The sequence below is a fragment of the Cibotium barometz genome, chromosome 32, assembly GCF_041138505.1.
Source record: "Cibotium barometz isolate CiBa-2024 chromosome 32, ASM4113850v1, whole genome shotgun sequence".
NCBI lineage: Eukaryota > Viridiplantae > Streptophyta > Polypodiopsida > Cyatheales > Cibotiaceae > Cibotium > Cibotium barometz.
In genome coordinates, this window is record NC_141077.1 from 27,131,355 (window position 1) to 27,203,443 (window position 72,089).

Below are 72,089 nucleotides of genomic sequence, written 5' to 3' on the forward strand. Positions count from 1 at the left end.
GACCATACTTAATCTCAAAATCGAATTCCTGCAGGGTCTGCATCCACCTTCTTTGACGCATGTTGAGATCCTTTTGGGTGAAGATCCACTTCAGACTTTGATGATCTGTCATTAAGGTGAATCTCTATCTCCCAAGAGATAATGTCTCCACAGCTTTAGAGCATAAACTACTGAGAGTAATTCCAAGTCATGGACAACATAATTTCTCTCATGTGTTCTGAGTTTTTTGGATTCATAGGCTACTACATGACCTTCCAGCATAAGTGCACCTCCTAGGGCGAAGCCACTGGCATCTATCACTACTTCAAAGGGTATAGAAAAATTTGGCAATTTAAGAACAGGTTTGGTTACTAAGGTTGTCTTCAGCTTATCAAAAGCACTCTGACACATAGCGGTCTAATGAAATAGGGTACTCTTCTTGAGACGGTTAGTCAAAGGGGATGCTATCTCAGCATACTTGGGTATAAAGATTCTATACCACCCAGTTAATCCTAAGAATTCTCTGACTTCTTTCATTGTTTTGGGCTCTGGCCAATCTACGACTGCTTGGATTTTAGATAGCGAGGTTAGGAGAAATCCCATCCTTGGATACTATAAATCCCAAGTATTCGACATGGTCAACCAGAGAAAGTGCACTTGCTCTTCTTTGCAAAGAGTTGGTGCTTCCGTAGGATCTCCAGGACTTTACGCACGATCTGCTGCATTCTTGGAGTTTACCAAGATGTCATCAAAGAAGACAAGAACAAATTCATCCAAGTATTCTCTGAGAATGTCCTGTATGAGGTGATTAAACATTGCTGGGACATTTGTTAATCCGAATGGCATGACCGTAAATTCATAATGCCCATATCGAGTATTGATGGCTGTCTTGGGGATATCTTGATCCTTAATTCTGATCTGGTAATATCTAGATTTGAGATCTATCTTTGTGAACATTTGGATTCCACTTAACCGATCCAAAAGTTCATCAATCCTAGGAATAGGATATTTATTCTTGATTGTCAAAACTGATTTAATCCTCTGTAAATCAATACAGAGTCTTAACGTTCCATCTTTATTTTTCTGAAAGAGAACGGGCACACCCCAAGGTGAAACACTGGATCTTATGAATCCTTGCTTTAACAGTTATCTTAACTGCTCCTTAAGTTCTATGGCTTCTGGGACTGGCATCTTGTATGCACGCTGGGCTATCGGCTGAGCTTCGAGGGTTAGCTCTATCTCATGATCTACTTCACGAGTCGGAGGCATCTCAATCAGCTCTTCAAGGAATATATCAGCATACTCACTTAGCCACTCTGGTTCCTTAGCCTTGGATTTTCTGTCTACTGGATTCATTTTAATGACATAGATAGCTTGTTTCTTTCTAAGTCCCTTCAGCAACTTAGAAGCTTTAACTAACTGCAGAACTGGGGATCCGAAAATTCCAGTTCCTTGAACTTGATTCCCGTGAAGGTCGAGGAAAGAGATGGCTCCATTATGACAGTGAATGTCAGCCTGATTCTTATGGAGCCAATCCATTCCAAGGATTTCGTCATAGATTCCTAAGGGTAAGACTCTGAACTGGCAGTCTATTACATTCCCATCTAGATTAAATTGAATATGGTATGTCTCATGGTGTGTGAAAAGAATCTTCTCACTAGACAATTCTACTTGCATAGGTTTTCCTATTTTCTGATCTAGGACTAGCTTACTCAAGCATCCTGGGAAAATAAAAGAATGTGTACTACCTGAATCAATCAAAAGCTTAAAGTGCTTACTCTTTTACTCTGCTGGAGTCTGAAGGACTAAGAACTGACGATTCTACCCTTGATGTTCAATGGCGGCATAAATCAATCCTCTTTCTTCCTCCACTACATCAGCTATTGTGGTAGCTCTAGTTGCTGCTATCTGGGGTGGAGCTCTCCCTCTCTGGCTTCCCCAATTCTGGGAGGGGGTTCAAAGACTACTCTGCATTGAGGCTACAGGGGCTGAGCTGGCATTCTTCTAGGGGTTGCCTTGATTTTGGTGAGAGGGACCTTGATTAGATTTATGCGAAGGAGTCGGTCTCGGCATTCTAGGATCTTGGCTTCCCTGGCCCATTGACATAGAAGGAGTTGGGCAATCCTTGAGCTGGTGTCCAAAACCTTGATAGCCAAAACATCTGTTTTCACTTTGAAGCTCTTCCTTTTGCATCCTGGAAAGAACCGGAGTTCCAAAAAATGTGCTCCGAGGAAAAGGCCTTCCTTCCATTCTGAAACTTCCCATCTCTTGGTTTTGATTAGGACCTTGCTATCTCTTAGGAGAGGTGGAAAGTTGGAAGTACTTTCTAGGGTTTGGAACCTTTTGAACGACGAGGGTGTTGGCTTTGGCGGGACCTTGACAACAAAGGACTTGGCGAAATCCTTCGACATCTTCACTACTTCGGCCATAGAAACTAGCTTAGCATTCTTCACTAGGGTATCCAAAGGTTTGTTCATTCTCCACATGAACCTGGCCATCAGCTGTTCTTCATCCAGTGCGGTGGCAAGTATTTGAGGAGGAGAGCGAATGCCTGGTGATATTCCTCCATGGTTGAGCTTCCTTGGGTTAGCTCTAGGAACTCGCTCATCTTTGTTTCCAAGAAGCCTAGAGGGGACAGAATCTCTTTCTAAGGTATGCTTTAAGATCGTCCCACGTCTGGGTGTTCCGATCCAAGCGGTTTGTCTCGCAGTGGTTCCTCCATGCTACTCTAGCTGTTTCTACGATCTTCAGCCTGGCAAGAGCCACCTTACTTTTTTTTTTTGTAACCTGTGACATCGAAGTACTCCTCCATAGCTTCGATCCACTTTTCTACGGCCTCATATAAGTGTTCCCCTTCGCCCTTGAAGGGACCTGGTAGAGCTTTGCGAACGTCAGGGTCAAGCTCATCCTCATCTGTGTGAGGATCTGTTCGCACATCTCATGATTTTACCAAAATGATACATTGTCAGGGTCAAGCTCATTCTCATCTGTGTGGAAGGATCTGGCTGTCTACCACGATTCGCACGTCTCATGATTCTACCAAAATGATACATTGTTAAATTTTCTATTCGACTTCGTTCTGAGATTCTAAGACTTAAAAAGTTCAAAATTAATTCATTCAACAAGGTGACCGTTCTACTATAGATCCACGACATATGTCCTATAAGAAAACGAAACTTATTCCTTTAAACTCAATATCTGGTGTTCATAATCACTTAGACAACTGGAATGTTTACAAAATATTCGTTATTCATATAATGTTTATAATATATACATATAGCAACATGGCTCCAAAAAGTCAATGCCTGAATTGCATACACATGAAGTGGTGATACTATGCTGTGGACATGCCACGATGCAATTGTGCCCTTACTACCATTAGTGCTACAATCCTACTCCTCGGAATAAAACGGCTAAGAAGCCTGAAAATATGACAAGTGATTCTAAAATCTTGAGGTGAGGGGTGATAAACTATAACACCACAAACTACCCCTATCCTTAATAGAACCATAGCTAAAGAGACGTTCTGACTCAGCCTCTGCAGCACTGATTGCACTATGTGTGGACATATTGCGTTGAGTACCACAAATGCTGTCGTCTCTCCACTGGGTCCGAAAAATATAACTCCTGGAAATGATTAGCAAGACTCGCCCTGCTCGTTTGAGTCCTAGGCAGAGGAGAGGATATGCTCAAAAGCAAAGGCATTCATATCCTGATTTTGGGTAAGGTCGGGGATACCAGATAAGTATGGGGTGTCCATCTATAAAATCCAATTTATCAATTATAAGTCTTCATCAATGAAGCTTAATCCGAATGAAAATACAACATATGAATGCACCTTTCTAAGATTTTATTATAAATTCTTGACAATTTTTGTCTTCGATTCTTGAGCTTTCAACAAAGCTCTGATACCACCAGCTATGAGACCCCTGCCCCCTCTACGCACCGACGAACTCTGGAGTGCTAGCATAGCGGAAGTAGCAACCTCTTGTGCAAGGAGCAGAGCTTCCCACTTGGGGCCTCGCCCACCACGGATGTCCAAGCAAGGGACTAGTCCGGCAGTTCTTTCAAAACCGAGGCCGAAAAACCTTTCCTCGCCCCCCCCAGGAAGCACGGGCGATTCCTCTAGGAAAATCTTCTAACAAAACAATTATCTAACAGGGTCAAGGGCCTTAACTACCCTTTCTATTCTGGCTGAACCCGTGCGTCACATGGCCGAATCAAGGAGGGACTTGCAGTTGGTTCATATAGATCATCGCTTTTTTCCCCTCAAGCAAGGCATGAAGCTCCAAAGCTTCACAATGAAGAGGCAAGGTAGAGGAATAATGGAATTACACTAAAATGAAAATTACACTAGTATGAAGAGGCAAGGTAGAGGAATAATGGAATTACACTAAAATGAAAATTACACTAGTATGTAAATACACTAAGATGAAAATAGAAAGGAATAGGGTTCTATTTATAGGAGAGGGAGGCCACCAACCAAGTCTAACTGGGATCTAGAGGCTTCTAGCTTCAGTTTGATCCAATTTGGATAAGTTTTGGACCAGTTAGGCCCACTTTTCTGATGATCTAGTTTGAAAGAGGAGAGGGGAGAGACAAAATATCTCATTTTTTTGAATTAATAATTGGGGGAAATGATGAGATTCTAGGCACCTCCTTCATGAGTTCCACTCACCCTCCCGAGGTGTCAAAATTCTATTTTTTTACTAATAAATCCCAGTACTAGTCAAATCTTCATATTATGTGAGAATTTACTCATTTTTGGTGGATTTTCTTTTATTCTTGCATTTTTCTTATTCAAACACTTGGATTAACCCTATTGGGCCTTTAGAACACTCTTTGGACCTTAATCCATAATTTTCTGAAAATGGGTACCCTTAGGCTAAGGTGTCTAATGCACATATTCAATTAATTTGCATATTAGAAAAATCTTTTTAAACTTTTGTTTCAGGGGAATTCATTTTAAATTTAAGGGATAACTTTGTATCCAAAAATATCTCAAAACTGTATTACCTCACTCTAGAATATTTTCTCTCTCTAGGCCAAAAACAAGTCTGGGTAGAAAAACCCATTTCCCTCATATAACTTTGTGCTTTCTACTACTTCTACTCTTTGTAACCTCGCTTTCTACATCCCCTGCTCGCTTTCTCTATTCAGCACCCCAAGTGCAAAGATGGTGGAGTTTGAGCACCTTAGCTCAACCATACCATAGGAAATAAAAAAGCACATGAGTGGTTGGAATGAGTTGGCTTGAAGGAGTATGTAGAATTGCTATCATGGTGGGAAGAACTCTAAATAAAACTCCACATAGATGAACTCTTGAAGAGACTACAGAAGAGAAAGAACATCAAGCTACCGGCCAATAAAATAGTTTTGTTCATAGCTAGCTACGTGGTGGGGAAGTATTCAAACTCCTTGCATAATGCATTGAAAAGATGCAGGGGGGAAGAGAGCTTGAGCTCTTGCAAGCATACACACACACTCACGAAACCCTAATAGAGAACACACAAGGTGAGAGGCTGAAAATCTTCTTCTTCTCTACTCAACACTCAACACACCATATATTAGAATAAGAGTACACAATAATATGAAAGGTACTCAACCAATACATACACGGGTTCTCTATAGTGTGAACCCGACTAAATGAGCTGGCGCTATAACTATGCCAGTCTCTAGAATGGCTGTCACACAGCCTGTCATCCCACTGGTCGCATATCACTCAAGATCTCACCAACCATGCCAGTGGTGTAAGTGTGGGGCCTATCCCCCAGTCATCAGTGGCCACCGCCTCACTAGATGAGCTCGATATCTCAACACTCCCCCTCGAGCTCAACTCCATCTCATGTACACCAAGCGAAGCTCTGAATCTGCGGAGCTTCTCTGTACCCAATGCTTTGGTGAAGATGTCAGCTACCTGATCCTTTGTGCTGACATAAACAAGGTTAAGATCTCCTGCTGCCAAGATCTTCTCTCTGACGAAGTGGTAGTGGACCTCTATGTGCTTCGTACGAGCATGAAAGACTGGGTTCCTGGCCAACTGTATACTGCTAATGTTGTCACAGAAAATGACAACTTGTCTATCCACTTATAGACCCAAATCTGCAAGTAGCTTTCTCAACCAAGCTACCTCACATGCTGCCATAGCAGCTCCTCTGTACTCGGCCTCTGTACTCGATAGAGCAACCGTATCCTGCTTCTTGCTGCTCCAAGTCATAGCAGCACTCCCCAAAGAAAACATGAATCCACTGGTAGATCTTCTATCTGAGATACTACCAGCCCAATCAGCATCTGTGTACCCATGTACACATATCTCTGTCCCAGTCTCATAGAATAGTCCACAATGCAAAGTAGACTTCACATACCTCAGTATGCGTCTCACTGCATCCAAATGCGGTTTCCGTGGAACCTGCATAAACTGACTCACCAACCCAACAGCATAGCTCAAATCTGGTCTGGTGATCGTCATGTAGATCAAACTTCCTACTATGCTCCTGTACATAGTAGGATCCTCCAAGATCTCTCCTGAATCTGCACTCAACTTGCCATTCTGATCCAATGGCACAGAAATAGGCTTACAGCCTGTCATACCATACTTGGACAACATGTCCAAGCCATATTGTCTCGGCAGTAATCCAATACCATGTGATGACCTAATCACCTCAATGCCCAAGAAATATCTGAGCTCCCCCAGATCCTTCATCTCAAACTTCTGTCTTAGCAAGATCTTTACATCAAAGATCTCTGCATCATGGTCCCCCGTAATGATCAAGTCATCTACATAGATGACAACAAGCACAACTCCTCTATCACCATGTCTCACATACAATGAGAAATCTGCATTGGCTACATGAAAACCAATAGTGACAAGATATTCTGAAATCTTGTCAGACCATGCTCTTGGTGCTTGCTTTAAGCCATACAAGGCTTTTTTCAACCTGCAAACATGCTCAGGGTGACCCACATCCTCATAACCAGGTGGCTGCAACATATACACCTCTTCTTGCAAATCCCCATGCAAGAATGCATTCTTTACATCCATCTGATGTAAAGACCATTGCTTTGACGCAGCCACTGCTATCACAACTCTCACCGTTGCCATCTTGGCAACTAGGCTGAAAGTTTCCTCATAATCAATCCCATATGTCTACGCATATCCTTTGGCTACCAATCTAGCCTTGTACCTGTTTATGCTTCCATCACTGTTATGTTTAACTTTGTACACCCACTTGCATCCAATGGCTTTCTTGCCTTCAGGCAATTGCACTAAATCCCAAGTCTCATTTCCATATAGTGCATCCGTCTCCTCATCCATAGCTTTCTCCCAATACACATTTCCAACAGCCTCATCAATGCATGTGGGCTCAATAACCTGCACAACCTTTGCCATATATGCATAGTGATGTGCCACATAACCATCATAGGTAAATCTCTGCACAGGATTTTTCACTCTCCCAGATCTTCGCAGCTTCTCATTCATGGCTTCCATAGCCTTCTTTACACCAGGTGTTCTCATAGCTGGGATCCCAAGCTCCTCATCAAGGCTCATATCTGAGCCACTAGACTCTCCATCAACATGAGAATGCCCTGCAGAAATGTCAGGCATACCAAGGGGCTCAACCACTTTCTCTTTTCCTTTACGTGATGTAGTAATCACATTTGCAGGACTGGTATTATGACGCAGCCTGCCACTCCATGGTCTATCAATAGACCCACTAGAAGAGGACTCTCCTGGTCCACTCAAAGACTGTGATTGCTGACCTGCATTCTGTGCAACCACACTTCCACTCATATCAGTCCCAACAGCTTCTTTTTCAGCAGCATACCAACTGCTCATCTCATCAAAGACAACATCCCTGCTTACCCTCAACTCACGTGTAGCAGGGTTATAACACCTGTATCCCTTTTGCTCAAGGGAATATCCAATAAACACACCTTTTTCAGCTTTCGGATCCAGCTTAGTTCTCAGCTCATCTGGCACATGCACATATGCAATGCATCCAAAGACTTTCAGATGAGACAAATCTGGTTTTCTACCAGTAAACCTCTCCTCTGGAGTTACATCATGTATGGCTGCAGTTGGAGTCCTGTTCATGATGTATACTGCTGTAGAAACAGCCTCAGCCCAATAGCAATGCGGCATATTCTTCTCTTCCATCAATGCTCGCGCAATCTCAGCAATGTGCCTGTTTTTCCGCTCAGCAACTCCATTTTGCTGCGGAGTGTATCTGCATGTAAATTGTCTCCGAATACCATTCTTCTTCAAGAATTCAGAGAACTCATTGGAGAAGTACTCTCCCCCTCCATCTGACCTTAGGCACTTTACATATTTCCCTGTTTGCTTTTCAACCAAAACTCTGAAATTCTGAAAGTGAGTGAACACCTCACTCTTCTCTTTCATGAAATATACCCACACTTTCCTTGTGTGGTCATCAATGAAAGTCACATAATACCTGCAGCCTTCCATAGATATAGTCTTCGTAGGACCCTATACATCTGAATGCACAACATCTAGTGCATTTCTGCTCACATATCTATTACGTGAAAACACATGCTTTGTTTGCTTCCCAAATTGGCATGCTTCACATATTTTCTGCATACCTTCCACTTTAAATTTTGGCAGCCCTGTCACAATTCCTTTTGTCTGCATAGACTTCAATCTCTGCACATTTACATGTCCAATCCTTTTATGCCAAATGTCTGTGTCTGCAACTATTCCTGAACCATTTGCAAACATCGCAGCACTCATTTCAGCAGGCATGTCTACATTCAACGTAAACATTCTGCCCACTCTGTTGCCTTTTGCAACCAACCTGCACTTGTCTTTGAAATCTTCAACATAACACCCATCAGGGTTAAATCGAACCTGCAAACCCTGCTCAATCATCTGGCCAATTGAAACCAGATTCTTTGTTATGTTCGGTACATGAAGTACATCTGCAAGGTACTTCACTTTGCCATCCTGCATAGACAATGGCACATCTCCAACGTGGGCAATTGGATGAGCAGTCTCATCCCCTGTTTCCACAAAACTTGGTCTTTTCGGGTTTTTCATCTCCTTGAACCACTCCCCATGACTCGTCATGTGGTTCGAAGCGCCTGAATCCACATACCATACATTATCTTTTTGTGCTGCATCAACATTTTCAGACATGGCATTCACGACATGCTGCATAACAAACAACCTTTCATTATCCTCATTATTTCTGCTTGAGGATGCATAGTTGTTTTACTGCACTTTCCCATTTTACATGTCAGCTTGCTTCTTATAACATTCTGCCTGCACATGTCCAGGCTTACCACAATAATAGCATTCACGTGCATCATTATATTTCCTTTGCCAATTTCCACGGCCTCTTTGACTCCCCCTGCCTCTGAATTTGCCTCTTCTGCATGTTGCTGTTGTTGTTGATTCTGGGACTGTTGTTGTTGTTGCTGCTGCTGCTGGCCATAATTCTGATTACCTGTTCGGCCACCTCCTTGACCGCGTCCACGGCCTCCTCTACCTCGTCCTCTTCCTGAACTCATGTAGAAGGCTTGTTGCTCTGAACTGTTTTTGCTTTGTGAAGACTGTTGGTCTTCACCCAAGCTCTTCTCTTCGATAATCAGCATAGACACCAAATCTGTAAAGTTGGGAATGTTTTCCCGAGTCTGAATAGACGTCTTGAACGCCTTGTATTGTGGCCCGAGACCACGTAGACAAACTTCCACCTTGTCATCATCATCTACTGACACACCAATAGATGCAAGGGATTCCACAATACCCTTTATCTTCAGCGCATAGTCATTCACAGACATGCTCTTTTTCTCCACAGTATGGAGTTCATTCTTCAACTGTATCTTACGTGCCTTGGTATTTGTTTCATAGAGCTTTACCAAGGTGTCCCACGCCTCCTTGGGGGACTTGGCATCCTGAATGTGCCCAATCATGGTGTCCTGTGTATACTAATGGAGAGCCAATACATAACCTTCCTAGCTCCTTGGTTCCAGTCTTTAAACTCTTTCACATCTGCAGCAGTCGGATTTATATCTGGTATCTCTGGTGCCTCTTCATGCTCACCTTCTATGTAGTCCCAATAGCCTTTTCCCATCAGGAAATTCGTCAACCTGAACCTCCAAGCATGGAAGTTATTCTTATCCAGCTTCTCAGCCACAATCTGTGTTATCCCATCATTAGACATATTGCCAAACACACAATTTTACCCGAAACTGCACTCTGGTTTTTCCTGCACAAATGCTGTATTTTCTGCAGCGGTACTGTAGTACTCTCAAATGTCACAACCAGTGACTTCAATGTGCATACATACACCCAATGGCAACTGTAGACCTCTTTGCAGCACCCACAGTGTCTGCACAGTCAATCTGTCTTCCTGCAATTCTTAAAACAGAGTTCTGCAGAGAATCGATGACTTACCCGCAGTGCTCGAAATCACCTACTTTCTGAAAAACGGAGGTCCAGACGCGCTCGAAATGCGTTTTCGGCCCGAAAATTCAGTCTGATAGGACTCTATAGTTGCCCTATAGCTTTACTCCCGCAAAGAAAGCTCGTCAATCAGAGACCGTTTGCCGGTGCCTCCCGTAGAGCTCCCGACAAGGGTGTAGTCACCAACAGAATAGGGAAGAGTAGTTGAAGCTCTTACCCTCGTACCGCTTCCTGTGGTTCTCTTGCTTGCAGCTCAGCCCTTAGCACGAAGAACCAGGCTCTGATACCATGAAAAGATGGAGGGGGGAAGAGAGCTTGAGCACTTGCAAGCACACACACACACTCACGAAACCCTAATAGAGAACACACAAGGTGAGAGGCTGAAAATCTTCTTCTTCTCTACTCAACACTCAACACACCATATATTAGAATAAGAGTACACAATAATATGAAATGTACTCAACCAATACATACACGGGTTCTCTATAGTGTGAACCCGACTAAATGAGCTGGCATATAACTATGCCAGCTAGAATGGCTGTCACACAGCCTGTCATCCCACTGGTCGCATATCACTCAAGATCTCACCAACCATGCCAGTGGTGTAAGTGTGGGGCCTATCCCCCAGGCGGTCATCAGTGGCCACCGCCTCACTAGACGAGCTCGATATCTCAACATGCATCATAGACATACCATTAGCAAAGAAAAGAGATTTGGTGAGACAGTTTGGGGCATTGAAGATAGTAGTAAAAGAATACAAAATCATAGGAAACTATTAAGGCTCACCCTAACCCTCCTTGAAACACATCCAAAAAGAGCTTACCTAGTGAACCGCAACTATCATGTGAGGATCTTTCCAATGGCCGAGCTCGTAACCCTCGAGATCTCCAAGCTCTACAACTCCTTGAGAAGCAATTCCACCACGTCTCTCGCGAGCGTTGTCACACCTCCTGGTTGCACTACGGGTCCTCGTTCCTCCTCTCACCTCACTTCACTCACACACACTCACTAGCTACATTAGGGAGAGAGATTAGCAAGAGGATTAGCAAGAGAAAGACTCAATTGCACAATGGGAGAGTATGTTGTATTATGAGAGAAATTCACTTATATACATGGCCATAAGTGTTCACACTCACTTAAACTGTGGCCGGTCGAGCACTTTAGGCTCATAAGAGGCCTAATGCTATTACAATGACTACTCTCATAATATATCCATGAAGTACATCACTTAGGACTTCATCCTAACTTGCTACCACATGCTCTTGAAGCGGAAATTGCCATAAATACTCCGTCACACCATTATCGGCGCCTGTCCAAGTTGTAGCTTTGGACACTATTGCTTCATATCTTGAATGTATGACCCTTCGGTGTATCTACCATGACTTGATGTAAGATAATGGCGGTAGCTCTTGTTAATCCTAGAAGGGGATTAACAGAAACCCAGATGAGGATAGACATAAGCACGTGAGGTTTGTAATAGAAATGATCAACCTAGTGTATAAACCGTAACTATGAGATCATTCAAATAGCTAAGTCAGCAGCCAAGGTCACATGGGTAGAGGTTATCTACAAACAACAACATGATAGAGAAAATAATAACTTGAAGAAAAGCAACAGCAAAACAAAGATAGGAAATCATGTAAGAGCACTCTTCCAACACTAGCCAAGCTAGAGGACTAGCACCACTGAAGCTAGATAGGGGCTCACATATAAGCGCTCCTCCAGCACAACCAAGCTAGAGGACCAGTAAGGATAGAAAGAAAAATAGTATACCCCCACTCCAAAATAGGAACACCAAGAGGTCATGGGAGAAGGAAATAAGACAAGAGAGAAGGGGAGAAAGACAACCAACAAAAAACCCAACCAGATCCCATAGTGGTGATAGCTCCGATTGCCCCACCAGTGTACCTATACATTTGATAATAAGGAGCTAAGTCAATCTAAGATTTTAAAAAATCATGAAGAGGTTGAGTATTTATGGCCATTAAGAAACGTGATAGCCTCATAGAAGAGGCCATAATCCGCTATGGATCTCACGTAGCATAGTCCAAATGTGGCTTTTGAGGAATGTGCATAAACTAACTCTCCAACCCAACTATGTAGTTCATGTCTAGCCTAGTAATCATCATGTAAATTAAGATGCCCACTATCTTCTTATACATAGTAGCATTCTCCAAAATCTCACCTGTGTTTGCAACTCAACTTGAAATTATGATCTAATAGGACAAAAATGGACTTACAGCTAGCCATACCATATTTAGACAATATGTCTAATGCATACTATCTCTACCTATGATAGCCATATGCCCTCAGGTGTGCTGATGACCTTAATGCCAAGAAAGTATCTCATCTCACCCAAATTCTTCATGCCAAACTTTTTCTTAAGGAGACCCTTTGCATTCTCAACCTCCTCTTTATTGTCACCCCCACAACAATCAAGTCATCCACATTGATGGGGATGGTGATGATGATGACCACAATACCCTTACCACTTTTTTTCACATAGAGTGACCACAATACCCTTACCATCCACATTGATGGGGATGGTGATGATGATGACCACAATACCCTTACCACTTTTTTTCACATAGAGTGAATGATCAATATCTACCATATAAAAGCCAATGGTGATAAGATACTGTGTAATCTTATCATGCCATGCTCTTAGAGCCTCCTACTTCAAGCCATACAAGGATTTATGTAGCCTATACATATAATTTGGGTGACTCAAATCCTTATAACCAAGTGGTTTTTCTAAATATACTTCTTCTTGTAACTCACCATGTAAGAATTCATTCTTTAAATCCATCTGATGACCCAACCTTTTGACATAGCCACTGCAACAATAACAACTTGCATGGTTCCCGTCTTGGTAACATGATTGAAGGTCTCCTCATAATTAATGCCATAGGTGTGAGCATAACCTTTGGCAACTAATCTCGCCTTGTACATGCTAATGTTCCACCTGAGTTGTGCTTCACTTTGTAGACCATCTAATGGCCTTTTTACCCTCAGGCAAAGGTACTAATTTCCATGTCTTATTTTAATCCAATGCAACCATTTCTTCATTCATGGCTTTCTCTGAATGTACATGCCCAATAGAATCCTCAAAACATGTGCGTTCAACCTCCTTGCCATATATGTATAAGGGTGAGCTACATAACCATCATATGTCAATCTCTGAGGTTTTTTAACCCTACCCAATGTACGTGGTCATGGACTTGCCCTTGGTTTTCTTACAAAAGCCTTAGCCTTCCTTGCACTAGGTGTCCTAATTAGCTGGAATACCAAACTCCTCATCAAGGCTCTGCTTTGAGCCACTAAACTCTCCATCAACATATGAATGCCTTGGTGAAATGTCAAGAATACCAAGAAACTCATCAAACCTTCTCTTTACCTTATGTGATTGACATGTTGAACCTATAGGACTAATTTTTTCATATAGCCTACCACTCCATAGTCTATCAATATATCCATGACTTAATGACTCTCTTGGTCCACTCAATAACTGTGATTGTTGACCTATATTCTATGCAACCACTTGCTCCCATGCATTAGGCCCAATCGATTCTTTTACAGTAGCATACCAACCACTACTCATCTCATCAAAGAGAACATCCCTACTCACCTTCATCAAAGAGAACATCCCTACTCACCTTCATCTTATGTGTGATAGGGTTATAACATTTATACCCCTTTTTCTCAAGGAAGTAACCAATAAACATACATTTTTTAGCCGCTGAATCCAACTTACTACATAGCTCATTAGGAATGTGTACATATGCAATACATCCAAACACTTTCAAATGTGCCAAATTTGGTTTTCTACCAGTATACTTCTCCTCTAGAGTCACACCATGCACTACCACTATGGGGGTCCTATTCATAATGTAAAGTATAGCTACAAATTGCTTCAACCCAATAATGGTGAGGCATGCTCTTCTCAGCTCCATCAATGTATAAGCAACCTCTACAATATGCCTATTCTTCCTCTTAACAACAACATTTTTTTGCGGACTGTACTTAACTTGCAAACCTATTTGCTTTTAAGACAACATTCTGAAACCTTGAAAGTGAGTAAACACTTAATTTTTCTCTTTCATGAAATAGACCCACACCTTTCTTATGTGATCATCAATGAAAGATACATCGTAACAACATCCTCCCATTGATGTCATCTTTGTCGGTCCCCCATATATTTGAGTGCACTTCCAAACTGACATACTTCACATACTATATGCATTCCATCTACCTTAAACTTTGGCAAACTTATAACAATTTTTAAATTTTTCATAGACTTCAATCTCTGCTTATTCACATGACCAATATGTTTGTGCTAGATATCTATATCGGCCACAACACTTGCACCTTATGCAAACATAGCAACTTTCACCTTAGGTATGCTTACATCCAAAGTAAACAATCTTCCCACTCTTTTGCCCTTTACAAATAAATGGTATTTGTTATTGAAGTCCTCAATATGGCAACCCTCAGGGTTAAAGCATACCTACAAACTCTACTCAACCATCTGCCTAATAGAAATCAAATTCTTTATTATGTTAGGAACATGAAGTACATCAACAAAAGTACATCATCTTGCCATCCTACATAGCCACCAATGGAACATTCCCACTGTGAGCAATAGGATGAGCCGTGTCATCCCCCGTCTCTACATAACTTGGTTTTTCCACATTTTTGACATCTCTAAACCACTCACCATGGCAGGTCATATGGTTAGAGGCTCCCAAATCCATATATCATACATCATCATCATTTGTGGATACATCTGCAGCACTGAATTCAACATCTAATGCATAACAAACAAATGCTCACATCTATCTTCAACCTGCTTACTTTTGAAGATACATAATTGTTTCTCTACAACTTGCCACTCTTTATGTCACTCTGCTTCTTATAACATTCTGCTATAAAGTGACCTGATTTTCCATAAACAATCGTTTAAACCTAATCTCAATTACTGTCTTTGCCAACAATTGCCTTGTCCTCTCTGACTCCCCTGCATTGAGATTGGCCTCTTCCACTTGTGTGTATTTACTTCTCTGCAAATCATTGGACTACTACTTTCCATAATTTTGATTTCCAAACGTCCACCACCTTGGCCTCGACTATGACCTCTACCTCTCTACTTGAATTTGAGTAGAAGGAATGTTCTAAAGTGTTCTTATTTTGGGAGAAAGAGTCTTGACCCAAAGACTTAAAAATCCCAAAAGTTGGGAACATTCTCTCTCACAATAGAGGTCTTGAATGGCTTGTATTCTTTACCAAGCCCATTCAAACAAATGCCACCAAATCATCATCTTCCATTGAGACATTAATAGATCCAAGGAATTCAATAATACCCTGGGATCTATTAATACCCTTGAGAGTGAGTGAGAGAGATAGGGAGGGAGAGAACATGAGAGAGAGAGAGAGAGAGGATTTTAAAAAAATTGGAAAAAAAAACTCTCCCCCATCCCAAGTGGTGAGCTTGCCACTTGGGATGGAGGATCTTGTAGTTTTTTTTTTCAAAAGAAAATTTGATTTTTTAAAGCATCGAGAGAGAGAGAGAGAGAGAGAGAGAGAGAGAGAGAGAGAGAGAGAGAGAAAGAAGATTTTTAAAAAAAGAAACAAAAGTTTAAAAGGGAAAAAAACCCAGGCTCCCCCATCCCAAGTTGCAAGCTTGCCACTTGGGATGGGGGAGCTTCGGATTTTTTTCTTTTTCTTTTTTCTTTTTCTTTTTTCTTTTCTTTTTTCCTTAAACTATAAGAGAGAGTGAGAGAGAGAGAGAAAGAGAGAGAAATAGGCGCAAAGAGAGAGAGAGAGAGAGAGAGAGAGAGAGAGAGAGAGAGAGAGAGAGAGAGAGATACACACACACACACAAAAGATTTTCTTAAAAAGGAAAAAAAATGAAAAATATTGTCTAACCCTAATTATGTCATTTCTCCCTCCTCTCCCTCTTCTTCGCTCATGCTCACTCCTCTTTGCTCCCCCCCTCCCCCCTCTTCTTTGCCTCCCTCATATTCCCTCTTTCTCGCCTTCCTTTTCCCTCTTCCTTGCCCCCCCTCTTTACTACCCCCTCCTCTTTGCCTCCCCTCTTCCTCTCCCTCCTATTCTCACTTCTTCCTCTCCTCTCCCTCCTCCTCCTCCTCCTCTTCCCTCTTTAGTACCCCCTCCTCCTCCCTCTTCTTTGCCTTCCCTCTTCATCTCCCCCCTATTCCCTCTTCCTCTCCTTCCCATTCCCTCTTCTTTTCCTCCCCTCTTCCTCTTCCTCCTCCTTCCTCTTCTTTGCCTCCCCTCTTCCTCTCCATCCTAGTCCCTCTTCCTCTCATTCCTATTCATTCTTCTTCGTCTCCCCTCTATTTTTTCTTCATTGCCTCGCCTCTTCCTCTCCCTCCTATACCCTCCTCCTCTTCCTCTCCCTCCTATACCCTACTCATCCCCTTCCTATTCCCTGTTCTTCACCTCCCCTCTTTCCCTCCTACTCACCCTTGCCCCCCCCCCCCCCCCCCCCGCACCACGCCAACCATTGCCATGATCACACCGACCAATCACATCGGAGGAAATGCATGGAAGTGGTGAAAAGCAAGCACAAGCATTCTAAGCACATCATGAGGGTTTAGGATTTGGAGGTTTGGTCTGAGTGTGAATCATGAAAACTTGACATTTTCATGATTTTGAGGTATCAAAGGGGTTGATTCATGATGATGGATGTATCTCAATTTGATTGGAGTGGCTTCTCATGGGTTGTTAGCATTGTTAGAATTTTGTTAGCATTGTTATGCCTTGTGAAGCTTAAATGTGACTACATATGAATTCTAGTCAATTTGGTTTGGCATGATTCTACAGGTTCAACAATCATGACCGTGATTCCTACATAATCATGATGATGGATGTATCTCAATTTTGATTGGAATAGCTTCCCATGGGTTGTTACTAGTGTCAGAATTCTGTTAGCAAGATAGTGCACCTTATTGGGGCTAGTTTTGTGACCATGATCATGCCATGGATCATCCTCTTGATTTGATGTTGCAACTTCTTTTTGACTTCCTTTGCTTCCTTGGAACTGGCATAACCCTTATTTAGCTACACCCAAGAATACCTTGATGAAACTCTCGATGTGGAGGGGGTTGCTATTAGTACAACACTCGTAGTTCATCCTTGTAACATAACTCTTTTTCCATCTACTAAATTAGCCAGTCCATAAAATATGCGTGTCTTCTAACAGCTTTTCCCTTGGGGTGGGGAATCATGTAATTCTCACATTTTACCTCAGCTTGATTGGAAATTGGTGTGACATTAGGTTGGGAAGGTTCTTATGCCTTCCTAGTCATAACTTCAGTGGGCACCTGTTTGTGTTGCCATTCGCACCTAACCTTGATCTCCTAGGCTAGGATTAGTGAGGTCCAATTTTAACTTGGGTTATGTTTTAGCACCCACATCTTCTTTGTTACTTGGCTTTGATTGTCTATTTTCTTGGTAGGGACCCATTGTTTCTTTTGCTGTGCAAGTCCTAGTTTGGCCAGCCAACTTTGGTGTAGTAGTAATGGGTTTTGGTAGTTAATGGTGGTGAGGTTCTTGTAATTTTGACTTGTCTTCATGGCCCCTTTGCTTAGGTACCCAAATCTGCTTGTTTCCTTTATATTATCCTTGTGCCTTCACAGTCATTTGGGGCCCCAACATTTGTAAACAATAGCCTTCCGACGCTTGGGAGTTTGTTGTGGAGAGCTATTCCTTCGCGGTTGATTAATGCACCATCTTCCACCTTTGATGTTTCTTGTGGTATTTTTGGAGCTGAAAGACATAATATCTTCCTTAGTGGCATTGATTCTTTAGTCTTCAAATCCATGGTTAAGCCTAAGGGGACTCCACAATGGTAATGTGTACTTGCATCCTCCTAATGATAAGCATGTCGTCCTTTTCTCCCAATCCACTTCATAGCCCATTACTGAAATCCAATTCCGTCCAAGCAGCATCTCTTCTTCTAAGGCACCTACATGCATTATAAAAAATTTACATGGCCAAGGAGTATTTCTAGTGGAAATATTAACTTTCAAACATCCCAAGGTCCTTATTGTTCCTGCATGCACACTTTTGACTTTGTCTATAGTCGACTCTAGCTCTGGTTTATCAAGCTTCGCCCACATTTCATATGAGAGTAAGTTATGATGCTCCCAAGTCAATCATAGCAATGTGATTTGTGGTTGTTCCCTCCTCAATAGAGAGTCCAACTTTGAGATGAGTAGGCTCTAGCTTAAAGTCATCCTCTTCTATCAGGGGTAGAGTAGCCATTTTCACCCTTAGTATTAGCTCATTTTGTTGTTCCTTGGCTTTGGCATCCCTTGCATTAGCCTCCTCTTGTGCCTCTTCTTGGGTCGCTCTTACTTCAACTTTTCTTGTTTCTTTTTTCATAACTAGTCTAACATATCTTGGGTTAATGGTCCATAATACTTTTCTAGCTTGCTACCATTTATGTAGCCTAGCATCTCTGTTCTATCAATGGTTTCAATGCAAGATGCACCTTGCGAGGTAAGCTCTGCAACCCTAAATGGCCCTAGCTCTCAATATTTCAGTTTCTTTCTTTTGGAAGACCTAACTTTGTACATGAGTACCAATACATGAGTACCAAGTCTTCTTCTTTTAGCTCCTTTGTTTTTAGGTTTTGGTCAAACCACTTTTGCATCTGAGCTTTTCTACAATCATCCCATGGAGAGAAACAACTTTAGTCTCATTGAACTTCTCCAATCCAATCAACCTTTTGGCTAGAGCATTCTCCCTAAGACGTTCTTTAACCGCTATCCTCAAGCTCAATACTAGATATTCCATAGGTATCACTGCCTCAATCCCGTATATGTGAGCCAAAAAGGAGTTTGCCCTATGGACACCTTATAAGAAGTGTAATGAAGCAACACCTTTAGTTTAGGTCTAGAACCTTGTTCATGGGCTTAAGTATAAAAGGGGGCTCATGGACTATCATTGTACCTTTTTGACACCTTTACACTTTTTGATATCAGTCATCATGACTCTTGGAGCCTCATGGCTTTCAACCTAGGCCTATGTAAGGTTGTTCCCATTCTCTTGGTGGGAGGTTAGCTCACTTAGGCATCATGGCCATTGTATGAGATTATCTTTAATCTTGTATTAATTCATGATAATTTATCCCTAATCTGAGCTTTATGATCACTCCATTCTAATTGGTATCAAAACCCTAGGCTTACATCCCTAAGATTAGAGCTCTTGGCTTGGATCCTTTGTTTTGGAGTGATTAATCCCTTAAGCATTTTCAAAATTGATATTTACACAGTTTTTAGAGTTGTTATTTTCTTAATCTGAGAAGATTAGCAATCAAATCTGTGATAATCATTTTCAAATTTACATTAATCTCTATTTTCAAAACCCTTAATCCACATTATCCCTTGGTTTTCTTTATTTTTTTGTTCTTTAACTTCTTGATTTTCTTGAATTTTAAGATTTTCTTGATTTTTGGATTAGGGTTTGTAGAGATTTTAGCAGCTAGTTTTTAGTGAATTTCTTGAATTATCCTAATTAGAGAGTTTATATTTCCAATTATTAATCCATTAAGCCTCTATCTCTGTCCTATTTTCTAAAATCTTGGATTTCTTGGAGCAGATTTACAAGAAGTTTGGTTGTTGAAGCAATTTTGTAAAAATTTCATTGTTTTCAAAGACTGGTACAAACTAAGCAGATTAATATTGCAAATTTTCATATTACTGTGCGAAGTATTCAAATTATAGAGTTTATGCAGAGTACAGTTTGCTGTGCAAAAATCATGGTTTGCTATGTAGAGTATTGTGCAAAGTTTTCAGATTGCTATGCAAAAATTTGGTGCATTTTCAAGGAAGTGTGTAGAAATTTGATACAGTTTCAAGAAAGTGTGCACAATCTTGGTGCAAATTTCAAGATTATGTATGATTGATACTACAGATTTTCAAGGATTAGTGTAGATCTACAGTAGTGCAGAACAGAGCAATTTACAAATTATGCAAAGTTTATCATGCTGAAATCAAATCTTGATGCAGAGACAGAGCAGTAAGTGATTCTTGATCAAATCTTTCTGATCTTGATACTTTCTTGCAAAGAAGATGGACAAAGATTACAAATCTTTTGGAATAGTACAAACCTACACATATTAGTATAAATCTTAATGTATTACAAGTAAAGGAAGCAAGAAAAGTGTTGAGAAAACAGTGTTTACAAGCACATACCCTAGTTTACAGCATTTTAGCATATTGCCATCAAGATGTATAGCATGTTGTTCTATTACAGATCTGAGCATCAGTGTTATATAGAGATCATGTTGATAACTAGTTGATACAAAAGTGTACAAGCTTTACAATTTCGAGTGCAAAAATTCTAAAAAAAATTGTTGGATAACACTGTGTTTGCAAGTATGGCCTTGCTGGGAATTGAGCCCAGTCCACTAGTGTGAGCCAATGTGCCCCATACACCACAGGGTTTTCTTAACTTGCATACAAGGTTTCTTAAGTGTGCAAACCTTCAAGAAAGAGTGCACAGATTACTCAAAACTAGTACAAGCAAGAGATGTTGAAGTATTATGGTCACAGGGAGATTTCAGTCTGGTGAAACTCTTTACAGCTAACAAGCAATGGGAGGTCTTCTCTTAATTTACTCACTTGTTGTCTTAAAGAGCAACAATTATTGTCATTCACTGACAAGCAATTAAGCACAATATTCTGAGAGGCACACAGAAGTGATTTCAGACATCATTATACAACAATTTTCCTACAATATTTGATAATAGTGGGGAGAATTGTTGAGGAGCTTGAGTGAAGAGGTGCCAAATAGAGAAGGCATCAAGTGCAACATACAACAGTGGGTCTACTAGATCCATTGTGCTCAGGGATTTCATTAACGTCTTCACACTTTCGTGATCACGTTAACAAAACCTGTTATTAACATATTAAAACTTGTGATCACATTGTATATTCACATGACTTGAGCAATGACCTGCCAAAACCTACTAGTCCCCTAACCCCACCGGGTTTTTTTGTTTCCTGGCAGGCCCGCTGGGAAACAAAGAAACCCGGCAGGGTTCTGTCATGTTTATAAACATTGCCCGACACCCATCATGCAACTTTTGGGGAGATAGTCAGGGGCGTGATATCTCTCCTCAAAGTACTTGTAGAGCTCTCGAGTTGCTAGAAGTGTCCTCTTGGGAAGAACATCCTTATCTTAGGGGCTGTCGTCTTTCCTCGTAGTAGGCACTCCTAAGGCTATTGAGCCACTCGTCCTTAGTTCTTTGAATTGGGGGCAGGGTGTGGTTCATAGCTAATACTTGCGGAGATTTAGGGACAAAGTTGGAGTCATTCAGCTTTGCATTTGAGCTACGTAGGTAATCTACCTCAATCTGCTTTATGAATGGTTTGATGGAGCCAAGAGTCCTGCTTAGGGACTTGTATTGGTTCTTGATACTTGATATAGTTTAGAGTAGACAAGGGTCTATTGTCCTATACTAGAGTATTGGGCAAGCATAGATCTTTGATTTTCTTTGTGAATGTTAGAGAAGGTCTATTGTCCTATACTAGAGTATTGGGCAAGCATAGATCTTTGATTGTGTAAAGTATCCTTAATTGGGTACAAAAGGCATCCTTCATTGGGGGTGCAATGTGCATTGTATGCATGCTATCAATTATATGTATCTTAATCTTAGAACACACATTTATACATTCGTTTTGTCGTGATGCTGAAGGTTTAGCAAGGATTAATATTTATGGTTATGTATGTAAGTATCCAAATAAAATAATTCATGGTCTAAAAACTTTCAGTCATCCTTTGCATTTAGCAAATCGTCATGGATATCTTTATTTTCTAAAGTTAAAACAATAAACTACGTATATGATGATCATCCTTCATTGGGGGTGCAATGTGCATTGTATGCATGCTATCAATTATATGTATCTTAATCTTAGAACACACATTCATGCATTCGTCTTGTCGTGATGCTAAAGGTTTAGCAAGGATTAATATTTATGGTTATGTAAGTATCCAAATAAAATAATTCATGGTCTAAAAACTTTCAGTCATCCTTTGTATTTAGCATGAATCATCATGGATATCTTTATTTTCTAAAGTTAAAACGATAAACTACGTATATGATCATCCTTCATTGGGGATGCAATGTGCATTGTATGCATGCTATCAATTATATGTATCTTAATCTTAGAACACACATTCATGCATTCGTCTTGTCGTGATGCTAAAGGTTTAGCAAGGATTAATATTTATGGTTATGTAAGTGTCCAAATAACATAATTCATGGTTTAAAAACTTTTAGTCATCCTTTGCATTTAGCATGAATCATCATGGACATCTTTATTTTCTAAAGTTAAAACAATAAACTACGTATATGATGATCATCCTTCATTGGGGGTGCAATGTGCATTGTATGCATGCTATCAATTATATGTATCTTAATCTTAGAACACACATTCATGCATTCGTCTTGTCGTGATGCTAAAGGTTTAGCAAGGATTAATATTTATGATTATGTAAGTATCCAAATAAAATAATTCATGGTTTAAAAACTTTCAGTCATCCTTTGCATTTAGAATGAATCGTCATGGATATCTTTATTTTCTAAAGTTAAAACAATAAACTACGTATATGATAATCTTTTGAGTTTGTGAACACGTTAATGAAATCCTTTCTCATTGTAAAAACTGACTGTACAAATTACCCTACATATTAGAACTATGGATGAAATTCTCCATATACGAATGCTGTCATTGGAAATAACAACAGCTATGGTAATGTCCGAAATCAGAGTGTATGAAAGATCACGCCCGATGAAGCTGTAGAGATGTCAAATTGGTCTAGACAGTAGAACTGTGGGTGCAATCTCTGAGAAGGTAGACAGAATGAGCATGTCAAATCTTGGTCCTACGGAGCTTAATGGTGTTGGCACATTTTCTCCTTTCACCTCCACTGGTATGTTCTCATAAGCATCAAAGTGGAGTTGCATCTAAAGGTCCTGGTGGTTTATATTCACTAGCCATGCCGAACACTGTATAAATACCTTGATTTATTGGGACACTGCACAATGCACATGTGGAAATACTTTGCATGTGCCTCACTAAACATATTAAGTGGTAGTAGTGTCCACAGGGCAGTATATACTGGCCGCTCCACCCATCGAATACTTTGTAACATACAGAACATTGGGGGGTGGAGGAACTAGTAGCCTCAGCAGAAACTCCCACAAGATCAGGATGTACCAAAAAATGAGAGATGTGGTTCCCTTGGCACACAGGAGCTATACGCGAAGAGAGGGTTTGTACATCTTGGCTGATCTTTGTGAGCTGCTCTTGAATCTCTCTATTGGTCGGGGGAGGAGTTGACGCTTGAGATAATCGTACAGCTTCTTTCTCCTTCTCTGCTAGCTGTGCCCCTAAGCTTTCTTTGACCTTGTTTATCTCCGATCCAGCGCCCTCCACCATGAGAGCAAGTTCCTCCCTTGTGAATGTCACTGTCTCTTCACGTATGTCATGGGTGCTGACAGTGGCCTCTCTGGAGGCGAAGTCCACTGGAGTTTCTAGGATAAATTGTGCATATAGCATCTTAGCAAAATAGAGTGGAGCGTCGGCATTATGGAGAGGACGACCGTACACCTCCAAGAAAATGCGCTCGGCATTAATTTTGATATCATTATGAGTGCAACGTGAAACCTTCCATCTTCCCTTCTTAATCTCGCCATCTGGACATGGCCATATTTCCTTGATCATCTCTGTGGTTACGCGTTTATTTATGTCTTTCCATTGGGCATAAGTAGGATTTGTCCATTTTGACAACCTGCATGCTGTTCTCGTAGCTTCGCGGGCTGTCAATCCATGTGCAAGGGCCTTCATTCGCTCATATGCCTTCTTGGCTAACTCTTGATGCTCGTTTGCTTGTGCTTCTGCCATATCTGCATGAACGTAAATGACTTTAGGATTTTGATGAACTATAAAGATCAATGTAAGATAAATTGACCATTACCCTCAAAAACTTAAAGTTTAACACCATAAAAAGTAATGTGCTCTGGCAAAAATGATATACCTCTAACTGTATACTCTTTTACTGTGCCAAAAACACCAGAGCCTATTGTTCGCCCTTCAACCAGAGCCTCGTGCGGGACGCCAATGAGGTGTGTGCACATAGGATTGTAGATTGTGCGATTGATGGCACCCGTCCCACTCGCATCTGGCTGGCTGAACGTTGCAACGACGTCCTGGGCAATGCGCACTCTTTTGGGGAGTGACTCTGCATCCAGTGCCTTCATGCGCTTACTCTTAGCTCTTTGCTCGCTCCATACAGCGTCCCATAACTGTAGACGATGCATATTAGCTTCAAGCGGGGCAGCATCTCTAAGATCATTGCATGCTACATGCATGCTCCCCAAAATAGTTCGTGTTATATGTTGATGGTTGAAGTCTGCTATCTTTTGTCTATCAAGCAACTCAGCGTTGCCTCCGCTTTGAAGTCGACGCTGTGCATTTTCCCATATCTGCTCTAATAGATCTCGCATGAGTATCTCAGACTCATTGATCTTTTTGACGATGTCTTCTGAACATTGTGACACTGTGATGACTGCTTCAATGTAAATTGCTCGTAGAACGATTTTACGCTCTTCAGGGGAAAGCATGGTGGTCGTCTTCGCAAATCTAGCAAATATCACTAAACACAACAAAAACGGAATATCAAACAACATTATTGAAATCAACATCAAGCAATACATCATCGAACGTGAGAGAACCGCAACAAGTGTATTATTACTTATCAATGATCAAACAAAAACAGAATATCAAATAATATTACCGAAATCATCATGTAATACATCATCAAACATGAGACAACCGCAACAAGTGTATCATTACTTAAACAAAAACGGAATATCAAATAATATTACTGAACTCAACATCATACAATACATTATCGAACGTGAGACAACCGCAACAAGTGCATCATTACTTATCAATGTTCATCGAACATGAGACAATCGCAACAAGTATATCATTACTTATCAATGATTGAACAAGTGTATCAGACATAAGCTTCTATACATAATCACTAGAGAGCATCATACATGAGCTCCATTACTAGAATCGAGAGAGAGAGAGAGAGAGAGAGAGAGAGAGAGTTGTGGAGTCGTGTGTATCGATAGGTGTGCAGATGAGAGAGTCAACATTGAGTGACTAGAGAGAGAGAGATGATAAAGCCAAAGTTAATGCAACTAATAGTATACATTAAGATAAGTTGTAAAAGTGTTTAAAAGAGGATCTTGCTAGAGTGAGTGGCACACTTTACCCAACTCCCTCTCTCTATCTTCTTTTCGTGTGCCTGCTCCTCTCTCTTTCTACTACAGTCATTTTACTTTGTAAACATCTTCTATGTATCTCAAAAGTCTATTTTTGAAAAGAAAGTGCCATACCCAAAAACCTACACTTACATAATAAAAGCTATCGTTAGATTTTGAAGTGTCTTATACATGTTGCACTCCTCATCTACACACCTACCGTGTGACAGAGAGAGAGAGAGAGAGAGAGAGAGAGAGAGAGAGAGAGTTGTGAAGTGTATCATGAGAGAGAGAGAGGGGGAGGAAGAGAGAGAGTCGTTGACAGATAGAGAGAGAGGGAACATTAGATGATATTTTTAATAGTTTTGTGAGTTCCTAAAGAGAGAAAATAACGTTTAGTATTGTTTTATATTTTAAGAAAATAGAGGGAGAAAAGGTAATTTATTAGAGATTATGTATTTTTCAAGAGAAAAAAAAAGCACTCCTTCCTCATCTACACACCTATCGTGACGCGAGAGAGAGAGAGAGAGAGAGAGAGAGAGAGAGAGAGAGTTGTGAAGTGTGTCATGAGAGAGAGAGAGAGAGGGGAAAGGAAGAGAGAATCGTGACAGATAGAGAGAGAGGAAACATTAGATAACATTTTCAATAGTTTTGTGAGTTCCTAAAGAGAGGAAAATAATGTTTAGTATTGTTTTATATTTTAAGAAAATAGAGAGAAAAGGTAATTTATTAGAGATTATGTATATTTTAAGAGAAAAAAAAACTCCTCATCTACACACCTATCAGAGCGAGAGAGAGAGAGAGTTGTGAAGTGTATCATGAGAGAGAGAGAGAGAGAGTTGTGAAGTGTATCAAGAGAGAGAGAGAGAGAGATATTCATTTTTACGAGTCACGATATCATGAAATTAAACTTAATAAACTTTGATATGCCGCGTTACCAACCAAGTATCGCATGGATCACACACAATAAAAACAATACAAGCCGCATCAAGCAAATTTACGATATTTTTTCCGACCGCGTTAACGATCAAATATCGCAATATGCAAAAAACAATATATGCACTAGCGGACGACACCAACTTGCCGCGTTAACGACAAAATGCCACCCAAATCTATGGGAATACGAATAAGATACGGACATACACTGGCCGCGTTACCGACCATATGCTCGCATTTAACAAAGGAAAGGGAAGGGAAGGTGACATCGCCATAACGATACTATGCTTGCCGCATTACCGACTAGTACCGCTACGGCGTGTCATACTTACCATAGGACACAAACCAACCGCGTTACCGACTATGTGCCCCACGATAAGCACCATTCCGAAGAATGGCCTTACACATACACACCCCTCGTGTGGTGGACCACCCACATCCTGCCACGCATTGCGACCATGGGCAACTGCCCGCACGAACACACACACACCCACACACACACACACCCACAACTGTTATTACATGTGTATACTGTCAACAATGAACTCCCAAAGGACCCCCGGGCCCGTATATATACAAAATTGTAGCCCGTCGGGCTAAATGACGACCCCGCAGGCCCGCCGAGGTTTTAAAATTCCCGACGGGACCGTCGAGTATTGCAAAAATCCCGGCGGGATTTTAGCCGACTACCAGGGAACCTCCCACCGGCTTTTTTAGGAACATGTTAACATGTTAACATGTTAATAACATGTTAACACATGTTATTAATAAAAAAAAATTGTGATCATGTGAATATAAAATCATTGATTGTGCTTAAGAAGCATGGTGCAAGGAACTTCAGCACTTGAAATGCTAATGCATATGGAACATGCAAGATCTGAGATCTAAAAGCATAAGCAAACGGCCAACACAGAGCAATCCCCGACCCACAACAGAAGCAACATACAGATCATCTTCACCATAGCATAGACCATAAGTTTGAGAACTATAGAAATCACAGAGCATAAAGTATGAATATAAGGGCTGTGGAACATTGCAGAGTTAGTGCAAGTTGCAAAATCAGACCTCAGACAACAGTACTCAGAGGCTTCAACACTTCATGCTAGTCAACAGCACTCAACGCTTCAGGCAACCATACTCAACGCTTCAACGCTTCAGGCAACAGTACTCAGAAGATTCAAAGTTTCATGACGTTTCTATAGAGAGTAGCTCATAACTCAGCAGGCGCAGCGCTTCAGTCGAGCACAATCTACAGTGCAGCTTTCTTTCAGCACAGAACGTGGGCCTTCAAGCCTCTCAGACAGAGTGTGGAATTCCATATGGGTATCGCAAAGCATATGCAGTTCAGCACTCATATAAGTGTGGGTATCATGCAGTATATGCAGTTCAGCACTCATAGCGTGGGTATCGCAAAGTATAAGCAGTTCAACACTCATATGCATTTTCATCAGAAGATTCCTCGCCTCGTACAAGCACAGGGCGTTGGTTACCTACGTTCAGCCATCTCTGCCAACGATCTAAAGTGTTTGATCAGCAAGGCTTCGGTTATCTACGCTCAGCCACCGTCTTCGCCAACTGCAGCCACTGTTTTGCCAGTGCTACGCAGTGAAATGAGGAGCAGTGAATTCTTCAGCAACAAGTGAAGAGTGCGGAGGAAGAAGATGACTGCCAGCAGACAGTCAAGAAGAGGAAAAGATAAAAGGGTTTTTAGGGACGACTCACTTAAAACCTAGGGTTTTCTTTTGTCCATACCTACTTACCTACCCCTTTTTCACATTTTGTCCACCCATTTGTCCATTGCTTGTGGCCATTTACTATCCACCCTTTCCCTTGCATTTCACACACACTCCTATAGGTTTTGGGCACATTGATGCACATGTGTTTCACATTTGCATAGTTGGTGTTTGATTTTATCATCTCGGAGGTGTTAACATGTTGCTTACATTGTGTTCTTATTTCGACCATTGGGATGGATTTGTGCTTGGATAGCGAGTGTTCACGCATCTTGGAGCATTTTGGGTGTTCTTGAATGTGTTAGTTGGCCGCTCGCACACGTTGTTTGAGGTGTTCACATGCATTGCGTTGTTGGCATATGTTTATCGATTACTTTGAGATTGTTCACACGCTAGTTTAGGGGTTATTTTATATTGATCACATGCTACGTGTGGGTAGTTCACATACATTGTAAGTGTTATTCACATGCTTGTGGATTTGTTTGGGCATGTTCACATGTATTCGGGACTTTCTCACATGTTTTGAGCCTCGTGGAGGTGGTTAGTGTACCGTGTGGTCAATTTGACGCATTTTGGGTGTTCATGCACACACTTTTGGCCATTTGGTTTATTTTTGGGCATTCACATGCACATTTTTTACCATTCGAGAATATTGATGTTTTTTCCACACGGTGTGGCATTCTTGAGCACATTTGGGGGTGTTTCCACACTTTCGGGCATTGGGGGACGACATGGGGATCTATTACTATCTCTACCCCGCCTACAATCGTTATGCTACCCACCAACCATCATTGTCGTCAACATCACTATGACTCCATCCTAGTGTTAAAACCCTAAGATCTCTCTAGATAATTGTTATGCATAAACATGCATAAATCAGGCATAAACTCATCCACCCAACCACCCCGAGCCCAAGGGATGCACACATGAAATATAATGAAATACATCATACCTCTACCTTGATGTCCCATACCATCAAGAGGTATAACTCCAATCCAATAGCATGTAGCTATAGTGTGAAATGGTAAGTGAGTAGATATGATCCTCTACACAAGAGAGCATAACATAGCCTTGGCCTCACAAGCCCAAGCCTCCAAGCCTCCCTTGAGTGTGCCACATGCCCCTATTATATAGGAGGGCCCTCAAGTGACTCTTGACTCTCCATTTCCCATGTGTGACCCTTGGATGCCTGACCCTAACCTTAACCCTAGGTTAGTCCTAACCCATGCTCCACTAGAGCTTGTTCCCATGCTTCCATTCTCACAAGCCTAATGTGGGTTAGCCTCCTAGTATATGCACACATAATGTGCATATAATATACTTCCCCTCTCTCAAAACATTGCACTCTTGCAAAATGAAAAAAAAGAGAACTGCACTGAACAATATCAACCGACTCCCAAGTCGAAACCTCTATTTCCCTATCTTTCCACCTAATTTTAACCTCAGGGATTAGTCAACTAGAAAGTTTTATTTCTCTGAATTCAAGTACCTTATCAGGTTCATGTAACATAGGATAAATCTTCGACTTCAACGAGTTCTTGAGGAGTAACTGTGTAATCCTCACCTCTCCCAATTTTCCTTTCGATCTATTGATATGAAAGACTGGATGAACTCTAACATGTGGAGGTAGTTTAAGTTCATACGTAACCGTCGATGCATAAATCGAAATAGACCACAATATCTAGGAGATAAATTCGAGCATTTTCCTATTGCAAAGTCTGAAAATCTTTAGGAACTTTTAAATAAACCAACGCTCCTGGTTCAAAAGACCAAATTGGGCATCCTCTACCAACATAGAACCGTGCTCTATCCTGAGCACTCCTGATAGAATCCCGAGCTTCGATCAGCATTTTCTGCATATCACGCAAGAAATCCCTCGATACACAAAGCTCGATGTCCTTAAGACCGACATCAATAGGTGTCCTGGGTTAATACCCATACATAAGCATGAATGGACTAAAACCAATAGCCGTATATTTAAAACTGTTATAGGCAAATTCCATCATTGGAAGATATTTTTCCCAATTTGATGCTTTTCCAGAGACATATGCACGAAGCATATCCTCTACAATCTGATTCATACGCTCTCTTTGCCCATCAGACTGCGAAATTCATACTCAAAGTAGTTTCCTCGTTGTAAATCATTCGGAATAAAGTAGGAAAACATGGCATTATAACAGCAGGAACCAGGGATTCATTGGCGTCCCGACATACCCACATCTGCACATGGAATAATCGACGTCCCGAGTTACCCATATCAACATAGAGAGTCATCAGCGTCTCGATGAGTCACATATATCCATCCGTAAACCATCAGGTTGACTGTATAAATCACCTTAAGTATGGAACTACAGAAAGAAATGCCAACAAAGAAAAAATTCAAATTTCCTTAATCCGAACACAACAAGATAAACTTGTTGAACTCTAAAGAAAAAGATTTCAACAAGTGAATATGTCAATGAGATTATCCTCATCAAAACATGCAGGGTATAAATAAAAGAAGTTTATCTAGAGAATGCCCACACTATAACTTCTAGTGAATTTAGAGAACAATCTTGTCTTTGAATGTTGAGGTCAACATGCTAAGTGATGTAAGCAAAGCAACAATCTTGAGCCCAAATTATCCCATAAGATAATATATGTGAGGGATCACTAGCGTCCCATACCACCATGATACCACCCATACATACCTTAACAATTTAAAAACTCCCTAGTATGCCATCTAGGAAAATATGAATAAAAGGAATAAAATGGCCTTATCCCAGACTTTCACATACTAAAATCTGTCTCTATATACCTGAGACTACATCAAAGAATAACTCTTTTCGAGTATATCATTAGAAAAGAAATTGAATTATTGGCGCCTTTCTAATGATAACTACCCAAAACACAATAAAGTTAGGGTAGAAAAATAACTCACCTAGATATATAAGCAACTAGGTATCCGAATTGGAATATGTACAAGAGTACAAGCAATATACTCCAAAATTATGTGTAAAAAACAAAGGCAAATGCTACCCTCAAAGCATATGAAATTATCCAAAAGATCAAAAGATCCTTATAAAACCATGGATAAAAGCATAGAAGCTCCTCGAATCCATAAAAACCATAGTTGATCATAAAAAATCAATGCATGCCATTTAATAGACATTAATCATGCCAAAAGAAGCATTAAAATTGGTGGCCAACTCATCAATCCCGAAGTATATGAACGTGGTGTCGTTCAAGCAAAACTCCAAAGTAATCAAGTGAAACACATGTGTGTAACACTCTCAATAAAAAACCCCTAGACACAAGTGATCTAGAAAAAACCTAATGAGTCCATATAAAACTTAGAAAACATCCAATAAAATCCACCAAAACAAACCGATCAACTAACCCATGATAGAATTTGTCTTAGGCTTAAGAAATTAAGCACAAACCACACTTAAATAAGTGCAAAATAAATTATCATGAAAAAGTGTCAAAGATAAAACACACTTTGAACGCAGATTATAGCCATCAAAAGTAATTAAGGAATATATCCAAACAGAATGGCTAAACAATGGTAAAAAATCATGAAAACATCGTTTAGAATTAATCCAAATAGAAATAACTACTAATACAAGATACAATTGTATTAATAATATGTGAATAACCTACATCTATCTAATGTCAGCACGAGAAAACGTACTTCAACATTAAATACCCCTCGAAAATATTAAATTCTTGAGAAAAAGAATTATCATAATTTTTTCTTAATTTTTTCTAATTTTATAGGGCCTCAAAATACGATAATTTTGAATTCTACCAAACCTATCTTATGGCATTTCAAACCTATATTTTTTCAAAAAAATTTAACAATTAAATTTGCCAAAATACCATTGATATTTTAAAAATAGCAATTTTAAGGATTTCTAAAAATAATTTCTAGAATATTCTTAATTTCTCCTGAGAATCCCATCGTTCATGAAATTTCCAATTCTGCCCGACAATGTCAAATCCAATGAAAATTTATAATTTTAATAGATTTTCTAATTTTTTGGGTTAAAAAATATATTTTTAAAGAAATTTGAATGGTCACAGGCGCCTGAATGAACACACCAAATGCCAAACACCAACTCCACATTTTCCAAAAATTCAAAATAACCTTTGTCTAATTTTCCACTAATTTTTAGGAATTTTTTAAAATTTTTAATTTACCCCAAACGCATTTGATCGCATACACGTGGAAAAACCCACAAAAATGTATAAAAAATACATTTTTATATAAAAAATACATTTTTAACCATAAAAATACTCAAAATTTTTCTTAAAGATTAAGAAAAAAATCCTAAAAATTCTAGAAATTTAGGAAATCCATTCTACCAAAAATATCCACAATAAAATATGTGGTATTTTTGTAAAAATTTCCATTAATGCTTATTTTAAACCATAAAAAATAGAGAAAAATAGCATTAAATTCATGGAATTTCCCCGTAACGTCAATTCATCCATTGAATAGTAGTAACACGCGTTCCAATCACCATATCGATGATCCACGTGCAAATCATCAACACAAATCAATAAAATAATATTTTTAAATATTAAAATTTACTTTAAAAAAAAGCCAAAAATTGCAATAAGAAAGAAAAATCAACAACAATTAACTAGAGATTGCTCTGATACCACTGTTAAAACCCTAAGATCTCTCTAGATAATTGTTATGCATAAACATGCATAAATCAGGCATAAACTCATCCACCCAACCACCCCCGGCCCAAGGGATGCACACATGAAATATAATGAAATACATCATACCTCTACCTTGATGTCCCATACCATCAAGAGATATAACTCCAATCTAATAGCATGTAGCTATAGTGTGAAATGGTAAGTGAGTAGATATGATCCTCTACACAAGAGAGCATAACATAGCCTTGGCCTCACAAGCCCAAGCCTCCAAGCCTCCCTTGAGTGTGCCCCATGCCCCTATTATATAGGAGGGCCCTCAAGTGACTCTTGACTCTCCATTTCCCATGTGTGACCCTTGGATGCCTGACCCTAACCTTAACCCTTAAGGTTAGTCCTAACCCATGCTCCACTAGAGCTTGTTCCCATGCTCCCATGCTCACAAGCCTAATGTGGGTTAGCCTCCTAGTATATGCACACATAATGTGCATATAACACCTAGACACTGATCATGCAACATCTGCTCATACCCTATTACTCTGGCTCTATGCCTGTCATCTTGATTTGCCATTTCAGGTGAGGAGATGCATATCATTTTCCGAGTTCATACATACATTTTGCACATCGCAGCTTTGACCTCTAAATCCTTCTTCACCAACATCATGCTATGATGACATATCATATTCATGTCACATATGGATATTTGAGCTTCAGATGTTGTTGCCTAGCCAATTTAGATACTTATTTGATGAGAAGGATGTATGTGCCAGATGGGCCAGACATTCTACACATGGTGATTTTGTTGAGGATCTGTGGTTATCTTTACATGGATGGTTCGGCATTTCTTTCATGGGATGATGTAGGAGGGGACTTGATTAAGTGCCCTACATTTATGAGCAGAGATGACTATATACCTGAGGATGGGTATCATTATGACATGCATTCAGTGGATGATGATGTGGATAGTGATGATCATCATCATATTGATGATGATATTGATGTTGACACATGTGATGACATTGATGTATCACACCCACATACCTATGATGATGTATCATGCACACATACATAATGATGATATGGATGTATCGCACACAGATACACATGATGATAGTGATACACGTACACACATTTCCACTGACACATATGCACATCATGATGATGTATGCGTTAGTGATAATGAGAGTGATGTGTGTGAGTCAAATCATGTGGGCATGATTTTGATGGAAGGGATGGCAAACGAGCATTCCGAGCATTGTGATTGTTGATATGCCTATGTCTACCTACCTTCCAGCAGATCATAGTGATGCACTAGGAGATAGTGATGCATTAGACTATCATGGGGATCAGCTCTTAACTAGTGATGCATCCATTGCAGTGTGTGAGATTCAGGATGATGATACTTCACATGTTGATAATAAGCACATCATAGACCATGAGGAGCATATACTCGAGGTTCTAGTATTAGGTGTGTTGGGCTACTCCTCTAGAGTTGTCACATGTGGAGAGATTTTGGATACGACCACTACTCCTAGTTTTCATAGCATTCCTAGCAGCATTCGTGTGGATCGAGTTGTTGTGATTGAGCAGTCAGGGATAGTGCATTAGAGTAGTGATGAGTTTGTGGAGGTGAGACATCCTAGGAGTATGCATATCGATCATATTTTAGCATATCCTATGACATTAATCTCAAGAGTTTTCATTTGATCTAGGTATTTTCTTAGATCCAGTGTTATTGGAGATTGATTTATCATGGAATTTAGGTCATATAGGGACATCAGTGATAGATTTTGTCTATACCTTTGGGGATGACCTTAGTGGCCTTGGAGATTCCATTGATAGTGAGTCGGTTGATACCACTTATCTCTCTTGTGTAGACACTTTGTTAGTGCTTAGTGATGGAGATCTTTATGATGATCCGGCTTTTATCTTAGAGGGATACATACATATAGAGTGCCGTGCACATGGAGATATTGTACATGGGTTGGATCATACTCATACATACATTGATATCGAGGATCATGCCTTTGACTTTTCGAGTGGTGCTACATGTGACGGTGGCATGAGTTCACATTTGACTCTACATGAGGCCGACCTTGAGATATGTTCTTTTGGCTCCTATAGATGTCGACATGATCCTATTTTATTTGGGGCTAGGACATTTACTTTTGGATGCAGTATATGTCATTTGGGATGCATGGTATCTGATTATATGGTGCATTATGTGGATTTACATGCATCACATCCATATTCTCACCTGAGCAGTTATTTGGACCATGGATTTGATTATATTTATGGTGGTCATTTCACTTTGAATGAGGAGCTTGGATACTTCCTTTTTGATCTAGGTGGTCACACATTTATTCCATGGTTATATGGTCTACATTTTGGATATCCATTTGACCCAGGTGGAGTTATAGCGAGCTACGTCATCGACATGGGTGTCTATCCATTTGATCCAGGAGGATTGGTCGGCCACCACCACGACACTGACATTGCCTCTCTACAGTGTCCATTCGATCCAAGTGGTTTGAGAGTCATTACTTTGGAGCCTATATGGTTTGGATTTATATTCCATATATGTGGTCACACTTGTGTGGATTACCTCATCTTCGGGGTGATACTAGTATCTTTTCCATTTGATCTTAGAGGATACTTGACTAGCTTCATCACCGAGAGTGGTTCCTTATCCTTTCCACTTGCACCAGATTATTGAGGGACCATTGCCTTGGATTTTGTTTGCCGCAGATTTCCTTTCGATCGAGGCAGTTTCATAGATAGCCTCATCATCGGCAAGAGTCCATCCTTTCCATTTGATGATTCATGTATGCGTCTTCCGCTACATCAACATTCTGCCATGGATGTGATTTTTTTTGGCTTTTGTACATAGCCACTTGTATATGTATTTTCTTTGGTCATGACCACCCTTTGATTTTGAGAATGAAATCATTATAGGAGAGGATGGTTTGTAATGAAGCAACACCTTTAGTTTAGGTGTAGAACCTTGGTCATGGGCTTAAGTATAAAAAGGGGCTCATGGACTATCATCGTACCTTTTTGATACCTTTACACTTTTTGATATCTTTTGATATTAGTCATCATGACTCTTGGAGCCTCATGGTTTTCAACCTAGGCCTATGGAAGGCTATTTCCATCCTCTTGGTGGGAGGTTAACTCACTTAGGCATCATGGCCACTGTATGAGATTATTCTTAATCTTGTATTAATCCATGATGATTTGTCCCTAATCTGAGCTTTATGATCACTCCATTCCAGGAAGTCCTATAGGCCCACATCTGCTATCAACTTGTGCTCCCAATCATTAACGACTAGCTTCTATAATTTTGATTAGGATATGTTAACCACTTTGGTTAACATTACCTTTAGCATGGCTACACTTATTGTAATCCATCTTTTGTAACTGCGCAAATTGCTTAATATAAAAGAGACATAGGATGGCCAAGCTTATGGCTTGTGTAATGCCAATCATGATAATAAATAGTTGTACATAAAGCTAGGAACACTAGTTTTGGCCCCCAAATTGTAAATGGGCAACCGGCCATTGTAACTATGAGCTCTTGTATATAAGACATTTATGAAATATGAAAGGGGACAATCCCATTAGTCTCATTTGAGCTTTGCCTCTTCTCTCTCTCTCTCTCTCTCTCTCTCTCTCTCATTTGAGCTTGTGGATGTATGCTTTCTTGTGGTTGCTTGCATGCTTGATTGTGAGTGTGTGCTTGTAGGGATGGGGATGTTCTCTCCTCTCTCCTTCTCTCCCTTCTCTTGGCTCTCTACCAAGTCCCTCTTGCATGAGCTTTCATAGCTCCCTCCTTCTTGCTCCCTACCTAGCCATTGAATCTCGACCCAAGTAGAGAGGAAGTGATCCCCTAGTGGCTTCACATCGAGGAGTTGACCCTCATAAGGGTTGGCTAAGTGCAACTCTCCGAGTCTCTCTTCTCTTCTCTCTCCCTCTTTGTGTGCAAGGTAGTATGTTAGGCTTAACATCTTTGGTGCCGCCTGCCGAGGATTGCATTTAGCTTAGGGTCCTCCACTTTATTCATTTTCTAGAGTCCTTGTTTGGCCCGGTTGGAGTGCAAATCCACCGGTTGTTTGGTTGATTTTTTATTTGTTTTTGTTTGTTGATGGTGAATCCATGAAGCATTGAAGGTTGATCGAGCATCGGAGCATTGAGATCTTCGCCGAGCACGAGAGAAGCAAGTAAGTGCTCAACATTGCCCTTGGCATTCATGAAACTCTTTGAATTTTTGTTTCTTTTTTTTTCAAGTTTGCACTTTAGTTTAATCCACAAATTAATATTCATTAGTTAGTTTTCATTAAGCATTTTAGGCACCAATAGATAGCTTGAGACTAGCTCTAGCTCTCTATTGAATCAAAAACACAAAAAATTGGTGGGAAGATACCTGAATTAGTAGGAATCTGAGGGAAAACCAGGCAAAATTTGTATTTTGTTGGCTGTTTTGAGAAGCGAATGGCCATTTGCTTCACAGGCCACGATTGTGGTACATCTGCCACACCTGTTCCCTTCTCAATTGGCCAAATCTGGTAAGATCCTTAGCCTTGAATGTGGTAGTTGCATTAAAACTAGAATAATTGCATCAAATTGGGAATAAAGTGCATCAAATTGGGAATAAAGTGCATTCAATTGCATTCAATCAAGTTGGTATAAGTGAATTTGTCAGGGAATATAGTGGGTGGTTGTCAAACCGACAGCCTTAAATTCCATGAAATCCCCAGATAAATCTTTAAAATCTCTGAATTTGATAGTGCCACGGTCATTCTAATCTTGCCACAATCGTTTGAGATTTGCCACAGATGTTCCTTCCTGAAGGGTATGCCTGTTCCAGATTGTGTTGCCGGCCATGTCGGTTTTGCCACACCCGTGCCATTATCTTTTGCACTTAATTCAAAAAGAAAATGCATGTACCACTTGTCTTGTCCAAAGCAAACGCCTGTACAAGTTGTTTTGCCTAAAGTGTACGCCTGTGGCAATCTTGCCACGCCCGTTCCCTTCTCAGCCCCAACTTGGTACACCCGTTTGCCAATAACAACTGCCATGCCCATACCTTCTCCATTCCAAAGCACATGCCCGTTTCTTTATGAAGCCATGCTCGTGACCTTCAAGAAGCGAACGTCCGTGCCATCTACCCTCTGAGAAGCGTACACCCGTTCCCTTCATCTTTTGAAAGTGCACACCCATACCATTCCAAAGCATACGCCCGTACCATTTCCTTTTTAAAAAAATAGACTTTTCACAGGGGAGTTCTTCATTTCCATGCACCTACACTCAGGTAAATTGATGCAAAATAACCCTCTTTTTGACGAAGTGAACTCTCCTGAAGATTCCTAGCTTATAAGGTTGGACCTATCAGTCAATACCACGTGGAGTCAAACGATGCTTGTCTTTTTCTCATGGAGGAATGTTCAGATGAAATTTTTGATCTGATGGACCATTATTGTGTTAAGGGTATGAATGATATGTTCTGAATGAATTGTTCTCTGATAATGAGTTCTGTATGTTCTTCTTGTAAAAGGGATCTTTATCCCAAGATTCTGCGTGGGTTGACCAGACTATAAGGAACCCCAGAATTAGTTGGATCTTAAGGTGAAAGAGTTTATCCTCCAGTTGCGAGATGAGGACATCTCACGTTTTTTAAGTGTGGTAGGATGTAAGATTCCTCCCTCCAGCTTTTGAGGTGAAAAGGTATAAGAACCTCCCCTTCTGTTCTTGAAATTATTCCCCTCTCTAAAATATGGATGGATGTGAATGCATGTGATGAGATGTGAGTGGATGTGAATGTGATGTGGATGAGATGTGATGTGATGAAAATGGATGTGGATGTGGATGTGGATGATCCCTAAAATGAGACTCAATTATGTTAAGTTACGATAGTTGAAGTAAATCCCGGATAACCCTTGTTCTATGGAAAAGAATAAACGGCTGTGCCTCTTACTGAGGAAAAAAGTGTTGGTCTCTATGTTCCAAGTGCAAGTCTTTTCCTTGATCTGACCATGTGACTTACGGGTTTGATCGGATCAGTTTGGTTAGTTAAGGCTCTTGACTACGTTAGAGTAAAAATATCCTGGAGGAATTGCCTATGTCTACTAGGCGAGGGAAGTTTTTTCGAGTTCAATTTTGGAAGAACTGAGGGACTAATCCCTTGTCCGGATATCCTTGGGCGGCGAGGCCCCGAGAGTGAGAGGTTTTGCCGCCCTACGCAAGAAGTGCTACTTCCGCTGCTACTAGCACCCCCAAAATTCGTTGCGTGGAGGGGGTAGGGATCTTTCAGTTGGTATCATAGCAAATTGGCTAAAGTGGAACAACCGAGAAGCCAGAAATGTTAACAATTTATGAAGAACCTGTTGAGATATCAAGCTCATCTAGTGAGGCGGTGTGGACATTGATGACCCGCCTAGGGGATAGGCCCCACACTTACACCACTGGCATGGTTGGTGAGATCATGGGTGATATGCGGCCAGTGGGATGACAGGCCATGTGATAGCCATTCTAGAGACTGGCATAGTTATAGCGCCAGCTCATTCAGCTGGGTTCACACTATAGAGAACCCTTGTATGTATTTGGTTGAGTACCTTTTCATATGTGTGTACTCTTATCTTTGTATATGGTGTGTTGAGTGTTGTGTGAAGAAGAAGAAGATTTTCAGCCTCTCACCTTGTGTGTTCTCTATTAGGGTTTTGTGAGTGTGTGTGTGCTTGCAAGAGCTCAAGCTCTCTTCCCCCCTGCATCTTTTCATGGTATCAGAGCCTGGTTCACGCTAAGGGCTAAGCTACAAGCAAGAAAACCATAGGAAGTGGAACGAGGGTAAGAGCTTTAACTACTCTTCCCTATTTGTGTTGGTGACGACTACACCCTTGTCGGGAGCTCTACGGGAGGCACCGGCAAACGATCTCTGATTGAGGAGCTTTCTTCGCAAGAGTAAAGCTATTGGACAACTATACTGTCCTAGCGGACCACAATTTCCAGGCCAAAAACGCGCTTCGGGCGCGTCTGGACCTCCGTTTTTCAAAAAGCAGGCGATTACGAGCACTACGGGTAAGTCATCGATTCTCTGCAGAACTCTGTTTTAAGAGCTGCAGGAAGACAGATTGGCTGTGCAAACACTATGTGTGCTGCAAAGAGGTCAACAGTTGCCATTGGGTGTATGTATGCACATTGAGGTCACTGGTTGTGACATTTGAGTGTACTACAGCACCGCTGCAAAAATTACAGCAGTTTGTGCAAGACAAACCAGAGTGCTGTTTCTGGTAAATTTGTGTATTCGGATTCAGGTTGACGAATTTCCTGATGGGAAAGGGCTACTGGGACTATATAGAAGGTGAGCATGAAGAGGCACCAGAGATACCAGATATCAATCCGACTGCTACAGATGTGAAAGAGTTCAAGGATTGGAACCAAGGAGCCAGAAAGGTTATGTATTGGCTCTCTATGAGTATACAGGACACCATGATTGGGCACATACAGGATGCCAAGTCCCCCAAGGAGGCATGGGACACCTTGGTAAAACTCTATGAAACGAATACCAAGGCACGAAAGATACAGTTGAAGAATGAACTTCATACTGTGGAGAAAAAGAGTATGTCTGTATGACTATGCATTGAAGATCAAGGGTATTATAGATGATGATGATAAGGTGGAAGTCTGTCTACGTGGTCTTGGGCCACAATACAAGGCGTTCAAGACGTCTATTCAAACTCGGGAAAACATTCCCAATTTCACAGATTTGGTGTTTATGTTGATTATAGAAGAGAAGAGCTTGGGTGAAGACCAACAGTCTTCACAAAACAAAAACAGTTCGGAGCAACAGGCCTTCTACACAAGTTCAGGAAGAGGACGAGGTAGAGGAGGCTGTGGACGTGGTCAAGGAGGTGGCCGAACAGGTAATCAGAATTATGGCCAACAGCAGCAACAACAACAGTCCCAGAATTCACAACAACAACAACAACAACACGCAGGCGGAAGAGGCCAATTCAGAGGCAGGGGGAGTCAAAGAGGTCGTGGAAATTGGCAAAGGCAGTATAATGACACACGTGGATGCTTTTATTGTGGTAAGCCTGGACATGTGCAGACAGAGTGTTATAAGAAGCAAGTTGACATGCAAAATGGGAAATTGCAGCAAAACAACTATGCATCCTCAAGCAGAAACAATGAGGATAATGAAAGGTTGTTTGTTATATGCAGCATGTCGTGAATGCCATGTCTGAAAATGTAGAAGCAGCACATAAAGATGATGTATGGTACGTTGATTCGGGTGCTTCGAACCACATGACAAGTCATGGGGAGTGGTTCAAGGAGATGAAAAATCTGGAAAGACCAAGTTTTGTGGAAACAGGGGATGACACTGCTCATCCAATTGCCCATGTTGGAGATGTGCCATTGTCTATGCAGGAAGGCAAACTGAAGTACCTTGCAGATGTACTTCATGTACCGAACACAACAAAGAATCTGGTTTCAGTTGGCCAGATGATTGAGCAGGGTTTGTAGGTTCGGTTTAACCCTGATGGTTGTTATGTTGAAGACTTTAAAGACAAGTGCAGGTTGGTTGCAAAAGGTAACAGAGTGGGCAGAATGTTTACGTTGAATGTAAACATGCCTAAAGTGAGTGCTGCGATGTTTGCAAATGGTTCAGGAATTGTTACAGACACAGACATTTGGCATAAAAAAATTGGACATGTGAATGTACAGAGAATGAAGTCAATGCAGACTAAAGGAATTGTGGCAGGGCTGCCAAAATTTAAAGTTGAAGGTATGCAGAGAATATGTGAAGCATACCAATTTGGAAAGCAAACAAAGCATGTATTTCCACGTAACAGATATGTGAGCAGAAATGCACTAGATGTTGTGCATTCAGATGTATGGGATTCTACAAAGACCATGTCTATGGGAGGCTGCAAGTATTATGTGACATTTATTGATGACCACACAAGGAAAGTGTGGGTATACTTCATGAAGGAGAAGGGTGAGGTGTTCACTCACTTTCAGAATTTCAGACTTATGGTTGAAAAGCAAACAGGGAAATATGTAAAGTGCCTAAGGTCAGATGGAGGGGGAGAGTAGTTCTCCAATGAGTTCTCTGAATTTTTGAAGAAGAATGGTATTCAGAGACAGTTTACATGCAGATACACTCCGCAGCGAAATGGAGTTACTGAGTGGAAAAACAGGCACATTGCTGAGATTACGCGAGCATTGATGGAAGAGAATATGCTGCATAGCTATTGGGCTGAGGCTGTTTCTACAGCAGTTTACATCATGAACAGGACTCCAATTGCAGCCATACATGATGTAATTCCAGAGGAGAGGTTTACTGGCAGAAAACCTGATTTGTCTCATCTGAAAGTCTTTGGATGCATTGCATATGTGCATGTGCCAGATGAGCTGAGAACTAAATTGGATCCAAAAGCTGCAAAATGTGTGTTTATTGGATATTCCCTTGAGCAAAAGGGATACAGGTGTTATAACCCTGCTACACGTGAGTTGAGGGTAAGCAGGGATGTTGTTTTTGATGAGATGAGCAGCTAGTATGCTGCTGAAAAAGAAGCTGTTGGGGCTGATGTGAGTGGAAATGTGGTTGCACAGAATGCAAGTCAGCAATCACAGTCTTTGAGTGGACCAGGAGAGTCCTCATTTAGTGGTTCAGTTGATAGACCATGGAGTGGCAGGCTGCATCATAATACCAGTCCTGCAAATGTGATTAGTACATCACATAAAGGAAAAGAGAAAGTGGTTGAGCCCCTTGCTATGCCTGACATTTCTGCAGGGCATTCTCATGTGGATGGAGAGTCTAGTGGCTCAAAGATGAGCCTTGATGAGGAGCTTGGGATACCAACTATGAGAACACCTGGTGTAAAGAAGGCTATGGAAGCCATGAATGCAAAGCTGCGAAGATCTGGGAGAGTGAAGAACCCTGTGCAGAGGTTTACTTATGATGGTTATGTGGCACATCACTATGCATATATGGCAAAGGTTGTGCAGGTTGTAGAGTCCACATGCATTGATGAGGCTGTTGGAAATGTGTGTTGGGAGAAAGCTATGGATGAGGAGATGGATGCACTATATGGAAATGAGACTTGTGATTTAGTGCAATTACTTGAAGGCAAGAAAGCCATTGGATGCAAGTGGGTGTACAAAGTAAAACATAACAGTGATGGAAGCATAAATAGGTATAAGGCTAGATTGGTAGCCAAAGGGTATGCGCAGACATATGGCATTGATTATGAGGAAACTTTCAGCCCAGTTGCTAAGATGGCAACAGTGAGAGTTCTGATAGCAGTGGCTGCGTCAAAGCAATGGTCTTTACATATCAGATGGATGTAAAGAATGCATTCTTGCATGGCGATTTGCAGGAAGAGGTGTACATGTTGCAGCCACCTGGTTATGAGGATGTGAGTCACCCCAAGCATGTTTGGAGGTTGAAGAAAGCCTTGTATGGCTTAAAACAAGCACCAAGAGCATGGTCTGACAAGATTTCTGAATATCGTCGCTATTGGCTTTCATGTAGTAGCCAATGCAGATTTCTCGCTGTATGTGAGACATGGTGATAGAGGGGTTGTGCTTGTTGTCATCTATGTAGATGACTTGATCATTACGGGGGACCATGATGCAAAGATCTTTGATGTAAAGATCTTGCTTAGATAGAAGTTTGAAATGAAGGATCTGGGGGAGCTCAGATATTTCTTGGGCATTGAGGTGATTAGGTCACCACATGGTATTGGATTACTGCAGAGACAGTATGGCTTGGACATGTTGTCCAAGTATGGTATGACAGGCTGTAAGCCTATCTCAGTGCCATTGGATCAGAATGGCAAGTTGAGTGCAGATTCAGGAGAGATTTTGGAGGATCCTACTATGTATAGGCACATAGTAGGAAGCTTGATCTACATGATGATCACCAGGCCAGATTTGAGCTATGCTGTTGGGTTGGTGAGTCAATTTATGCACGTTCCACGAAAACCGCATTTAGATGCATTGAGATGCATACTGAGGTATGTGAGGTCTACTTTGCATTGTGGACTGTTGTATGAAATTGGGACAGAGATATGTGTACATGGGTACACAGATGCTGATTGGGCTGGTAGTATCTCAGATAGAAGATCTACTAGTGGCTTCATGTTTTCTTTGGGGAGTGCTGTTGTGACTTGGAGCAGCAAGAAGCAGCCTACGGTTTCTCTATCCAGTACTACAGAGGCCGAGTAGAGATATGGGGCAGCATGTGAGGTAGCTTGGTTGAGAAAGCTACTTTGCAGATTTGGGTCTATCGGTGGATAGACAAGTTGTCATTTTCTGTGACAACATTAGCAGTATACAGTTGGCCAGGAACCCAGTTTTTCATGCTCGCACGAAGCATATAGAGGTCCACTACCATTTTGTCAGAGAGAAGGTCTTGGCGGCAGGAGACATTGACCTTGTTTATATCAGCACACAGGATCAGGTAGCTGACATCTTCACCAAAGCATTGGGTACAGAGAAGCTCCACAGATTCAGTTGGTGTACATGAGATGGAGTTGAGCTCGAGGAGGAGTGTTGAGATATCAAGCTCGTCTAGTGAGGTGGTGGACACTAATGACCCGCGCCTGGGGGATAGGCCCCACACTTACACCACTGGCATGGTTGGTAAGATCATGGGTGATATGCGGCCAATGGGATGACAGGCTGTGTGACAGCCATTCTAGAGACTGGCATAGTTATAGCGCCAGCTCATTCAGCTGGGTTCACACTATAGAGAACCCTTGTATGTATTTGGTTGAGTACCTTTTCATATGTCTGTACTCTTATCTTTGTATATGGTGTGTTGAGTGTTGTGTGAAGAAGAAGAAGATTTTCAGCCTCTCACCTTGTGTGTTCTCTATTAGGGTTTTGTGAGTGTGTGTGTGCTTGCAAGAGCTCAAGCTCTCTTCCCCCTGCATCTTTTCAGTACCAGTAAAAGATTGTAATCGTGTGATGAAATTCACACAAATTGATATTCAAAATGAAGATTCATAAATTGAAAATTGGGTCTTCAGATGTAAGTACCGCAATTGTATGGAATCCCTAACTTGCTTGAGGCCTAGATATGATGGTATTTACATTATAACTCCAAGGACCGTGACTACCCGTATATACCGTGGATATATCTGCAGCTCTTTATACTGACAATAGATGAGAGTAAATCTAAGACCTTGAAGTTATAAGCAAAATTGCTATCCTCCAGAGGATGAATTCGAATGCTGATTGATATGATTTTAGAATTTTGGTTGAGAATTGATGAGTTGATTTGGATTCTTATTGAAAGATGATGATTCCTGAATTTTGGTTGCAGGAAGATAAGTTGAACAAAGCCACAATGAGGATGAATGGGACGAATCCCAGTGATGATGTTAGTAACTAGAATGACAATTATGACTTCAATAAATCACTATGAGATTAGTGGATTGTGCTAACAAATTGTTGTTGTTAACCTTTGACCCAGTGGATCTAATTAAGGGATGACAAATTAAGAACCTGCATAACTGAAATTCTCATGGAAGAATGTTCAGATGAAATTTTTTATTTGATGGACCATTATTGTGTTAAGGGTATGAATGATATGTTTTAAATGAATTGTTCTCTGATAATGAGTTTTGTATGTTCTTCTTGTAGAAGGGATCTTTATCCCAGGATTTTGCGTGGGTTGACGAGAGTATAAGGAACCCCAGAATCAGTTGGATCTTAAGGTGAAAGAGTTTATCCTCCAGCTGCGAGATGAGGACATCTCGCATTTTTTAAGTAGGGTAGGATGTAAGATTCCTCCCTCCAGCTTTTGAGGTGAAATTATTCCCCTCTCTTGAATAGAAGAAAGATCTTGTTTTACCCTGTTTTGGCCTAGAGAGAGAGAGAAAATATCTAGAGAGAGATAATCCAAAATTTAGATAACTTTGGATATAAAAATCCTCCTAGTGTCTAAAATGGATTCCCTTGAAACAAAAGTTCAAAATGAACTTTCCAATGCGCATTAGGAATTTATTGAAAAGGGTATAAGGGACCTTAGCCTAAGGGTCTACATTTTTTAAAAAATTTGGATTATGGTCCAATTAAGGATCCAATGGGCCAATTGGATTAATCCAAGTGTTGGGATGAGATAAATCCAAAGAATAGAGAAAAATACCCAAAAATGAGTAAATGCTCACATAAGATGAAGAGTTGACTGAGTACAAGGTTTATTAGTTAAAAATTGTGAGATATTACTTAAAAAAAATGAGATATTTTAGAATAATGATACATTTTTGACACCTTGGTAAGGAGAGGAGGACTCTTGAGGTAGGCGCCTAATTCACATGTGTGGAAGGGTTTTTAATTCAAAAAAATTGTGATATTTTTATCTCTTCTCTCTCCTAGATCAAACCAAATCAAAAAGGGAGCCAAACTAGTCCAAATCTTGTCCAAATTGAGTCAAACTAAACCTGGAAAATTTTAGAACCCAGTTGGACTTGGTTAGTGGCCTCCCTCATCTATAAATAGACCCTTAGTCTTTTGTAAAAAAAATTGTGAGCTATACCATGCCAATATTACATTAAAATAATCATATTTTCTATTATTACTTTTGGGGAGCTTGGAGCTTCTCTCTCTCTTCAACAACTCTTGGAGCTCTCTTCTCCACTTGCTAAACCAATTGATTGGTTGGGGGCTTCACTTCTAGAAAAAGAAGCAAGCTAATCCTTGAGGTAAGAATGAATTTTATGGTTTTTTAATGTTCTCAAATGAATTCTCTTCTCAACTCCTCTCAAGCTTGAAAAGTTTCTAATTGGTTGTTTTAAATTCAAATCAAGCTTTCCCTAAGAATTTTAATGTGTAATCAAGAAAAAGTTAATATTTATGCTTATTTAGAATGCTTTCTTATGTATATCTCTCTCTCTCAAAAAGAATAGTCATTCCGTGGCTAATTCTTTAGCAAAAGAATGCTTCTCATTGATAAATTCTTAATTAAAAATCAAACTCTAAGCTTCTTAAGCTAGAGAATAAGAAAATTATATTTTTATGCTTTTATGTTAACAAAATAATGGTTAATTCTTTTAAATTATTTATAAGTAGTTAAAAACTACTTTAATTGATTCTAAATGGGAAAGAGATAATCCTATCAATTTGGGAAAAGAGAAATAATGGAAATAGCTTAATTTTATTAGAATAATCATAATTAAGTTTATGATTATGGTTAAAATTATGATTAAATTTATAGTTTAGAATTAAGCTTAAGAATAGATCTTCTATCATATTTGAATTACAATGTTTTATTCTTTTAAGAAAAATTTAAGAATTATCAGTAGTAGTAGCAAAGCTATGGTAAATTTTTTTAAAAATAACACATATCTTATTTTTATGCATAATGCTAAAAGAGAACTTCCTACCATATTCTAGGATTGGACATCCTATGCAAAAAGAATGATTTTCATCATATTCATGAGAAATAATTTTTTTATAATTATGCTTAATTAATTGATTATGAGAAAAGAGTAATTTTTGGTAAATTTATTTTTATGCAAAAAGAGGAATTCCCATGATATTTGAGATCCAAATATTTAAATGGTAAAAGAGGATTTTTTGGTAAATTTATTTTTATGCAAAAAGAGGAATTGCCATGATATTTGAGATCCAAGTAATTAAATGGTAAAAGAGGAATTTTTGGCATAATTCAAATTATGAGTATTTATCAAAAGTGAAATTTTGAGCATTATTAATTTTATTGAGAAATATGGGTAGAATCGATTTTTGTAAATCCCATGAATCTTTTACTCAAAAGAAGAATATTGAATATATTTCACTTGAGAAATTTGAGAAAGAATATGAAAATATCCGTCGAGAAAAAGTATCTTTAACTAGGCCAAGCAATTGGCATAAACTTAGAAAAGTCCCATCGATATCGAAAGTAAAAAACGGTACTAAATGTGGATGAGATGTGATGTGATGTGATATAAATGGATGTGGATGTGAATGTGGATGTGATGAGATGTGGATGAGATGCGATGTGATGTAAATAGATGTGGATGTGAATGTGATGAGATGTGAATAAGATGTGATGAGATGTGAAAGGATGTGATGTGATGTAAATGGATAAGAATGAGATGTGATGTGATAGATATGCATGTGAATTAATGTGGGATGTGAATGGATGTGATGGATTTGAATGGATATGATGAGATGTGAGTGGATGTGGTGAGATGTGAATGTGATGTAATGAGATGTGAATGGATGTGATAGGATGTGGATTTGGTTAGATATAAATGGATGAGATATGATGTGGATAGATGAGATGTGGACTTGGGTAGATGTGAATGGATGTGAAGTGATGTAAGTAGATGTGAATGGATGTGAAGTGATGTAAGTAGGTGAAGTGATGTAAGTAGATGTGAACGTGATGTGATGATATGTGGATGTGATGTGGATCTGAATGAATGTAGATGGATGTGATGTGATATGAATGGATGAGATGTGATGTGGATATGAATGGATGAGATGTGATGTGGTTATGTTGTGATGTGATGTGATGAGGATAGATGTGGATAGATGTGATGAGATATAATATGATGTGATTGGATGAGAATGGATGAAGGACGATGGAATACATATGACTGGATGTGGAATAAGCAATGTGAATTGATGTAGAAGAATGGGAATAACGAGAAATGATGTGAAACAATGTGGAAAGATGAGAGTTCATTAGAAACTGTATTTATGAAACCTGTTTTTAAATGACTGTTTTATGTCAAGAATGTTGGGTAAGCATTTTGACCATCTTGTGAATGAGGTCGTGGAAACCTAAGGGATAAAGTTGCAACAACTCACGGAGAGTCAATGAGAAGGACATCTCACGTAGCAAGGTCGGTCGAGGTCTTGACCAGCCTCGGTTCGATTTAAATGGTGAGCTTTCGGTACGGTGGATGAGAGACCAAGGAAGCGGCCTATGAGTGAAGTGCTAGGTGACCTGCGACGAAGGAGCCTAGAGGGTGTTGACCATGCGGTGCTCGGGCTCTGGGTCTCACCGAAGATACCCACCCATGCCTCGAGGAAGAAAATGGAACAAGGTGTTAGAGTTGTTTTTTGAAATCGGGCACTGGTTGATTGGCCTTGCTGGTCCTCAACGGATGAGTCCATGGCTCTTTTATATGGATCTATTGGTTGATCTTGCTGATCTTCAATGGAGAGTCCATCTGGATTTTCTTATGTGATTATATTTTTGGGTACTATGAGCTAGGAAATATTGTGCCCCTGAGTGAACAGGTGGTGAGCATTCTGGCTGCCAATGATGCCATAGGTACACCGATGAAGGAATGATTGTAAATTGGAATTCAAGCTAGATATTTTGGAGGATTATAATCAGTGATACTATGGTTTCATTAAAAGATTGTTTTAACGACAGTTGAATCTTTGAAACAAGCAACAATTTCATATTGGGTGTGTAAGTGGTGTGACTATCTTGAAGTTTGCTTCTTGAAGCGTCGGCTAGGGGGCGTGGGAACTCTTTTCCTTCGTACTTGGGGTAAAACATAACCAAATTTCTAAATGGATCCTATCACTACAGTGGTTGGGGGCGGTTGGCTAACCCATGGGATTGGATGGGTTTAGGCTGGACTGATGGATCCCTAAAATGAGACTCAATTCTGCTAAGTTACGATAGTTGAAGTAAATCCCGGATAACCCTTGTTCTAAGGAAAAGAATCAACGGTGGTTGTGCCTCTTACTGAGGAAAAAAGCATTGGACTCTATGATCAAAGTGCAAGTCTTTTCCTTGATCTGACCATGTGACTTACGGGTTCGGTCGGATCAGTTTGGTTAGTTAAGGCTCTTGACTACGCTAGAGTAAAAATATCCTGGAGGAATCGCCTATGTCTGCTGGGCGAGGGAAAATTTTCCGGGTTCAGTTTTGGAAGAACCGAGGGATTAGTCTCTTGTCCGGATATCCGTTGGGCAAGGCCTCGAGTGAGAGGTTCTGCCGCCCTACGCAAGAAGTACTACTTCCGATGCTAGCACCCCCGGAATTCGTTGTGCGGAGGGGGCAAGGATCTTTCAATTGGAGTCCCTTGCCTTCTAGGTGGGTTAGATTGTGCCCCTTGTGGTCCCATGTGGTACCCAGGGTCCCTGTGGTGGGTACTGTTGATATACAGGTGGAGTGGGCTAATGTGAAAGGCCTGGGTAGACCCTTTCTCTTTGGTATAACGTTTTTGGTCCTTGAGATGATAAACCTGGCCCTAGGTTTTGTACAGGTCTTTGGGCCCTGTAAGAATAAACCACTCTTGAAATAGGTACAACTCTCCATACTGGTGGTTTAGTTTGGGTCTTTTGGCTTTCGCCCTGCCCTACTTCCGCTCTAGGATCTACAGGCGGCATGGGCTTGCTTTCTTGTTGATGGTCCATACCTTTCACCCTGGGTTGTGGTTCTTCCAACTGTGTTTCCCATGATAAAATTGCAAAGCCTCGAAGCAAGGGTTCTCTATGAGTGTGTGGGAGAGGTAGGAGCTTGCTGCTCTTGGACACATGGTTTGTCTATGCACTAAGGTTCAAGCTCTCTTGTCTCAAGGTCAGGAGTTCCTCATCCCGTACTGGGGTGGTCTTCGCTTTTGCTCGTGTATCCACATCATATCTCATCCATTCATATCTAACCATATCCACATCACATCACATCCATTCACATCTCATTACTACATCACATTCACATCTCACCACATCTACTCACATCTCATCACATCCATTCACATCCATCACACCCATTCACATCTCACATCCATTCACATCCATCACACCCATTCACATCCCACATTCATTCACATGCATATCTATCACATCACATCTCATTCTCATCCATTTACATCACATCACATCCTTTCACATCTCATCATATCTTATTCACATCTCATCACATTCACATCCACATCCATTTACATCACATCGTATCTCATCCACATCGCATCCCATCCACATCTCATCACATTTACATCTCATCACATCGTATCTCATCCACATCGCATCCCATCCACATCTCATCACATCTTATCCACATCCACATCCACGTCCATTTACATCTCATCTCATCCATTTACATCACATCGTATCTCATCCACATCGCATCCCATCCACATCTCATCACATTTACATCACATCACATCTTATCCACATCCACATCCACGTCCATTTACATCACATCACATCTCATCGCATCCACATCCACATCCATTTTTATCACATCACATCTCATCCACATCTCATTACATCACATTCACATCTCACCACATCCACATCTCATTACATCACATTCACATCCCACCACATCCACTCACATCTCATTATATCCATTACACCCATTCACATCCCACATTCATTCACATGCATATCTATCACATCACATCTCATTCTCATCCATTTACATCACATCTCATCTCATCCATTCACATCCACATCCATTTACATCACATCGCATCTCATTCTCATCCACATCCATTTACATCACATCGCATCTCATTCTCATCCACATCCATTTACATCACATCTCATCACATTCACATCCACATCCATTTACATCACATCGCATCTCATTCTCATCCACATCCATTTACATCACATCTCATCACATTCACATCCACATCCATTTACATCACATCGCATCTCATCCACATCTCATCACATCCACATCCATTTACATCACATCACATCTCATCCACATTTAGTACTGTTTTTTATTTTCGATACCGATGGGACTTTTCTAAGTTTCTGCCAATCGCTTGGCCTAGTTAAAGGTACTTTTTCTCGATGGATATTTTCATATTCTTTCTCAAATTTCTCAAGTGAAATATATTCAATATTCTTCTTTTGAGTAAAAGATTCATGGGATTTACAAAAATCAATTCTACCCATATTTACCAATAAAATTAATAATGCTCAAAATTCACCTTTTGATAAATACTCATAATTTGAATTATGCCAAAAATTTCTCTTTTACCATTTTATTACTTGGATCTCAAATATCATGGGAATTCCTCTTTTTGCATAAAAATAAATTTAACAAAAATTCCTCTTTTACCACTTAGATATTTGGATGTCAAATATCATGGGAATTCCTCTTTTTGCATAAAAATAAATTTACCAAAAATTACTCTTTTCTTATAATCAATTAATTAAGCATAATTATAAAAAATTATTTCTCATGAATATGATAAAAATCATTCTTTTTGCATAGGATGTCCAATCCTAGAATATGGTAGGAAGTCATCTTTTAGCATTATGCATAAAAATAAGATATGTATTATTTTCTAAAAATTTTGCCATAGCTTTGCTGCTATTACTGATGATAATTCTTAAATTTTTCTTAAAAGAATAAAACATTATAATTCAAATATGATAGAAGATCTATTCTTAAGCTTAAATCTAAACTATGAATATAAATCCTAATTTTAACCATAATCATAAACTTAATTATGATTATTCTAATAGAATTAAGCTATTTCCATTATTTCTCTTTTTCCAAATTGATAGGATTATCTCTTTCCCATTTAGAATCAATTAAAGTAGTTTTTAACTACTTATAAATAATTTAAAATAATTAACCATTATTTTGTTAACTTATTAAAAGCATAAAAATACCATTTTCTTATTCTCTAGCTTAACAAGCTTAGAGTTTGATTTTGAATTAAGAATTTATCAATGAGAAGCATTCTTTTGCTAAAGAATTAGCCATAAGAATGACTATTCTTTTTGAGAGAGAGAGAGAGAGAGAGAAAGATACATAAGAAAGCATTCTAAATAAGCATAAAGATTAACTTTTTCTTGATTACACATTAAAATTCTTAGGAAAAGCTTGATTTGAATTTAAAACAACCAATGAGAAACTTCTCAAGCTTGAGAGGGGTTGAGAAGAGAATTCATTTGAGAATATTAACAAAAAACCATAAAATGCATTCTTACCTCAAGGATTAGCTTGCTTCTTTTTCTAGAAGTGAAGCCAACCAATAAATTGGTTTAGCAAGTGGAGAAGAGAGCTCCAAGAGTTGTTGAAGAGAGAGAGAAGCTCCAAGCTCCCCAAAAATAATAATAGAAAATATGATTATTTTAATGTAATACTGGCATACTGGCATGGTATAGCTCACATATTTTTTTTACAAAAGACTAAGGGTCTATTTATAGGTGAGGGAGGCCACTAACCAAGTCCAACTGGGTTCTAGAATTTTCCAGGTTCAGTTTGACTCAATTTGGACAAGATTTGGACCAGTTTGGCTCCCTTTTTGTTTTGGTTTGATCTAGGACTCATCAATTTGGACAAGATTTGGACCAGTTTGGCTCCCTTTTTGTTTTGGTTTGATCTAGGAGAGATAAAAATATCACAATTTTTTTAATTAAAAACCTTTCCACACATGTGAATTAGGCGCCTACCTCAAGAGTCCCCCTCTCCTTACACCAAGGTGTCAAAAATGCAACATTATTCCAAAATATCTCATTTTTTTAGTAATATCTCACAATTTTCAACTAATAACCTTGTACTCAGTCAACTCTTCATCTTATGTGAGCATTTACTCATTTTTGGGTATTTTCTTTTATTCTTTGGATTTATCTCATCCCAACACTTGGATTAATCCAATTGGCCCATTGGAATCTTAATTGGACCATAATCTAAAAATTTCTAAAAATGTAGACCCTTAGGCTAAGGTCCCTTATACCCTTTTCAATTAGTTCCTAATGCACATTGGAAAGTTCATTTTGAACTTTTGTTTTAGGGGAATCCATTTTAGACACTAGGAGGTTTTTAATATCCAAAGATATCTAAATTTTAGATTATCTCTCTCTAGATATTTTCTCTCTCTAAGCCAAAACAGGGTAAAACAAGATCTTTCTTCTATTTCAGAGAGGGGAATAATTTCAAGAACAGAAGGGGAGGTTCTTACACCTTTTCACCTCAAAAGCTAGAGGGAGGAATCTTACACCAATGGTATATTATCCTCCTAATCCTGCTCCTCTTCCAACTTTTCCTCAACCTACACCCCCTCTAGCCATGGCAGGGCTAACCCCAAAAATGTTAAGATTGGCCATGGAAATAGGGAGGGGATGCCTATGGGCATCATGCCCCCAACACTAGTGCAACCTGCACCAAGATTAGAGCGGAACAAACCCGCCAACATCTCAAATCTTATCACTAAGTTTGATGGGACTAGAGATCCCATCCCTCATTTGGAAATATTTAATCCAATTTGCGAAGCCTTTGTGTATGTAGAAGATTAGGTTAAGGTGAGTGCCTTCAGCAATGGTTTAGGTCCTTGAAAGCTGAGGATAAGACTACCTTTGAAGCTTTGAAAGAGGCTTTCAAGCTAGGATATTCTTCCCAAGGTACCAGATGGGGTCTAGCCGAGCAGTTACACAATGTCCGACCGGGATGGTGAAACCATCCGAGATTACATCAATAGAGTTAGATATCTCCATTCTCGCTGCAGTGCCAGAGACAAGTTCTTTGATGAAAGGCTCATAGGGAGATTCATGGAAGGTCTGGATGATTTACCCTTACACAATTCATTATATGCCATGGCCCATACCTCCTTTGTGAGCGATGCTGTAGGAGTGCTATGGACTTTGAAGACAATTTCAAGGGAATATGTTCCTGAGAACTTCATGAGGACACATCTGAAGCCTCTTTCAAGACCACCAGTAAAACATTTGATGGAAAAAGCAAGGAGTCTAGGTGAGTGCTCAATTGGACGCCGCACTAATGCAACAAATGACCCAACATTGGTGGACAACCGGCCAAGGTCAGGATCGGGTAGGACAACCCCATCTCTATCCAAAGAGGGAGATTGTATGGTGCCCGATCTAACGAGCTAACCATACCAGCACATAGTGTCTACATCTGAGACCCTATTCGAGTAGGACAACCCCATCTCTATCCAAAGAGGGAGATTGTATGGTGCCCCATCTAACGAGCTAACCATACCAACACATAGTGTCTACATCTGAGACCCTATCCTAACCTCTACTACACATATTGCCAAAAATGGGGCAATCATGAAGTTACAAACTGCTATCATCCAGAGAGCTGCTCTAGCCCGTGCTCTACCTCAAGCCTTGCCGGCCAACCCGAGGCAACCGCTGGCTTTCCCAACACCTGCTCATCATAGTGCACCTCAACCAGGCCAAGAAGTGTCCCAAAGAGGAATCCTCATGGTACCTGAAATGTTCTTACCACCGTCGGTTCTCCCTCCTCCTCAACCCTCATTGCCAAGATTCACACCAATTCGTCAGCTAACCCTAACAAAAATCATCAAAGAAGGGGATGAGGGGGAAATTCTGAAATTTCCTATCTATGAAACCCTGGAGCCGATAATCCTACATTCACAAATTCTAAGTCACTACATTACGGAGGGAGACCAAATGTACCCAATGTACTAAGTAGCGCCAATGCTGCGGGCTAGAGACATGAATATGATAGCAAAAAGACCACCTATTTAGTGCTATAATTGCACAGGACCTCATCGAGTGGCTGAGTGTCCTAACAAGAAAGGGATGGTGAGTACCTCTGTAGGTGCTCCCTCCTTAACTCCATTGTGAGTTGGGTGTGGTATTGACCATATGTATAAATATTGTCTGCTAAGACCTAGAGCAACGAGGAAGGCTGGTGAAGCTAATCCTCACACTCAGTATTAACCTCTTCAGTGTGAGAGACAGCTTCATCCACATGGTTCCTCTCAACACCATGACACCCAACTACAAAACAACAACGAGCCACAACTCATGATGTAGTAGAAGCATCTACCTCACGATGTGACCAGGGACAAGACAAGATCATACCCTCAAAGAATGTCCCTAAACAAGTATGAGCGACTAGATGCTCAAAGAAGAAAACCACAAAGATTGGCAAGGGAGACTGCCATGTAGTTATTCAAAGTGGTTTAGAAGATGGCATGACAACACAAGCATCAACCTCTTTGTTGGAAGAGGAAGATCTGATACACACACCTACCTAGCCCAAGAGCCGATTAACGCTACCCAGCTCCCAAAGAAGCTTGCTAAATATCCTAACCCCGTCAAGGAGAAGCAAAGATTACACGAAACCCAAGCATTGGTCAGGGAGTGCCAGGCACAAATGGAGGACAGCCTACCTTGAGCCTTATCCATTGATTTCCAACATAAGATCTATGGAAGTTTCTCAGGTGTATTCTAGAGAGATCCCAAGCAGACATGTCATCCCCATAAAATCCAGCAAAAGCAGAAAAACCTACAACAGCAACTACCCCCTACCCAAGGAAACCGGATAGCTGAATATCTCAAAGATCTAGGGGATGACCACCTTAAATGAATGGATACAAAAACCCCTATCCGCATTCTGTACACTCAAAAGAGCTTAATATTAAGCCAAACCAACCTTCCTCACGAAATAGCCTCTGCCCCTAGAGATATTGCTGGTCTCTCTTCCTTCCTTTCCTCTCAGATCCAGATCCCTATTAGCACCTTACTTCAAGGTAGCCCAAGTTTCTGGAAAGATCTGAGCGACTGGATGGAAGGATGCCTAGAGGCAGGCATGCGCAAACCCATATGGAGCCAGACAGCTCTAATGACTCTCAGAGGAGGATGAACTCGTTATACCCCACGAAATAATAATTGGCACCCATGGAGCCAAACAGCTCTAATGACTCTCAGAGGAGGATGAACTCATTATACCCCACGAAATAATTGGCACCCCCACAGTTCGAGTGAATAATCTTTGACAATACTTTGAAGGTGACGAACTCAATGCGACTTTGCCGATAACCTTCAATGGCCTCCAAGTCACAGAAATCTTTGATGGGGGAGCAAGAGTGAGCATTGTTACCAAACAATGCTGGGAAAAATGGGGAGTGCCCAGCTTGGATGACACCACATTGTTAGTCAAAGTTGCTGATGGAGCCACAACTAGACCCATTGGTCTACTAAGATCCTTGGAACTACTTTACCGCCACACCTTTGTGGTGATAAAATTTGGACGTCAACCAATTTCTTATGATTGCATCCTTGGTAGACCATTCATGAGAGAATAAAAAATGATTCACGACTAGGATATCGACCACATTTACATTCAAAGAAAGGATCAAACATTCAAGATCAATCTATGCACGTGGAAGGTACACCCAATGAGTGGCAGACCATTCGCTGAGGACTCAATCACAACAACTCGATCTACTTTAATTCCATCTCTATCAAACGTGCCATAAGACACTAACACTCAAAGATGAAAAGGATAGTGAGGAGTGTGCACCTCCGGAAGACTCGAAGAACTGGATGCATATCCTTGCCACCCTAGACATTTTGCCTATATGCACCGGCCGAGGTTTGCTATGGTAGATAGGCAGGAGATTACATCTCTATATATGCTTAGCTCGGCAATGTCGCCACCTAAGAACTTGAACAAGACATTAGAGCGGAGCCATCAAGAGACACACGCTCTCATAGAACTCACAGGCCTGATGGATTCCCCTGGCCAGAATGATATGTCTTCCCAGACGATTCGGACATCCACTTGCTAAAGTATGTTGGGGCTATGGAAGCACATGACCAATTCAATGAAATATTGGCAAAAGGAGTTTGTTCAATAGCTCCCTTCTAGTCCACATGACCATCCAATAGCCAACAGAACCCATTGATTCCAAACCAGAACCAGAAAAGCTATGCTGCTCAGCACTTAGAGCACGCAACAAAAAGTTAACACTGGTAGAAAAATAAGCTAAACGGCTGGTAGAAGAAGAAAATGCTAAAGCCAAAGAGACCAAATAGGTTGTTAAAACCCTAAAGATCTCTCTAGCTAATAACCATGTATAAACATGCATGAACCAAGCATATACTCATCCACCCAACCACCCCCGAGCCCAAGGGTACACACATAAATACAATGAAGTATCACATATCTTACCTTAGTGTCCCATACCACCAAGAGGTATGACTTCACTCCAGCAGCACTTGGCTCTAACTTGAAATGGCAAGAGAGTAGACACAATGCTCTACACAAGAGAACATCCCTTGATAATGCCCCATGCCCCTATTATATAGGAGGGCCCTCAAGTGACTCTTGACTCTCCATTTCCATGTGTGACCCTTGGTTTCCTGACCCTAACTTCAACCCAAGGTTATACCTAGCCCTTGCCCCACTAGAGCATGTTCCCATGCTCCCATGTTCACATGCCTAGGGTGGGTTAGCCTCCTAGTATATGCACATATGATGTGCACATAACATACTTCCCCTCTTTCAAAAAATTGCACTCTTGCAATGAAAAGAAGGAAAACTACGTTGAATGTTATCAACTGACTCCCAAGTTGAATCCTCAATTTCCCTGTCTTTCTACTTAATTTTAACCTCAGGGAGGATTAGGCGACTACAAAGTTTCCTTTCCCTGAATTCAAGTACCTTCTCAAGTTCATGTGTGGAACATAAGACAAATCTTTGACTTCAACGAGTTCTTGAGTAGTAACTGTGTTATCCTCACCTCCCAGCTTCTATTTGAGTCTACTGACATGAAAGACTGGATGAATTATGACATGTGGAGGTAGTTTTAATTCATACGCAACTGTATCAATCCGATGTATAACTTGGAATGGACCACAATATCTAGGAGATAATTTTAAGAACTTTCTTGTTGACAAAGTCTGAGAATCTTTAGGAACTTTAAAATAAACCAACGCTCTTAGCTTAAAAGACCGAGGTGAGCATCCCCTATCAGCATAAAATCGTGCTCTATCGTGCACTCCTCATAGAATCCTAAGCTTGGGTCATCATTTCCTACATATCTCGCAAGAAATCCCTCGATGCATTAAGCTCAATGTCCTTAAGACCGACATCACAATAGGTGCCCTGGGTTGATACCTATACATAAGCATGAATGGACTATAACTAGTAGTAGCTGAATGCTTAGAACTATTGTAGGAAAATTCCATCATTGGAAGATATTTTTCCCAACTCGATGGTTTTCCAAAGACATATACACAAAGCATATCCTCTACAATCTAATTCACATGCTCTGTTTGCCCATCAAACTGTGGGTGATCAGAGGAACTCATACTCAAAGTAGTTTCCAATTTTATGAAAACTTCCTGCCAAAAATGAGTCGTGAACTTAGAGTCCTGATTGCTCACAATATTAATAGGTAGACCATACAGTCTAAACAGTTGCTCTCGATAAATTGGTAAGCCAATTTCGAAGCTTTAACTATTGTCTTTGTGGGTAAAAATCTAGCCATCTTTGTCAATCTACGACTACCCAAATGGCATTGTGACCCCTGCTGATACGTGAAAGTCCCGTAAATGAAATCCATGGAAATAATTTCTCACTTTCGAGATGGAATATCCAAAGGATGTAATAACCACTAGATTTTAGGTGCTCTATCTTATTAATCTGACACACTGATGACATTTGACCACATAATTCTAAACAAAATCCTTCATTTTTTGCCAATAAATAAAAAGTCCTTCTAACCAAAGCCAAGGTACATTGTATCCCTGGATGTCCTGCTACTAATGGTGCATCATGACACACAAATAGGATCCTCAATTTAATTTCCGACACATCTAGTACGTAAACCTTATCATTTCGGAATAAAATACCATTTCGAATAAAAAATTGGTTGGCTTTTCCTTGATTCACCAGGTTTTGATCTACCTCAAAGTTGGACCCTAATTTTGCCAAATTCTAATATTTTACAAAGAAAATATCTATATTACATTTTCCCTTGAGTGAATTGTATAAGTTAGAAGTAATTTCCGTGAAGCTAAGTTCATTAACTTCACCAATTTCGCTAAATGCATTAGCAATGCTATTCAAGCTACCTTTTCTATATTTAATCACATGAAATCAAAGTCCTGCATCAATTTATCCCATCTGGCCTTTCTACCTTTTAAGTCCGATTGATCATAAATGAACTGTAAAGACTGACGATCTGTCATGACCATAAATTGAGACCCGTAGAGATATTATCTCCATGCCTTTAAAACATAAATAATTGCATACAACTCTTTCTCCTAAACTGGGTATCTAGTCTGTGCATCATTGAGTTTCTTACTCTCGAAGGCCACAAGCTTCCCATCCTGGAACAAAGTTGTGCCTACTGCAAAATCACTAGCATCAATCTCTATAGTGTAAGTCCTACTAGAGTTTGGTAAGGCTAACACAAGAGCATCTCAAACTTTATATTTCAAAGTATCGAAAGTTTCTTGTAGCTTCTCATTCCACTCAATCGGAGAATTAGACTTCTTATTTTTACCCTTAAGAAGGTTGGTAAAAGACATTGTCAACTTCGAATAATCCTTGACATATTTTCAAAGAAATACCACAAAACCTAAGAAAGATGTTAACTGCTTGACTGTACGCGGAACTAGACATTCCAAAACCTTTTGGATGCAATCCAAATCTATACTTAAGCCATCTTGAGAGATCTTATGACCCAAGTATAACAATTCCTTTTTAAAGAAATCACACTTAGATAATTTACAATATAGTTTCTCCTTCCTGAGCCTTCCTAGAACCTCTTTCAGATGATTCTCATGCTTAGCCAAAGTTTCATTGTATATCAAAATATCGTCTAACAAAACCACCACGCATTTTCCTAACAGATCCCGAAATATATCATTCATCATCTTTTGGAAAGTTGCTAGTGCATTAGTGAGACCAAAGGGTAACACTAAAAATTCATAATGGCCATAACGCGTCCTAAAAGCAGTTTTAGGAACATCTTCCTCTGCAATACGAATCTGATGATAATTGGTTCGCAAATCAAGCTTTGTGAAATACCTAGCTCCTTGCAACCTATCAATAAGATCGTCTGATCTAGGCAATGGGTATTTGTTTTTAATTTGTAACTTTGTTAAGATGTTTGTAATCAATACACATCTGCCAGGTACCTTGATCTTTTTTCTTAACCCAGGAGATCTAGTGCACCCCAAGGAGACTAACTTGGTCTAATTTGACCCATCCTCAAGTATTCAGCTAGTTGCTTTTGTTACCTCATCTTCCTCAGTCTGGCTAAGCCTATATGGAGGAATACTAACAGATTCTACACTCGACACTAGCTCAATCTTATGGTCCACCTCTCGTTTAGGAGATAATCCATGAGGTAATTCATAAGGCAATACATCCTGAAATTTGCTCTTAATGGAATTTAACACTTTACTTTCCCAAACATCCATAGAAATAGTGTTTACAACAAAATGAACACATGGCACAGCTGGCTGATTCTTTCCCACAGAACAAGAATCTTCTAGAGACTTATTCTAACTAGTGTAACTTGACGTAACTGACTGTATCACAGGAATCCACCGATCCAGCCTAACCAGCCCATGGGTTAGCCAACCACCCACCAACCACTGTATTGGTGGGATCCCTTTATATCAAAATTTGGTTATGTTTTATCCCGGGTACCAAGGAAAAGAGTTCCCAAGCCCCCTAGCTGGCGCTTCAGGCAAAATTCAAGGTAGTCACACCACTTATACACCCAATATGAAATTACCTTTTTCACAGATTCGGTTATCTTTAAAGCGATCTTTTAATGAAACCATAGTATTACTGATCATAATCCTCCAAAATATCCAATCCATTGTTTTACAAAAATATCATCTGGACTCTCCGTTTGTTGAAGACCAACTAGTCAACCAACGAGATCCAATCTTGAATTCCAATTCACATAGATAATTCCTTTCCAATCCATCTATATCTTCCTCGACATACACATGGGTGTCATAGCAACCAGGAGCCCGTGCATCACCTGCTCAAAACCCTCTAGGATCCTACTTAGGTGTCCTAGCACTTCACTCAAGGACCGCTTCAACGGTCCTCGCTATTTATCAAAAATTTCTCTTTTCTCTTAATTAAATAAATATGCATAAATATAAAAATATATTTTCTATAAATATGATAAAAATCATTCTTTTAGCATAAAATATCTAAATCTAGAATATGATAGGAATTCCTCTTTTTGCATTATTTAAAATTATGCATAAAAATAAGAATTATCTCTTTTCTGGGAAATTTCGTCAGAGCTTCGCTCTGCAATTACTAGAAATGTTCAATTTTCTAAATTGAATTGAAAACTTGTAATGCAAATATGATAGAAACTTCTCTTTTAAACTAAAATTGGATTTATGCATACATAGCATAATTATAATCATAATTATAAGCATAATTATGATTAATTCTCTAGATTAGACTAAAATAATCGTTCCTCATTTCTAAAAAAATTAGCATAACCTCCTTTCAATTTAAGATAAATTTATATGATTTTTCCATACCATAAACAAGATTAAAAAAATTAATCTTTCTTTTTCTAGATTAAAAATCATGAAAATAACTAATCTCCTTCTCTAGAGTTTGGCTTAAGATAAAGAGATTATGAATAAGAATCATCCTTCTACCAAGGATTTAGCTATAGGAATGACTAATCTTTCAAGAGAGATTTTCTTAAAGAAAAACATTAAGATTAAGCATAAAAATTAACATTAATCTAAATAGACATTATGAATCATTGGGAAAGCTTGATTTGAAGAAAAAACATTGCTTAGAAAGCTTCTCAAGCTTTAGAGGGGTTGAGAAGAAGAAAATCATTGAGAGAATTGAAAAAAAACCATTAAAATAGGTTTACCTTTGATTTGGGCTTGTTTCTTTGGCTAGAAGTGAAGCCCCCAAGCAAGTCCTTGGCCACCCAAAGAGAGAGAGAGAGTAATCTCCAAGAGACGTTGGAGGAGAAGCTCCAAAGCTCTTAAGAGAAGAGGAAAATTAGAGAGATAATAGAAATAAGCTAATTTAGAGAAAATACTGGCATGGTAATGCTCCAATATGAAAATAAAAAGAAATGAGGGTCTATTTATAGGTGAGGGAGGCCACTAACCAAGCCCAACTGGGTTCTAGAGCCTTCTAGCTTCAGTTTGATCCAATTTGGACAAGATTTGGATCAATTTGGCTCCCTTTTTTATTTAGTTTGCTCCAGGAGAGAGGAGAGATGAAATATCTTGATTAAATTGAATTAAAAAACCCAAACAATGATGAAGAAAAAGGCACCTACCTCAAGTGGGTTTCCCACCTTACTGAGGTGTCAAAAATGCATCATTTCACCTAAATATCTCATTTTTTACTAATATGCCTTAATTTTTAACTAATAAACCTTATACTCAGTCAACACTTCATCTCATGTGAGCATTTACTCATTTTTGGGGTATTTTCTTTTATTCTTTATATTATCTCATCCAACACTTGGATTAATCCTATTGGACCTTTAGAACCTTATTTGGACCTTAATCCAAATTTTTTTGAAAATGTGGACCCTTAGGCTAAGGCCCTTAATACACATATTCAATTAATTCCTAATGCACATTGGAAAATTTATTTTGAACTTCTGTTTTAGGGGAATTCATCTTAGAGTTTAGGAAAAATTTTATATCCAAAAAATATCTCAATTCTGAATTACCTCTCTCTAGAACATTTTCTCGGGGCCAAAACAAGGGAAAATAATATTTTTCTTGCATTCTGAAATAGGGGATGATTACAGGGGATTGGGGTAAAAGCTTATACATTATTCAGGGCTGAGGAGGAATCTTACATCCTCTCCCTCTTGAAAGATGCGAGATGTCCTCATCTTGCAGCAGGGCGATAATCCTTTACTAACTCTTCTTCTTTCTCTCCCAAGTGGCATCCTCTAAAGGGAAGAACTTCCACTTGACCAAAAATTCTCTGAGGATTCTGCTCCTAAGAATCTTCTCTCGAACGTCAAGGATTTCTTCGGGTTGGAGAACCAACTGGCCTTGAGTCAGAGAAATCAATTGTTCATCACATTAAGCACGTGACTCGGCTAGGTACATACTTTTTAAGTAAACTGACATGGAATACATTATGTACCTTGAGATGGGGAGGCAAAAGAAGTTTATAAGCTAGAAGTTTATGTACCTTGAGATGGGGAGGCAGAAGAAGTTTATAAGCTAGATCTCCTATTTTCTTAGTGAAGGCGTACGGCCCACAGTATCTTGGAGAGACAGCTTTTTGTACTTCCCTAGAGATAAAGAACTTCTCTTGGGTTGTACACGAATGAAAACCATATCTGCTTCTTCAAACACTCTCTCCAATCTCTTCTTATCAGCATACTGCTTTTGTCTATCCTAGGTAGCCTTAATATCTTTGCAGATTGCCTGCATTTGTTGCTCCATATCATCAAGCATCTCTCTGGACATTTCGACCCTAGGTAATACTCAGACTTGAGATCTATTTTTGTGAGCATTTGGGTTCCACTTAACCGATCCAAAAGTTCATCAATCCTAGGGATAGGATACTTATTTTTAATTGTTACTGATTCAACCCTCTATAATCAATAGAGAGTCTTAATGTTCCATATTTCTTCTTCTTCTGAAAGAGAACAGGCGCACCCCAAGGTGAAACACTGGGTCTTACGAATCCTTGCTCTCTAGCAGTTGCCTTCACTACTTAAGTTCTATGGCTTTTGGAACTGGCATTTTGTATGCATGCTGGGCAGAGCTCGAGGGTTAGCTCGATCTCATGATCTACTTCACGAGTCGGCGGAGGCATCTCAATCAGCTCTTTAGGGAACACATCGGCATACTCACTTAACGACTCTAGTTCCTTAGCCTTGCATTTTATGTCTACTAGATTCATCTTAACGACATAAACAGCTTGCCTCTTTCTGAGTCCCTTTAACAGTTTAGAAGCTTTGACTATCTACAGCATGTTGAAATTTGAGCATAATGATGAGCTATGGTGGATCAAACACTAGAATCAATATAATTAACAAAGTGATTAGCAAATGATTAAGATGTAATTAGTGGGTAATTAGCAAATAGATTAATGTAGGCATGGATACTCAAAAACCAGCAAATTCTCATTAGGGCTATGCCTCAATTTATAGAGTTTACATCAAGCATCTAATCCCTTTGATTTCTCCATGATTCACTCCCAGAATATCTCCACCTTTTGCCTGATTCTCTCCACCTCTTCTCTTTTCCCTGAATATCTCCCAAAATATCTCCACACTCCTAAATTCCCTCATGCTACCCTTTATTCTCTCCCAGTAGATTCTTCTCACCTTTTCACAGGTTCTTTCACAATTACATCTTCTCTTTTACAGCCTCTATCCAAGAGCTTGTTCCCACACACACCCTATTCACTTGTATATTTCAACACCTCCCCTCAAGTGAATAATCCTAGCACACCTAGACCCTATACCAAGTTTGCCTCCCCTTACTTGGTAGTCCGCGACCAGTGTCTACTCCTCCCCTCAAGTTATCTCAGCACACCTGGACCCTGTATCAAGTTTCTCTCTTACTTGATAGCCTGCGACCAGTGCCTCGAGTCCCTAAACTCATAGTCCTTGACACTCTCTCTCTCTATGTGTCCAAGGCTTACTATAGTTTCCTGCGACCTTGACTAAAGTGCTCACACATACATCTACCACGTGGCCTACATCATCGGTGGCTCAGAGGTGGTTTTCCTTTATTGGGGCAGGTTACATTGGGTTGTGGGGTCTCTCTCTCTCTCTCTCTCTCTCAGAGATTTTCACATGGCTCCTCACTCTTTGGAGCCTCACATCCATGGATTTCATTCACGTGATCACGTTAACCGCGAAGTGGTAATAACACTAGTTAATAACACTCTCACACACTTGTTAATATCATAGATATTCACACAACCGGTATAAACTTGCTATCCCGGTTTTCCCGGCGGGCTACTAGCTTGGCCCGGCGGGCCACTGTTTAGCCCGGCGGGTTACTTATCTAGCCCGGCGGGCCTTTTTTTTGCGCCAAAAACTTGGCTGTTTTGGAGGGACCTATATAAAGGGTTTCCCCTCACTTCCAAATGTGCTTTACCAAAGCACTTGGGTGGCTCACCTCGGGCTAAAAGACACAAGAGGTGAGTATAAATATTCTGGATTTTTTTTTGAAGCTTGTTAATAATATTTTGTATTTTATAAGATTTTGATTGTAAATAGTTTATCGTATTTGTTACGTGGACTAGCAATGTCTCCTCTTGGGTGGTCTACTCGAGTGCCAATTGGTCTGGGTAGGAGCTTCCCTAGAGGAGGATATAGGTGGTGAGATGTTCGGGACATCATCTCTATCTAGGGATGGATTTCCTCAAATGCATCTCACCAAACGTTTGGTTTCTTTAGGTCGACTAGCAATACCTCCTCTTGGGTGGTCTACTCGAGTGCCATTTGGTCTGGGTAGAAGCTTCTCTAGAGGAGGATATAGGCGGTGAGATGTTCGGGACATCATCTCTATTTAGGGATGGATTGTCTCAAATGCATCTCACCAAACGTTTGATTTCTTTAGGTCGACTAGTAATACCTCCTCTTGGGTGGTCTACTCGAGTGCCATTTGGTCTGGGTAGGAGCTTCTCTAGAGGAGGATATAGGTGGTGAGATGTTCGGGACATCATCTCTATTTAGGGATGGATTGCCTCAAATGCATCTCACCAAACGTTCGGTTGCATTGGCAAGAAGTGGGTTTTAGACTTTATAATTGCATATTTTAGTTTTACTCAGGCTGTTTTGGATCTCAAATCTTGCATGATTGTTGTTTAGGTGTTACAATGGTTGCTTCTAATTGCGGCACATCAACCCAACGAAGCAACAGACCATTAGAAACTAGTGGAGTTTCCTTGCAACGAGATATGACAGCACAAACTTTGAATGTTGCGTCTCAAAGTGGCAAGAGGAGGAGCGGAGGAAAATCACCGGGACGTGAATGGCAATTTGCTTCCAATCTTTCTAGATTTGTCGAATGGAAGTGTAATTTTTGTGGCTTGGTAAAATCTGGGGGTGCTCCCAGAATAAGGGAGCATTTGCTTGGCACTAGCACAAAAAATCCTGGAGGTAAATGCAAGGGTGCAGGAGCTGATGATGCTGCAAAGCGCCTTAGAGCTTTGATAAGTAAACAAGCATCACAAAACAAGAGGCCCAATCTCTGTGCAAGAAATCACCAATCGCCGAATTTGGCAGCATCAAGTGGAGGGATCTCCAACCAAGGAGTGACTCCAACACATACTACTTGCCAAAATGACACCCAAGGTCCAGATGTCTCAATACCGATGGATGCATCTCCTGAGTTTCAGGTGGGTATGTCTCGTACCAGACAAACTAATCTAGTTGACAGCTTTCGTGCCACTGCTTTAGAGGATGCTCAACTTGCTTTAGCGAAAGCGATCTTCTTTACTGGTTCTTCATTGTCTATGGTCACGAAAGATTCATGGAAGATGGCTTGGAAGAAGATTGGAGAATATGGACCTGGGTTTTGTCCACCAACTTATCACCACATGCGAAATCAATTACTTGACAAGTGCTATGACAACACACGGGAAAGTGTTCAAAGACTCATAATTGACACCACAAATCAGTCTGGATGCACAATTGTCAGTGATGGTTGGTCAAATGCCCAAAGACGTCCATTGATAAATGTAATGTTGGTATGTCCTCGTGGGGAATGCTTTATCAAAGCTGTTGATAGCTCCGGGGAAATTAAATCTGGTCAATTTATCGCCGATATCATTGGTGATGCTATCGACCAAGTTGGGTCTGAAAATGTGCTTCAAGTGATTATGGATAATGCAGCTAATTGTCGAGCAGCAGGTCGTATGTTGGAATCTCGATTTTCCAATATCTATACATTTGGTTGTAACACTCATAGCCTTAACTTGGTGTTACAAGATTGGTACAAAAATGCTGATACAGAGTGGTTCAAGGAGATTATCGATAGTGCAAGTAAGATTGTCAAATTTGTGCTCAAACGGCAACGTGTTTTAGATATGTATCGTCAACGCATGGAAACTATGCTAAAGTTGCCTTGTGAAACCAGATTTTGCACTAATTTTTATATGCTTCAATCTCTCCTAAGAAATAGGAATGCAGTCATGGAAACCTTTGTGTGTGCTGGCTTCTCTGAGTGGGAGGTTGACCAGTCCAAAAAGGTTAAAGAAAAGGTGAGGTACATGCGATCTTTGATATCGGATCGTAGTTTATGGGAGGAAGCAGCAGATTGTTATCATGTTATGATGCCAGTTATGCTTGCTTTGCGCCAGTTGGATTCTAGATTGCCAAATATCGGGAAGGTTTGGATGGCGTGGTGGTCCATTCAAGAAAGCCTCGCAAACCCAGAGGAGCCCACTAAAACTGTTGTCAAGCATTGGAGTCCTCCATTCACCAGAGCAAGGAGAAATATCTTGGCCAAGTATGTAAGCGCTCGGTGGGTAGGAGCACATAGTCCATTGCATAGTGTTGCATATTGTCTTGACCCAGAATACTGGCATATGGACGTGAATGCCCTAGATGAGGAGGTAATCGATGATTTCTATGATGTTGTGGAGCGATTTTATGAAGGTCCAGATGAGCAAGCAACAGCGGTAATTGAGCTAACCAAGTATAAATTGAAAGAAGGTAGATTTGCCTTGGAGTTTGTGCAAAAGCTTGCTAAGGAACAGCCTGCTTGGAAATGGTGGATGTTGAATGGGGGAAGTGTTCCAACTTTGCGACGCTTAGCTGTGAGAGTGCTTGCGCAATGTGCTTCAAATTCTAGTTCTGAACGTAATTGGAGCAGTTACAAGTATGTGCATTCTATTAGCAGAAATCGTTTATTGAGTGATAGAGCTGAGAAGTTGGTGTATATGTATTGTAATGATAAATTGGTGAAGTCAATTGAGTCAGATGATTACAACGAAGAGATGCCTAAGTGGACATATGACATTACTCAGGATGAGTATGATGCAGAAGAGAATGGAGATGTAGAGCCTAATGTCCCACATACGAGCGATAACTTGTGCTTTATTGAAGAGATAGAAGAAAACTTGCAACCCGATTTTGGTGTTAGTAAAGCCACCCGCAGACGCTCCTCACGTTTGATGTAATCATGTTAGTTTTGACACACTCCAATGTAATCCGTCTTGCAACAACTGGATATCAAATATGTTGGTGAACATTTTAGAGAGAATGGTTTTTAGTCATGTCATGTTAAACTTAGAATACGAAATCATGTTAGTTTTAACACACTCCAAGGTAATCCGTCTTGCAACAACTGGATATCAAACATGTTAGTGTCAATTTAGAGAGTATGGTTTTTAGTCATGTCATGTTAAACTTAGAATACGAAATCATGTTAGTTTTGACACACTCCAAAGTAATCCGTCTTGCAACAACTGGATATCAAACATGTTAGTGTCAATTTAGAGAGTATGGTTTTTAGTCATGTCATGTTAAACTTAGAATACGAAATCATGTTAGTTTTGAGACACTCCAAAGTAATCCGTCTTGCAACAACTGGATATCAAACATGTTAGTGTCAATTTAGAGAGTATGGTTTTTAGTCATGTCATGTTAAACTTAGAATACGAAATCATGTTAGTTTTGACACACTCCAAAGTAATCCGTCTTGCAACAACTGGATATCAAACATGTTAGTGTCAATTTAGAGAGTATGGTTTTTAGTCATGTCATGTTAAACTTAGAATACGAAATCATGTTAGTTTTGAGACACTCCAAAGTAATCCGTCTTGCAACAACTGGATATCAAACATGTTAGTGTCAATTTAGAGAGTATGGTTTTTAGTCATGTCATGTTAAACTTAGAATACGAAATCATGTTAGTTTTGACACACTCCAATGTAATCCATCTTGCAACAACTGGATATCAAACATGTTGGTGATCAATTTAGAGAGTATGGTTTTTAGTCATGTCATGTTAAACTTAGAATACGAAATCATGTTAGTTTTGACACACTCCAAAGTAATCCGTCTTGCAACAACTGGATATCAAACATGTTAGTGTCAATTTAGAGAGTATGGTTTTTAGTCATGTCATGTTAAACTTAGAATACGAAATCATGTTAGTTTTGACACACTCCAATGTAATCCGTCTTGCAACAACTGGATATCAAACATGTTGGTGATCAATTTAGAGAGTATGGTTTTTAGTCATGTCATGTTAAACTTAGAATACGAAATCATGTTAGTTTTGACACACTCCAAAGTAATCTGTGTGCATGTGTTTGTGTGTGTGCGAGAGAGAGAGAGAGAGAGAGAGAGAGAGAGAGAGAGAGAGAGAGAGAGAGAGAGCATTGGAAATCTTTTGAACAAAGTTGCCGAATCTTGTTAAATTCCAGGGTTGCATTTAAGAGAGAGATAAGTTTAAATGCGGCTCTAACTCGCCCATGTGTCGTGCATTGGTCAACCGATCATAGTCGGCACCCAATTTAAAACATATATACAAATTTTTGTGAAATTCTTTGCCGCACAAAGCACACGTAGTACTGTTGACCATGTGTTGCAAAAGACAGGTCAAGTGGTACATGTGCCCACATGGGACAGTGTAGTGGCCAGACCATGAGTGAAAGAAACTATAACAAATAGGGCATGGTCCGCCACTTTCGTGCCCATGTAGAGGTGGTTGCTCCAAACTATTCGGGTGTTCAAATGTCGTCATAGGAGAGTTTGCATGGCCTTGCTCCTCCATTTGCGTTATGCGTCTCTTCAAGAGCTTGTTCTCTCTTAGTATATCTCTAGCGCTTGAACTTTCAGGTGCTTGCCCGCGCTCTGGTGCTGCTTCCGTCTGTTGAGGGCCTTGGGTGCCTCTAATTTGGTTGATTTGAGTTTGAAGCTCATCAACCGTGTGATGAACTTCCATTGAGGCTCCGAGAATGGCCAGTTGCAACTCATCTCGAGGCATTGTGATTGACTCACTCCGAATGTCTTCCACATGTAGATGAGGAGGTCGAGAGCTAAAGTCTACAACTGAATTCTGCACAAATTGTGCATATAGCATTTTAGCAAACCAGAGGGGACAGTCACCGTGATGCATGGGTTGGGCCATGACATCCACAAAAATGCGCTCCGCATGCTCGATAATTAAAGGAACATTACATTGTGTCAGCTTCAAGCGTCCTTTTTTTATGGCATCATTGGAGACGTCAGGCCAAATGCTCTTGACCATCTCTTTGGACACATTCTTGTTTACTTGGGCATACTGTAATCCATGGGCCGGTGCCCATTTAGAGGTGCGTCCGGCAATACGTGCCGCATCATTCACAGTGCCACTGCCCGAGATTTGCTTTAAGCGTTCAAATGCCTTCTTTGCGGCTTCATTATTATCAGCCATCTGAGAAAAAGTATGTATACACTTTAAGTTTATAGAATCAATGTTAATTTAGGAATAGCTTTAAAGTTATTTTCAGATGTTAGGTATAAGTTTATAAAATCAATGTTTATTTACTGCAAACTTGTTATTTTCAAATACTCAGAGAGAGAGAGAGAGAGAGAGAGAGAGAGAGAGAGAGAGAGAGAGAGAGAGAGAGAGAGAGAGAGAGAGAGAGAGAGAGAGAGAATTGGGATCAAAATAATATTTAACAATTGGGACCAAAATAGTGTCAGTCGATTAAAGGCAGGTCATGGAATAGATAGCCAACCAAAACATATCATTTACAAGAGGCTTTATAATAAGTGTGGTGTCATCTCAGATAGTGGACGTAAGCATGCAGCAGGTGACACTTCCAAATTCTTCAATTGCTCCTCAAAATCTGCCATGGTCTTCCTATCTTCCTTTGATGGCGTCATATAGGCAGCCGTCCATTCCTTAATCAAATTTGTGTGGATGGCAGTTTTACCCACCCACGGCACTTTGGTCATTTCTGCAAACTCAGCACAAAATAATGTAAACTTTTCAATCACCCAAGCCAAGCAGAAGACATCTGATGCCATGCTCCATGGACAAGGGGACCTTACATCTGCGAGCTCAGGGGCTCTCCAGGGGCGTTGATCGTGCTCTGCTTTGTTGGCGATATTTGTGGGTTTGAACTCAATCCCATCCCTCAATGCAAGACCCCAGTCAATGATGCCTACCCGTGGCACCCCTTCTTTGGTGAAATCTATCATTATATTCCAGGGGTGGCAATCATTGTGGATGATCCCTTCAGCATGTGCAAAGGCCATGGTATTCACAAGGGCACAGATAAGCTCGGGAGCATGAAAAATCAAAGACTTGTATCGCTCCATTTCATGAGGAGCCACTTGTTTTTTCTTGTATCTATTGCCTTTGCCTGCAGCAA